Raw genomic sequence first — 72089 nt, 5'->3', positions numbered from 1 at the left:
ACCAAGTTTCACATATACAGACCGGTACAAAATGCGTTAACAAAGTTTTATTTCACATTATTGTTGAATTTCCAAAATCTATGGGCTGTTTCAAGTAGGTACATTAAGATTTATTTATTAATGATTAACGGCACAAGATCCATTTACGTACATGATAGTTATTGACAGTCAAAGTACAAGATAAAAAGAAGAAATAAAAGAAAAAATATAATATTATATAAGTTAAGAAAAAAAAGAATATACCTACATTAGTATGAAGTTAGTGAAATAAATGACGAAGAAGCAAAAACGAATAATCTGTTACCTGTCAAAACCGATTTCTTTTGATTTCAAAATCAGTGCACTCAGATTGATCACTATCATGTAATTGAAAATTATCACCACTGTCACAGTCTTCATGTTCGTATATTCTAGAGAATCGTCGAATAATTTTATTATAAAACCGTAAAAAACACAAAACAAACTTATGAAGCAGTGAGATTTATGAAAACAATGTGATCATATAATCTCACTCACCCTGTTTTACGAAACATAAAAACTTCAAATATTATAAGTGGTCACCATAAAGTTTATAAGATAAAGAACGACTGCGTGACGTCTGTGAATTGTCTCTGACCCTTTAAAATGTTTGCCATTTTAATTTTGGTTCCCAATCTAAAATGAGATTGGAAATTTAAATGTGAAATTATTTCCGTGTCGATGTCATAATACATCTCTCTAAAGTTTGTATGATACAGGATGGTTATCAAACTAATTAAGTTTTTTTTTATATAATACCGCACAAAACAACAACCGTTGGTTTGAAGAAACTGCCAACTGGCAATAAAGCCCGCCTTTGTACTATCACCTTGTTAAATGGGTAGTTACAATAAACAATAAAACAAAAACAAAAAAATACACAAAACACAAAAAACAACAAAAAACACAAAAAAACAAACAATATGTTGATATAAATCAATAACAAAAAGAACAAAAAATCTAAAAAAAAATCTAAAATGAAAAAAATCTAAAATAAAAAAAAATCAAAAATTAAAAATTAACCAAAAACCGGAAACATAGAGCTACAGACTTTTTAAAGCTTGTCATTTCTGAATGGTGGCCTCCCAGCTGAGAAAAATATGCCTCAGTGCCGCGTCGTATGACAAACAACTGTCGTAACTGTGAACTTCTTCTAACTATACATCGTTTTAACGTTCATCATTCAAGCTATACATATTACCATTTATTAGGGTACAAATTAAAAAATTATAGAAATTTTTTAAAAACTTTTGGTAAAAAGACGTGCCTAATTTAAAAAAAAACACAATGCATATCGAGTTTTTTTAGATAGTTAGGTACTCTAATCTCGAATTAAAAAACCTCCAGAATCAAACCAAATGCATAGAGCATTAGAGTACAAACCACAGACCGCATAGGTAGGACTAACTGCATACGAACGAGGCTGCATAAGGAAGAATATGGAGAAAAACAGTATTTGAACACGTTCCAGGACTGTGATGGGCGGTATCCTGCCATCGCCCACCACTTTGGAATGATGGAGTGAATATGAATTAGTTCAAGAGATATTGATGATAACAAATAAATGCTTTATAAGATAATATTTTACCTACTTGCTTTCAAACAGTGCCTGTTTTCTTTAAGCGTTTGTGCAGTAAGCTCTTATTAAAAAAATACAAACCTGTACTATAATCCCCCCGTCAGAATTGTACTGCCCAAGAGCGAGTCCGAATTGAATTCCATATGTGCGTTACAAATGTTAGCGGCTATAGGACTTTCTGTTTTAAGAAATAGTTCATACAAAACGACTAGTGGCGCTAGAGCGGTATACGTGCAAAATTTGCGTTTTTACTATGTGACCTTGTGCACAGCGATTATGAGATTTTTTAACACCAAATTTGTATGGAATAGTACTTTTACCTACGTTATAATCGTCAGACGTTTTAATGAATCACCAATTGTATTTTGATTCTCAGTCGCTTATCGCTGGTGTATTGATGTGATGGAATATACCCAGGGAAAAATATATATAACATCGAAAAAACCTACATGATTTTTTCATGTACCTAATTTTTTTCTTCCTTTTTCTATGGCCACGAACCGCCACTGTTTTTCAATGAAAGCTAAGTGAAATTAAAACTAGCTGTTTTTACACACAATTAAACAGTTTTCGAGCGATTCAAAAGAACAGACTTCGAGAGAAATCGAATAGAAGATTATAAAAAAAAATCATTTACCAAAAATGTAAATAATCGACCGATAATTTCAACAAACAAATAAAACACACTTTTTTACAAGTGTACAATTTTCAATTCCTCTCATGTGATGTCGATAACTACGTCTGCTGACACCGCGCCTAGTATAGTAGCGCACCGAGCAAATATCAAACAATTATTAAGCCCCCGCATAGCCAATTTATATCGATTTATAAAAAATTTAACTCTTTAAGTTTAGAAGTTCCAAAAAACTAAATTCTATTTTTGAAAATAATATCTAAACATTTTTTTATGCCGAAACGTTAATTATATGAAATTATCTCGATAGAAAAAAAAAGCAAAGTAAGCTCCGAAAATGATTTAAAAAAATGTTTATTCTGTTATTTAACATGTTACAGGCATGAAAAAATTGAGATTGTTATTTTATTAAATATTTTCACCATTTTTCGAATATTCCTTTTTACATATCTCCCTTTCAAACCATATTTGAAAGCTTTCTACGGGGCATTAAGGTCACAAAAGATAGCGTTTGCCCTTTTGACCGCTATTTTTTTTTGGGTGTTACCTTATGTGTGTTATATTAATTACCTCGAACGCTAGGTGCGAGGTGTGTGGACAGGTCTTAAGATGTTTCCATGAAGAAAGGGATTTTTTTTGGCACGCATTTAAAAGCCGGTACAAGAGAGATATTTCTTTGTTGACATCATCTGGAACAATAGACAGGTAATTAAAATTAGTAATTTGAAAGGTTAAACAAATATTTATAATTGATAGTTGTGACCTTCTAAGGACAATGGCGTAAGAATGTAGCCTGAAACTATTTGAATTGTTGTCTTTTCAAACAATTCAACGTCCGGTACTCATTAAGTAAAACAAATTCTTATGAATTATTGTTATTCAAATAAGTCTGACATAAAATACGACATTATTTAAAACAGCTGTGTTTCTTATTTTGTATACGCATAGATCTAATAATGAAAGATCAATGAGCAATATTTTATTTCGAGGACATTTCTTAGAGTAAAGATAACATGCCATCTTAGAAGATTTATTTAGAATTCAAAATAATAAGGAAATGGACCGAGTAATTTGTTCTTTAAAAAAATGTAAAGATTGCCCTTTAAAACACTTAAACGATGTAAACAACGAAACAAGTCAAGTTTGGTGTTGATAATATCGCTGTGTGAATACATTGCCATCACAGGTCAGGATTAGATTAGGTAAGACTATTTATTAAAGTGGTCCAATTTAAATTTGCCTTCAAGGTGCTTCGTGCATGCGTCGATAATGCACGGAATGATTTATATACCTGCACTGATCTAACAAGTGATACACCGTTAAGAGTATAATCTGTCTCGCTCATGTCACCGTTTCGGCTGACTGTGCTGACTCGATACCGCCCGATACTGTACGATATTTTGTACGCATCGGAATACGCACAAGTATATTGTACTAGAAGATAGCTCAAATAATGACCTGGTGGGAATTGTGACTGGAGCGTAATTTCATATATCAATTACTGGGTGCGCAGATATCGTTGTAAGTTATGGGTTTACTGAAGTCAAGCAGTGCAATGCACAAATGCACGTACTAAGGAATATAATCACCATAAAAAATATCTACATAATTTAATTGGATTTTTTACATTACCTACCTCACTAGGTGTAACCTGTAAAAGTAAACAATTATTTTGTCAACCAAGAGTAAACATTGAGCTGCCGATTCAATACAAATGCGATCTAACATCAAGGTACATAATGTATCGCACGATTTGAAACCAACAGAATATCATCAAAATAATGTTTTTAAATATTATTAAGGCGATGCACTACGTCGTGTAATATTTTAAATTGAGCCGCTATCAATAACAACCCTTACGTAGATGGCGATAAGGTTTAAATTCCCGCTTAACACCATCCGCCTTTATGCAAGAAAAAAACATGGCCAAAAAGTGCCTTTTATTTTATTTTGTGGATGTTCGGGCATAAATATTTATTTTTTTCCGATTATTTTATAAATAACTTAATTTTCCACATTATACAATAAAATCACAACCGAAAATGGGTTCGCAAGTAGGAGATTTTGAACCCTAAAGCAGTTTTCATAGGCCTATACATTATTTTTTTATGGGCTTATAAAAAGACTTACATAAAAAATACTCGATTATTTCAAAGGTCAAGATGTATTCTACTCGCAGTATTTAATTAAAGCATCTGAAACATTTCAAACCAAAAACACATGATTTTGCATTACTACGTATGGCATCGCCTTAATAAATATTATCTAAAATTATATTAATTAAATCAAACCACATAACTTAAAGATTTAAATATTTGAAAAATGACGCAAAATCGCGAGAGTTTTAATTTCCTTGCTTGCCCACGCGTTGAGTATTATTAGTAGGAAAAATGATACGGTCCAAATACATTTTGTAGAGGTAACGAACGTTTCACACGGACGCTGTTTACTGTGCACGCACTCACAAATAGTATATACTCATGGGAAACTACATTGGTATAAGTGACCTCTGAATCATGACGGATCTGCACCGTCTATACCACAGACGTCTGCGTCTTCTGTGACCCGTGTTTAATTTTGTCACCGCAAGGTCGATAACCGATACGATACAAATCAATTACTATTGAGCATTAACATTTATTATGCCAGTACTCTTAACACGAATTAAAAATGTATTAATCTAATATGTATAAATTAGTATTAGTATATAACGTTGTGGAATGTAAACAAGCTGGGTTGCTGTAAAATAAGTTAGGTATCTACATAATAACTAAACATCTCGTCATTTCTGCCCAACGAATGGATGAAAAGGACCTAACAACTTTTCAAAAACTTAACGCATAATTTCACAAATTTAATATATATCCCTTTGTAATTTTTGAAGCTATTCTTAGTAAACAATCTACATTGCTTCACTCTCGATGGGTATTTATTTATTCACGTTTTGGAAGTTTTTACATGCATACATTGTTAAAGGTAAGTCGTTCAAGAGAATAAGGGCCTTACTAATAAAAGTTTTTTTAAATTTTACACAACTGTTAAACAACCTTTAATGTTTGGTAAATGGTTGTTTATCGGTTGCGTCAAATTTTATACAAGTTTATTAATAAAAGTTGAGCATAAAGTAGTTACGTAAAAGAATAAACTGAGTATGAATACCTACCTATAAGAACTAGTCGATCCAAAATTATTTTTAATTGCAACAAAAATATCATTACTAAGTCATTTAGATACTCGCTTATACCTAGATTGCATGCAGTTGGCAGTGTTTTCTCAGAAGTAGTAGATGTGTTCAACTGCACGGAATATAGTTATAAGAAGGCTATAATAACATAACTCAAACACAATAATCAATGATAATATTCTTCTGCAAGGCTCCTATATCATATTTTACTACATCTAAACTATTTACTTCAGATATCTTATAGTGCTAGCTAAAATATGTATTATTTTATTAAAAATTATTATTTCTTATCCATAAGTATCATTGAATTGCTGACAGCCCTGAATTGTTAAAGCCAAGATGCGATGTTTACTCAGCTATTCCAAGTACAATTAATTTTGTGGGTAACAATAAACTCACTACTGACTATTATCATAGACACCTCACACTTCGACTTGTGACAGGTCTTATACAAGCCTAGTATAAATTAGTTCAACTATTATTATACTGGTATATATTTCTTTTGAATTATGCATTGTCTTACTGCACTTATATTAATAACTGTATCACTCGCAATAGTGTTTTTGTGTACATATTAATTGTTCTTTAACTTATTGCTATTATTATCCTGTTTACCACTGTACTCTTGTAATTCGATTATCACTGTATTGTAAAAGCCATTTTATGGCGTTTGAATAAATAAATAAATAAATATAAGCAGGTTAAATAAAAGTTGTAATAAAGGGCTTTGTTGCAAAGAGGATCTCAATAATTGTATAAAAACAAGAGTACAAAAAACTAAGTAATGTACTATGAAAGTGGTAGACCAACTTTGTTGATATTTATAAAAATAAACATTGTGGCTGTACAATATGTTTGTAATTGACAAACCTTTATTACGCTAGGTATTGTTGATTATTATTTATTAAAGTTATATTATAACGATCTTATTGAGGAGTAAGGGTTTTGACTAGCAATCGAGATTTCGCTATTTCAAATCCCGGCGTGCGCAAGTAAATTTATTTATTTCACAATTTATTAATTTAAAAATTATTAATTCGATTGATTCATATCATGTAAAAGCCCATCGGGAATTTTATGATTAATAAATAGTTTTTTAAATGTCTAGTAGATATAATTTGAGATTTTCACGGTCATATATTACACTTCCTATTATACTTCCTTCTTTAGCCAACGTTTCGAACAGCATTACAGTATCCATCATCAGGGCAGATATGTAGAAAGATTGTGGTGAAGTGTTGCTTACGTATGCAGATGCGACACATTGTTGCCAGTTCTAATCCTTTAAGGGCTGGTATTACAGTGTGATTTAAAATGGTGTACCCCAATTTGGGATGCCATAGTCTTACTGGCTCCAGGCGTTTGAGAGCAGTTGGGACTCTCGTGCGGTATTAACATTAAAAAAAATAAAAATATCGTACGTTAAATAATGATAAAGTCAGCTGTTCACAGTAATAATAATAATATTTGGCTAATTTATATAGCGCCGTTTTCGTGATCAATACCACACAATACACAATTAGTATTACAAGATAATGATCGTGTCTCGGCACCAGATACCAGATATACACATTTATCTCTAGAATACAGTGAGGACATCAATCCAGACAACCATAACTACGTGGACACCGCATACTTTGATGAAAATAAAACTATGTGGACACCGTTTTTTTTTTTTTTTATAGTGAATACCTCACAAGAGTCCCAACTGCTCCCGTCTGGAGCCAGTGAGACTATGGCATCCCCAATTGGGGGATGTTGTGAGGCTGAAGGTAAGTGGGGAAGGGAAAGAGGAAGGTGGGGAAGTAACTGGCTATTCAGATCTAGTCACTAAACACGGCTAAAGCCATTTGGAGCAACGTTTCAATTCTGAATGGTGGTCTTACACCAGGGCGATACTGGTAGTATCTTCCACTCTGGAACGTGCCGCAAATATACTATATATTATTTTAATTAATTAATTGTGAAATAACACAAATTAATCAAATAAAATTTATTTGCGCACGCCGGGTTCAAACCCGCGACCTTCGGAATGGCAGTCCAATGCGTTACCACTGGACTATGCCGGCCTATTACCGTATACTTTGATGAAAATAAAACTATGTGGACACCGCATACTTTGATAAAAATAAATCTATGTGGACACCGCATATTTTGATGAAAATAAAACTGTGTGGACACCGCATACTTTGATAAAAATAAAAATATGTGGACACCGCATACTTTGATGAAAATAAAACTATGTGGACACCGTATACTTTGATGAAAATAAAACTATGTGGACACCACATACTTTGATGAAAATAAAACTATGTAGACACCGCATACTTTGATGAATATAAAACGAAGTCGAAAAAAACTTATTTTTCTGCATCCGCAGATATATTGTTAGTATAAACAAGTTTGCTAATACTCGAAGCACGTGTTGTGGATATTTAAAAAAAACTAAATTTCCTGAATCTTATTGGGTTTTCGGAAACCATTTAAGAAAAATGATTATCTGTACTTAACATACAAATACCGTCCGAAGCAGGCCATAAGCAATTCATTACCATGCTTTATGTTACTATTATTCAGCATGTTTTATGGTACTTTTGTAACAAGGCAATGAAACTATTTATAGAATAAATTCTAATTTAGGCAATGAAAAAACATTTTATTTCTGTTGTGACGATTTTCAATGCATGATATATATCTTTTCCATTTTAATGCATAAAAAATTGCAAACATGTAGTTAGTTAACTAGGTAGGTACATCCAAAAATATAAAAATCAAAATAGGTTAAAATAGGCTTGAGATTATTATAATCAATTAATTAATTAATTAAGTTTTCAAATAATGTGGATAGAACATTCAATTTTATTATTCGTCAAAAGCCAGTGTACAAGCGAGTATGTACAAAACAAGTATTTATGTATAAGTGCAAGCGAGTATGTACAAGAACAAGTCTGTATGTACAAGTACAAGCGAGTATGTACAAGAACAAGTCCGTATGTACAAGTACAAGCTAGTATGTACAAGAACAAGTCAGTATGTACAAACAAGTGTTTAAGAACAAGTACAAGCTATTATGAACAAAAACAAATCTGTATGTACAAGCACAAGCAAGTATGTACAAGAATTAGTCTGTATGTACAAGTACAAGCAAGTATGTACAAGTACAAGCAAGTATGTACACGTACAAGCAAGTATGTACAAGTACAAGCAAGTATGTACAAGTACAAGCAAGTATGTACAAGTAAAAGTAAATATGTACAAGAACAAGTACAAGCCTGCATTTATCCTTGGAGCGTTATCTACCAATTGGCATTTCAGTTTGACCATTATTTTTGCAACATCTGTGACATTTATACAGATCACCTTTCTCTCCATAGCACTTCGGGCGATTTTTAATTAACTGTTGCTTTTAGTTTAAAAAAACAAGTATTTGTGTGATATACTGGTATGGGCTATTTCGTTTTTCAATTGATTTCACTCCTATAAAATGCTCGAAATCAATCGGTAAACGGTTATTTTAATTTCTAAGCACTAAAATAAATATGTAATCGATACTTTCAAATTGTAAAAAAAAAATGTTTCTTCTTTATATTACCTACATATATCCAAATACTGAAAAGGGACAAAACCAATTTTGTAACACTTCAATGTAGTTGCAGAAGTGCGACATATTTTAAGTCTAGTCTTAAGTAAATACCTTCGGTGTAAACAGAATTATTTTTCTACGGTTGAATAACATGTCCATTGTATTATGTAACATAATGTGCTATTGTTGAAAACGCATTTTCCCAAAGCTAAAACATGCAACATTTCAAATATTGCAAACGGACACATTTACATAATACAAATCCGTACGGGTTCATACAAAAGCCAAATAAAACAATAGGAGTCGGTTTCCGATATTTCGCATCGCTCTGTGTATTTTTTTTATCAATGGGTTCTTGACATTATGCATATTCGATTGCCATCGGAGCTTAAAAATACAATATGTTCTTATGTTCAACAGCTCGGCCGATGACATTAGGAAGGTCACAAACAAGAAGGAAACACAGAAGTGGGATCATAATCGATACAAATATTACTATTAACGTCACTATTAAATTCCATGTACCGACTAGGAACACAAGACAAAATTTAACATTTTTCTGCAATACATGCACAACCAACTCTCAGTCACACTCACTAACCAGTAAGATGCATGATCGGGGCAACATGTTTGGGTATACTATTAATATATTTATTGACTCCATTTATAGAACTTAGCGTTATCTTGAATCTTATTATCTTATTTAATGTTATAGTTTCTACATTATTTTATGTCACTGTTACATTTTTTACTAATATTGTTTCATTTGCAATGTATCACTATTATACTCTGTTAAAATCGATGTAAAAGCCCGACTGGGTGTAAAACCAAAAAATAACACATGTTTCACTCGAATAGTATTATGTCTCTGTGAAATAATATTATTTATAGACACGTGTCGAATCCGGAAAGTAGAAAATCGTGGGTTCGTTTTGCACAGTGCAAAACGTCCGACCGCCGCAAATGAGTAGTATTTGTTCAAACTTTCATCCTTCCTCTTTAAAACGAGACTAAGATGGTGGCTGTTTTTGTTATTGAATGAGTTATTGAAATTTGAAATTACTCCGACAGAAACCATCACTCACTCATCCGACATTCGGCATTGATTTTAAAGATGATTTAATGTGAACAATGTTTCGTTTAAAATTGTTACAATATTTAATTCACACATAAAAATATTTAGTTCACCTACCAAAATGTCGTAAGAGAAAATAACATGTTGCAATAAAAAACATTTTGAAAAGAATCTTAGTAAATAATTGATCCGATTAGCGTCATTTTCCAGATGCATAAAAACATCTTAGACCTATCTAAATCTTTGGATCGAAGAAATAGCTCTGGCGAAGTGAAATTTTAACACCATTACCTCTCTAAATTTTCTGTTGGCGACTCTATTCTCAACTCAAAATATCACTTCCAACTTAAACAATGACTTTTTTTAATTATCCACGTTACCCTCCAAATATTATTTGTTCCGTGTTTTTTAGGAATAATAATTCAATATTATGAACAATCATTTACCCTACAATAATTGTTGATCAGTTGCCTAAAATTTATAACACGTTTATTAGTAAGGCCCAAGCCGCCCAAGTTGTGAATGTTACACATATTTTTGTCACCTTTCTAATTCAAATTCTCATATGAATAATTGAGACAGCTCGTTTATTTAAGATTTATGGATCATGATGGTGTTTTTAATTACCGTCAAACCTTGGCTTAATGTCAAATGAAATGCCATGTGAGCGCAAGAATCGATATATTATTTATTTACATAATATAACAGTCCGTAAAGCGCGATAGATCACACGAAAAATGTATATTTTTCAGTTGTACGCATCATCTCTGAATGCGCCAAGGCTTTCACGATATTTTATGTGTTATTTTGGGCGATCAATTATTTGTTAATAGTTTTACATTGTTAAGTATGGTATCTTCGATATTTGAGACGCTGGTTGTCCTTTTGGTGGAAGATTTATGTTGCACAAAGTTAAATAAATGCATACGCCAATAAAAAAATGGTCTGATGCAATTGGTACCGCTTGAGGAAAAATATGTTTATCACCTGAGGTATTATTATTAATTTTTTTTATTTGTAAAGACAGATTGGTAGCTGATTGCACAAATTCATTGGGTTCCTACCTAGGCTTCGTGATCTTAATCCCTTTTCTGGATAATTCCACCTTCATTTTTTTCGTCAAGAAATATTTTCTGCTTATTTTGAATTTTGATCTTCCTTTAAAAAAAAGACCAATTTCCAGAAAATAATCTCCACAAACAGCAGAAAATTTGTTTACATGCTTCACTTTATCTGGAAGTTTTCACTCTTTTCATCTATCAACTTTATCACAATAATTACTCTCATGAGTTATACATCTTTTAAATGTCTTTTTTATACACAAAAATGATTACACGTTTTTTAAAGTCATTTAATAAGCCAACTTTTCTCTACTTTATATAAATATAATATGCACGTATTATATTTGTAAACCTTCCAAAAGAAATTTTCTAAATGAAAGTGAAAACTTTATCAACATCCGTTGCGTAGTTTAGAAGAACTGAGCGCACAAAAGACAGACGCGGATAGCTACTTTATTTTATACTATTTAGATTAATCAAAATAATATACTACGGAATTTTATATATAAAAAAGGCCTAGATAAAGTCTATGGTGGTGTATGTTTATCTCCTAAGGGTAACCCCCAGCAACGCCAGGTAGAGGCCAGCTAGAGGATTAATAAGAAACAAACTTGAAACAATAATAATTTCTCATTGATTTTCGGATTTTTTCCAAGGTATTTTAAATGCTCTATGTATTTCATAATTTTAAAGAAATCGTAAAAAAATGCTATTTTATAAAGAAGATAAAATTACCTTTCAGATTTTTGTTTTGAAATATACTTTAATATTTATAAAATTCAATATTTTTATTTCAAATATGAAGAGATGAAAAAAAAACTTGACACAAACATTTTTAAAGAAAACATCTAAGCTTTCTGAGAATTAAAAGTTGAAAGAACGTTCATTCAAAAAGTCCATTTATTTAAAGATTTAGCAATGTCTCGTCCTTACAATTAAAATTTATTATAATAATTCCCAGAGAAAAACCAAAAAACAGAAATTTTGGATCCATTTTTTTCATCAATATAAACATAATTTTTTTTTAATTTGCATTTGCCTACACACGCAAAAGGCATTTGTGTTACTAAACAACATCACTTTCATGGATTTTTTTATAAAATTCACGCGGTAAAAGTGTATATATAAGACGAAATTATATCATTCACAATATTATATCATCAATGAATTAATTCTGACCAAAATAACACAAATAAAATAGTAGATATATTGAAGTATACTAATGTAATAGTGAATTGGTCATTATAATGGAAATTATTATAAAAAATGTGATTTTAATCACACATGTCAAACCAACACATTCGCGTCATTCGCGAGGATACTGACATGCATTACGCGCATGCGTAAATGTAGCGCATGCGCAAAGTCTGAAAAAATGCACTAAAGCGAGACATTTTTACTAATAATAATTCTAAATAAACATTGTACAATGTTTAATAAAAACTCTGTTTGACGGTTATAAAATGATTTTTTATTATTAGACCGTTATATATGAAGTCACTTTTTCAAAGATTCGACCTTTTAAAATAGTAATTATGTGAAGTTTTAAGTTTCACAATATTTTTTTTAATATGTGAATGCTCTTATAGGCCATAAAGTTCTCAGTTCTTATAATCTTGCAAATGAGAGAAAGTTTATAACGCAAGTCATTTAACGCTGTTAAGTTAGTGGCCTTATCACATTTTGCAATGGATATTATCATCATAGCTCGAGATCTAGATGAACCTGCGTTGGCAAAACTATGTCAATTCAATCAATGATGCTGATCTTTAGACAGGTTTCGTCTTAATGATTTTTTTAATATAGATATTTTCGTTAGTGGGAAACTGCTTCATAAAACTCTGTTTATGATAAAAACTTATTTAGCATTATTTCAATGCTGGATTCCAATAGTCTGTAAAAAATGTTTATTTTAGTGATAAATATATATCGCACGTGTAGGCTTCTTACAAAAGACGTAGAATAATTTAAAATTATTATTTATTGATTAACATCACAATGGATTATTACAATACAACAGTAAATCAGGACATAATAACAGGTGTTTCATATGTGATACTTTTTTCAACTCCCATGGTCACCCTGTTCATAAAATATTCAATTAGTCGCTCTAGTACACAAAATTATACTAAATTTTTTTACTACAATACATTTGTTTTTCTGACACACATATTTAAAAAATGCTTTCACTGAGGATTGAATCTTCCTCCCCAGTGACTGGCACTTAACTGCTGTGAACTCTTAAAACCTAAAAAATCTGGTTTGACTGAGGATTGGACTTTCCTCCCCAAGGACCGTAGTCAACAACGCTAATACCTTATCCAAATTGTAATTGGATAATTCCGACATTTATTTCGAATGTTATCTTATTTGTTTATTTATTAAATATAATGTCATCCAATTTCTTAAAAATCCGTGGGTTCGCGCTTGTGTGCATGAGTGCCACCAAAATCTGACAGAATGCATTGTAATTGACAATGAGTCTATCTGCAAAGTTTCTGCTCGATCAGGTTAATTTGAACTTCCGAGATTCCACTTCATTCATTCAATCAAGAAAACAAAATCGAAAATAAAACAGCTGCTTTTAAAAATACATGAACTAAAAAAAAATGATTATAAGTTGAACAAAAACAATTGACTCTCTTTGTGTGCGGAAATTTCATGCTTAATTTTTTGACCAACCTCGAATGTTTTTCATTTTATAGTGTAAAATCAGTTTTCTCTCGCTTCCTCCATAACCCTCAAAGAATCAAAAATCTTCGTTTTTTTATTATTATCGTCATCAAGCTTGTACATTTTACTTATTCCCACTTATTTATATAAACATATTTTTCGGCCACTAGTGAATAAATTTTTCACCCTTTCGTAGTACATTTTCTTCCAATTGTTTCAAATGCAAAATAAATTAAACAAACGCAGATATTGTGTTTTCAAATTAAAATATTCCACGAGCCGACCTGTTGCAAGGACGCATTTTTCCATTGATGTCGTTAGCCACAAATCGATCAAATCCAAGGTGTTAGAGCAGTCCCTCCCCCTGTGCGACAATCCATCGGACTCCCTCTCTGATCGGAATATAAAAAGCAGAGGAAAGTGAAGTGAAGTACCAATAACCGATTAGAAGCACAATTGAACGCTTCAACCTGGAGTATAAGCTTCTAGTTCAGTTCAATCAACTGCAGTTTAAAAAGGTGAGTTACCTAAATTACTTATTACGTAAAATAACACCAAACAACTCATTACTATTATTACGTATTATTTTAATTGATGTTTTGAATTTATAATTGATTGAAGCTAGTTATATATTAATATTATTTTCGACAATACACAAAGGAAATCCTCTTAGAGTCACAGCCCACTTGGTGAAAGAACACTACTCTGCAATAAAACTTTGCTTGAAACGGCTTTATCCGTGTTTAGCAAAAAATCTGAATAGCAACATACTTCCCAACTTTCCATCAACATGGACCATGACTCAGAGTTGTAGATAGCTTGTTAGCTTTAGCTATGTTACGTACTCTAGTTAAAGATCGCCACTCTGTATAAAAACGGTTATAGAAGCAGCTTTAGTCGTGATTAGTGACCTGATCAGAATGACAGATACATCTCCCTCTTTCCCATCTCCCCTTCCCTTCTCTCTTCAGCCTCTTTGGAGATCCCTCACTCCCACGAGCCTATTATGCGAGTATTCACATTAAAAATTATAATTCACACATGTTCGGTGGTTCAATTCAAAATTTTCAAAGAATTTTTTTAGCAAGTGCGTTATTTTTTAAATTTTGATATAGGTACATATTTGTTTTGTAAATGTACTTTATTTGACATAGATTGTTATGTGATGCGCATAAGCATGTTGGAATTATAATTACAAACACATAATTCACAAATTTAACATCTAATATTTAACATAATCTGCCACATGGAGAAAAATGAGTATGGCAGATTTATTAAAATCCTGTTAAAAACATGATGGCAAGCCATATCCTAATAAAATATTGATCCATTCAGAATATATCGGAAAGCGCTTTTCTTGACAAATATAATGACGAAATTCAGCAATGTTAGAATTTTTATGCATGTGTTCCGACATTCTCTTAACACATTCGTGTTTTATTAATAGTTTATTATAAAGACTGTCAGTTAGAGGCCTGCAGTCCCGTTTGAAACAAGACGAAAAATTTGACCAGATTTAAATTAAATTATATTTAATACTATTAAAATAATTTACAATCCTTGGTTATAATCCTGAGCATCACTAAAATTTATCATATATTATTAAATAATTAATTGCCGGCAACCCAAGCGTTTATTGAGATAAAATATAATTCAAATACGTTACCCGCCTCACTAGATGTTTGTTCTAAAATAAAAAATATTATGTTATAACTTTAGAATTACAAGTCGGTGTACATAAACATACGTATTTTTTTTTAAATTTAAATAAAAATTTTAAAAAAAACACACAAAAATATATAACATATCATGTTACTCAACAGGTTTAAAGAAATTCACTAAAAAATAAACAAAAAAATGCGGAAAATGCTTAATTACATAAAAACAATGTTTTGGAAAGTTCTTTAAAAGTGCAACAAATACAAATAAAAATGCATTAAAGCAAAATTACCTAAAAAAACAAAACCACATAAATAACATTACAAAATAAAAATTTATGTAATTTAAAAAAAGATTTTTTTTGTGTATTGAAATTTTTACAGAGGGTTTCTGGGGGTAAAGTGCGCAAACTTTTGTAGGTAATTCTATATGATGGTAGAAGTAAAAAGTAAGAATAACTTTTTAGAAATTTCGTTGTTTTTTTTCCAGAAAAAAATTCCGTAGAAGAGTATTATTTTCTCCATTCAAACAATTAGAAAAAATACCTGAAAACTACATTAAATCGTTGAAATTTTGAAAAAGTTATCTACCTTTTTTACTTGCACCATTAGGAAGATATTGAAAATGGGAGGTTCAAGATACACATACATACATACTATAGGCTACAAAATAACGACTTTTTGATATCCTTTTTAATAACTACCCCTATTTTTGTTCGTTCTAATATATGTTATCTTTTTTTTAACCATCTGTGTTTATTTTTTCAAATTTGATAAGTCAACACGATTACATCACGTACATATTGTATCGTTTCTTAATGTCATTGGCATTTATTAATAATCTGTTATTTTTTTCTAACTCGAACACATTGCTCTCTGATTCTGACCTAATTAAAGTTAAGCATGTTTGACAAACCCAGTAAATCTCTTCTACATAAATCAATAAATTAATTTTACGAATATTTTATTTACTGTAACTGAATAACTTTATTGAAAAGAATAAGTCAACTAGTTTTAATAGTTAAATTAACTAGCTCTACTAGCAGACTCATACGTTTTATGAGTAGACTGTGTGAAATTGAAATTTTATCAATCTCATAATAAAACTGTAGATGTGTTGTGTAAAAATCAAATTCAACAGCCCGCCCGTTTGTTCGCTAAAGACACTTTTCTTTGTATTTCTGGGACTTGAAAGAAGATTATTCTTTTAATCTATCTGTTGGCGTAAAAAAAACTGAAAAAATATTTTGATTTTTGCGTTAGATAAACTATGACGTCATTAATCTATAAACATTAAAAGTATTCATTCCATTTAAATAAAGGACGTTTTAGAGACCTAAATCTAATTTCCAAAAACTGACATTGGCTGTTCTATCCAAATTTAACCACTAATAAAAATATAATATTTCTAGATCAGTAATTAAGTAAATGTGCTTCTCATCTAGTCAAATTGAGAACAGTTTGAACTCGGTTGAACCCCGTAAAATGACTTTATTTGTTTTGACATTATTTTTTAAACAACTAACAAAGCGTGAAATAGACTTCAAGGTTGTGCTTTTATTGTGTATGTATTTGCATTCTACAAACAAATACTTCAGGCGACTACTAGCAAATTATGACATTTCACACTACGTACCAATTCCAAATTTTATATTATGCAAGAGTTTTTTTTAATTTTTTTTTTTTATATTAACTCCATACAGGAAGCCCTGAAGAAAATAATTTCCCTCAGGGCCTATGTCATCTTTCAAGAGTGAACTAATCTTGCTTTTATTTTTTATATAATTCCTTTTACCATTGCCCATTAAATAGACACATTTATTAATGTCGACAAAACCTTCGAAAATAAAATCATTCTTAGTGGAAACAAAATGACTTAAAGACGCGTTATGTTTTTACTAATTTAACAACAAAATATAGCACATTCCAGTTTCTAGATGGAAATCGAAATAACGAAAAGCATAATAAAAGAATAGCCAATAACATAGAAAAAGAAATGGGATAGCTAAAGATTAATAGATAAGACTATTCAAAGAATATGTGTACAATATATAAACCATATTATTATGGACGCCCGTCATTTCTGTATGAGAAACGACTCACTTCCCACTGACTCGCTCATAGATGTTACAAAAATCTATGAGCGAGCATGTTACAAATGTATGAATAATTATATTTATTGGAATAACAAGGGATTTTTGAGCACATACGAATGGAATCGAATACTAAACGCATTAATCTCAAGTATGTTCACTGGACCTAGTTCAATGAAACCACGCGCGTTATATCAGAGTAACCTACATTCTCTTTTAATTCGTCTAAGCTTTTAAACGATGCCAATGTTAGTCGAGAAAGACTATAATGATTATTTCGCCTTAGAGGTGCTTTTTCACAAAAACGGCGCTATACAATTATTATTATTATTAACACAAGGAAAGTAGAAGTGCCTTTCATATGAATTTGAATAGAAACAAATGTTCCATTGATTTAGAATCTTTTCTTTCTAAACCATTTAGCACGCGGTCTGACTCTTTTACACTTGCCTGAAATTGTATATCGCTATCTCATTTGAATTGTGCAATCTTGGTTTTGTATGAAAATAAGGCCACAAGTCTTGTTTGCGATATTTTTTTATTCTGTGATTATTAATAATAATTATGCTATTATTCCTGGCTACTTGCAGGGGTTGTGCAATGCAATTTAATCCATATTGGAATAACATTTTAAAATGAAATACTAAAAAAAATAAGAAAGGAAAGAAACAAATCAATAATATACATACAACAAATAAAAATATTAAAGTACTCATAGGTAACTCGTCCGGATGTAATATATTGACATAAAATATTACATCGGAAGTTCCTCTTTTGGAGGTTTTTGACATTTACATTTTTAACTTTGCACTCGTATAAAAAAAAACGCAATAATCTGAATGAATATCTATGATTTAAGATTTTCACGGCCAAAATTATTTTTGTTATTTGTTTTTGGGTGTTATGCCGTGTTGCGCTAACTCCTTCTTTAGCCAACGTTTCGGACAGCATTGCAGTGCAAAGGCTGTGCCTTCCTGCCTTATGTGCACAATGTGACAGACAGAATTGCCAGGCTATTGAGAAAGGAAAATATCAAGACTGTCTTCGGAACAACAACAAAGATACAGGACTTACTGAGGTCTGCAAAGACTAAATTTCCTCTGGAAACAGATGGAGTGTATAAACTCAGCTGTTCCGGATGTGACAAGGTCTATGTAGGCCAGACAGAGCGGACTATCTCCAAAAGGATTTCAGAACACTTCAGAGCTTGTAAACTCGGCCACCCTGACAAATCGGCAATTGCCGAGCATTTGATTGACACGGGCATTACTTTGGATTTGTTCCTGAAATCCTGGGGAGACCCAAAACTTATAGAGCACGACTGATTACGGAGGCCATTGAAATTCATAAAAATCCCGTAAACATTATTAGAGATGATGGAGCTAAGCTCAATAGTTCTTGGTATCCGGTAATTGACGGCTACACCAGAGCTAAACGAAGAAAACCACTTTAAATTAAAAAAATGATACGTTAATGTTAGCTCAGAGGGTTGGAGCTGGCAACACGGTATCACAACCTCATACATAAGCTCACATTTTAACACAACCTCAAATAACACATCTGCCCTGATGATGGACACTGCAATGCTGTCCAAAACGTTGTCTAAAGAAGGAGTTAGCGCAACACGGCATAACACCCCAATAACAAATAACAAAAATGAATTAATATCTATTCAAATTTCACTTTTGTGTTTTTGAATGGATGTAGGAAAGAAGTGTAACCTTAGAAGTGGAAATCAACCCACTTTCAGACATCCAATCGAGCTGAAACTCGGCAGATAGACTCGTTGTCGATAAAAATCACGCATATATATGCTGACAAATACGCATTTCTCTGAAATTGGATGACATTACATTAGTTAATATACGAAATAAATTACGGTTTTACCAAATCTGAATTTTTGTTGTTAGCGCAGTTGATTTCAGTCCCTGGGGAGGAATGTTCAATCCTCAGTTAACGGTTTGATTTATTTGAAAATAATTAGTAATATTATAAAAAACAGGGTGTTCGGGGGTAAAGTCCGGTAACTTTGGGAGGTGATTCTACATGATGGTAGTACCGATTAAAAAATATAAAATAACTTTTTTCGAAATTTCAATGTTTATTTTCCCATATAAACAATTCAACATTTTGAACTAAAAACTACCTTAAAACGTTGGAATTAAAAAAAGTTATTTATCTTTTTTACTTGCTCTATTATGTAGAATTCCCCCCCCCCCCCCCCCTCCCGAAGTTAGCGCTCTTTACTTACTCCCGTACACCATGTTTTAAAAACATTAAAAATAAAGAAACAAGAAATACTGTTCGGTGTATTTCGCGATCCAAAAGTATGACAATTGTTTGCTTTAATATGTGCAGAACGGCGTTTCATCATCATTATGAAATTTTCATTTCGATCAAATGGGATGGTGATTGCTGGGTAATAGGGGACAGCAAGCGGGTCTAAAAAGAGTCGAAAAATGGGTCACAAAAAATGTCGAAAAATGAGTCGAAACTTGTTCGAAAGATTTTTTTTAATCATTTTATCAGTATCAGTACCATCGTTGTGCAAAAATTAATTTCAAATGTTTCGTTTTTAAAATGATTAGCCTACATTTAAAAAGGAGGTTTAATAGGCATATACATTTTTAAGGAAGATCTTTTTCTTCTAAACTAATTTAGTTGCAAGATGATATTGTTAGTTCTGAATTTGAAAAATAAGATAGACAAATTTGACGCCTAATAAATCGGTCCCAATGATCGAGTGGTTTAAGACGAGTATCCCAGTAAGACAAAAGATCCTTCATTCTATTCATGGGTGAGACCCTTTTTTTCAATTTTAATTTTTTCCCTGTCTTGTGCTGTTTCATGTTTCGTTTATATTTATTTGTTTTATCTTCTTCTTCAATGATTTAAACTTTTTTTGTTGAATTTATTGGCAAAATTTCATCATCATTCAAAAATCATTCAAGTTCGATCATGTGCAAGAATTGCATCTCTCGTTAACACCTTCCGTGGGATTTTCTACATCATTAATTAACACAACATTCCACCCACCTTCAATTTCTTCCGACTGCTTCACATGTTTTATGACAAATTAACACCATTTGTAATATGATGATTCCTAATTTGTTAAACAGTCTGACCGAATAACAAATACTGACCGGAGAATATCATTCGTGGTCGGTACTACAAACAATTTCCTGAAATATTTTAACTGAAAGTCACACGTATCAAATGTGATATTTTAATAATTGAATAATATTTTTAATTTATTGGAATACCCTTGCGTTAATACGTACTTGCGTTACTTCAGATAACTGTTTACAATGAAATATCAACGCTTAACTAAATAATAAAAACTGGAAAAAAAAACTTAATACAAAAAAATCCTATGCAATTATTATTGTTATACGAAGAAGTATATATAAAAGTTATGCATTTTTCCATAAACTGATGAGCCATTCTTTCATAATGTCACGCTATTTCAACCAATAACCTACAATTACTTTTAAATTGTGCGTGATTCACAAATGATTTGTCATTCACTTTTCGCATTATGGCGCAGATATTGTAGATTTTTAGTATCGTAGTTCTAGCATGAGTATTGAAAAATAGAAGTAAAATAATTTATTAATTTATTTCGAACGATGCAAATAATTTGGGTTGTTGAAATTATATATAAAATGAAAAAAACACACTTTATAATACACCACTTTTTTTAATCAAATTAATAACTGACATTCGACCAGGTTTCGCTTATCTCAAGCTTCATCAGGGCTATTATATTAACTAATTATAATTGGTTGTTATAGTTGGGTGGCTGTAAGTTATTAATTCAATAAAAAGGACATTTATTACTAAGCGTTTTTTTCATTTAAAATACAATTTATTAGGTTTTGTATTGTATTGCTTAATGTATTCGGGTGTACACGGGTCGACTTTCCGAAAGCAGAAATCCAAAAAGACCAAGGGCATACACCTACATTCTACACTTTGACTTTCAAAAAACTGGCCCTCTCTAACATACTACAATGCACTTTAATGACATATAATGAAATACAATTGATACAATAGTTGAAGAATGATAATAGACTTAATGCTGGGAAGAAAATGGGTTTCGGTTGACTAAGAAACGAAGAATGGCATGTAGATGTGTACAAATCCCACACTTATAGACAATCACAAGTCAAACAAGGTGATTTTTGAGATAATGGTGCAGAAAATCTCGAAAACCTGATGTTGTCAAAAATAATTTGACGGTTCAAAAGGCAGTTTTTATAGACTTGTAGAAAAAAAGTCTCCAGAATTTCATAATAGCTATGGACCAACATCATTTTTTGCACTTTCTGGATACAACCCGATGCAAAGTGATAAACCAATAAAAACCTTTCACTAAGTCGTATGAACCAAATGGCAGGTTAGTATCCGAATGTACAATGCGTCTGGTTTCTACAAAGGTGTCATGAGTTCAATTCATGTGCTAGCTAAGTCCCTCATCGGTGCTCCAGCAACATTTTACGCTTTTAATAATGGTAGTATGAGGAATACAAATATTAATAATAAAAAAATAATCATCGAAAATACTAATTTCAGTTGTATGTCTGTCTATGTAACTCAGGTTCAATGCACTCGGATCTGTTTTTAAATTTAAGTTTCATTTTAATTATAGCTGATTTTGTTGAAAATTCAGATGAACGATAAAGTACATAGCTAATTATTATTTTTTTTATTTTAATTGACATTTTACAAATTGGAAATGATTTGTCAAGAATTCAGACTTTCCTAGTATTTTCACGGATCTTCGCTAGTAATAAATAAAGATATTGTTTTTGTTGCTTTTCTAGATGAAGTTCTTCATCCTAGCATCGTTCCTGTTCGTGGCAGCTGTATCTGCCTTACCCGTAGAAGAAGTCAAAAAGAAATCCGAAGATCTGCAGCCTGCTGATGACCTAAAGGCAGACGCCTCTGGCTGGGGGCTCGGTGGATACGGCGGGTACGTGAGCTACTCCAAGCCCTACTATGGAGGGTACAGTGGAGGATATCATGGAGGGTACAATGGAGGATACAATGAAGGCTACCACGGAGGGTACAATGGAGGTTATAACGGATACTCTGGATACTCAGGATACGGAGGGTATTCTGGATATGGAGGTCACAGCGGATACGGAGGCAGCTATTACAGACCATCGTGAGTAGTTTTATACATATATTTTTTTAATAAAATTTACTGAAGTCGGTGCGTCCGTAGGTTACAACCGTATTGAAATGTGTATTGAATGAGCATTATGAATAACTACTACCTTGCTTCACCATTTTCTGATTATTTTTCAACTCACTGAACAAATATAACTTAAAAGTGTTATCTATACCTTAACTAAAAAAAAACTAAATACAAATTAAAGAAAGAATTTCGAAATATGAAAATATTTCATCAATTTCAAATAAGATAAGATTGGCCTCACTTCACAGACACGCTCACAACTATTTCTATTAGTTGTCTCTTCAATGTTTCAACTATTTTTTTCCTATTGAAAATTTGGTATTAGAGCTCATTAGCTAACTAACTAACTAACCATCACTTCGTTTCCCGCAGGGGTAGGCAGAGAAGACGGACTGTCAAACAACTTGGTCTTGGCCCACACTTCTTGCCTCACTCACATTCATATATCGTCTCATACATACTCTGCTATTATTCTGACTCTTGATATGGCCCGACTCGAGTATCTGATTCACTTGATCGTGCCATGTCTTCCTAGAGCGTCCCCGACTTCTGCTACAATTCGCATTTGCATCGTATATCCTCCTTACGCTCCTATCTTCGCTCATTCGCTCTACATGCCCAAACCATCTAAGCGTCCCTTTCTTAATCTTACTCATTACGCTTACATCAGCCTTGCACTCTTTGCGGATCTCCACATTCCTCACACGATCAAACATGGTTTTACCACACATACGCCTCAGGGATCTCATTTCAACAGCATTCAATCTACTTTCATCCTTTCTTTGCCAGTTCCATGCCTCACTTCCATACATCAAGGTAGGTACCAGCACTCCGTTGTGGACTGCTAACTTCGCTTCTTTGGACAATTTTTGCTAGCGCCAACGGCGTTCAGTCCTCCATTAACGGACTTACCTGCATTTACCCTTCTTTCAATATCTCTGTCAGCCTTCCCATCTCTCGTAAACATACTTCCTAAATACACAAACTCATCCACCTGCTCCAAGTATTCCTCATTCACAACTATATTGCACACTGTTTTCGTACCCTCTCTTTCAAACACTTCATATTAGCTCGTGATGGAAATAAAATTGTGAGCTGATCACAATAACCAAGAAATTCTACTCCTAAGTCAACAATTCGAAAGTTTTTGCTGCTTCATAAAACAAATTTGTATCATTTTTTTTTCAGATATGGAGGTTATAACGGCGGATACAGCAGTGGGTATTCCAGCGGATGGGCTCCGTCCTACGGCTATAAGACCTACAACGGCTGGTGAATAAATTATTACTATCAACACTACCAAATAAATAAACTTCTTTAAATTCTCTTCGGTCTACAACACTGCTTACATCTTCACGACTGAATCGATCTATTTACAATTTGATGTAAAGCGTATTATGATATTGTTATTTTGCCACAAGAATGAAGGTTGCATTAAACGCCATATTTTTGATTTGTTTGGTTATAAACTAACATTTATTTAATATTTCATTTGCTTGTAATTATGTGACTTTTAAAAGAAATTCTAAACCGAAGAGAAAAAAATAATTACAAAAAACCTTCTGGTATGTAAATATTGCTTTTATATTTTCTTTTACTTTTCTAAATAAAATTTACGTAAAAATAAATGATTTTATGTATTATTTTCCTTCATTATTTAATTACTGTGTTTGTGTTTCTACGGTCATTTAAAAATAAACTGCTCAAAATTTTTGTTTGTCTGGTTCAATGAGTTCTAGAATTAGGATTTATTTCATTGTAATTTTTAAAATTACAACTGATTGTGAGAAAAATTCAACCAACGACAAAGTAAGTACGTACCTACCTATAATATAATATTAAAATAAAATAAAACTTTCACCAAATATATCGCAATTTCTACCACAATACCAATGTCACAACACCCAAGATTATTGATAAATTGAAAGATCTCTCAGTTGAGATTCTAACCCTCAACTTTCTGAACAACAAGTTCAAATTGTACACCGTAAGACTTAAGAATTATGTACAAAATTACATTTAATTGAAATCAATCTTCATATAAATTAACTAATCACATTTGCACCATCAATTTTCACAAGGATGGAGGACACAATCATTATGGAAGCATTGCTTGGAGTTTGGGGAACTAAACCTTAATAGCCATACACGAGATCAAATCAATCCTCTTTGCCTTTTTGTATGTAACTTTTATTTCCTCCCGAATAACTTTCCCAAAGCAGTCAGTATCAGTTGCCAATTCTTGTATTGTATTACACCAGCGAACTTATCAAGTAGGTTGAGGTGTTCGTTATATCGTATTTAGCGAATATAGAATTAAGTGCAGTATAGTAGTTCAATTATTTCGCGATTTCGAATTATAGATTGCTGAATACTATTGCAAGAATTTTGTCACTAATGCGGAGACCGTCAACATTGAAATTCCTGCATGGTTACTCTTGGTGTATAGTAAGTACCTCCACCAGATTGGTGCTTGAATTAGAAGGAAATACCCATTTTAAAGACCTAGGTACTTGGTTAGATTTATGACCAATGCTCTTTCCTTGAATCTCCACATTGTTGCTAGAGTCAGTTGTTGATGTGAGATGCATATTGATACGAGCTGGTATTCCTGTCCAAGGACGAGAAATATTAGCATTTTTTTCAACTTGTTTACACATTTGTTCGGCAAATAATACATTTTTAACAGATAACCGATGGCTCCTTGGTAATTTCGCATTATCTAAAAAAATAATCTTAGCTTCAGAATCATTAAAAAAAGAAACACGATGAACTTACACTGACGGAAACTATACCTAGTAAAAAATGCACTAAAACAAAATTACTCTCGTTAAATTTACACTTGTTGAAATGTTACTTTAAAAAATCTGCGTTTTATTTGGTTTAATTTTGTACTAAAAATACGTTGGCAGCTATTCAAAAAAGTATTTTTATCGACATTTGAAGTTCAATGCTTTGATTTATTAAAATAAAAAATCCTTCAATTTCGAAGGAATTAAAAATGTATCAACGGCTTTTAAAATATAAAGATATTAAATACACAACTTGCAATGCAACAAATTGCATGTGTACTGTGTGCAAGAACTGCGCACCGAACGGGCATTACCACTATGGTTATTTATTGCAACCTTTGTTGCCTTACATGTTGTGTTGCTAATATCTGTACGTGGCTTTAGAAATCCTTCCTGAAATGAAAAAACCTGATAGTGGATCATTGGAACACTCTGTAAATTAGTGGAAGTAATTCTCAAAAATCGTTAGATCGTTGGTGACGGAGTATGCGTGACTTCAATATACCTACACATAATAAGTACGTACACATTGTCGACGGAGTATGCGTGACTTCAATAAACACATAATAAGTACCGACACATTGTCGACGGAGTGTGCGTGACTTCAATATACACATAATATGTATGTACCTACATGTTGGTGACGAAGTATACGTTACTATAATATAAATCGCATTTTATATGGAAAAAAATCATGAAATCGTTAACAAAACCTAATCAGTAGGGCCGCTATATCAACGTCTGTGACTGAATAAAACGAAGGAGCGGTAAGCAAGCCGGGGGTTACGGGTTCCGATCCCGGCGTGTGCAAGTTAATTTTATTTGATTAGTTTATGTAAGTTTGTTTAAGTTATTTTGCAGTTTATTCATTTAAAATAATATGCAGTGTATTTACGGCATGCAAAGTGCAAAATACCTGCCCTGGTGTAAGACCACCATTGAGAATTGAAACGTTGCTTAGATACTTTTCTTCCCACCCACCTTTCTTTTCCCCATCACAACCCCCACTCACAACATCCCTCAATTAGGCATGCCAGTCTCACTAGCTCCAGACGGTTGAGAGCAGTTGGGACTGTTGTGCAATTTCACATAAGAAAATTAAAAAGAAAACACGACAAAGCCAACGAAAAAAATATTAAAGTGGCGCAACACGCTAATTCAATTATTTATCAAGTTATTTTAGCTTGGCGTTGTTTGCGAATTAGATTGAGACTGAGTAGAAGTTAGTCATACAATAACAGAATAAAAGGAATAAAGGAATAAAAGGAATGCTGAGACGTATATTATTGTCCAGTTGCAATGACCCAACGAACTGCAATAATACAGAAAAAACATGTTTTGATTTTATCGATAACAGCCATTGAGTGTCAAAATGTTGATTTGAAAACAACATGTTTTATTTTTAATAAAGGTTTTTGACCTCTGACCCAGATTTTATGCCTAGATATATATATTTTGTATGTAAATACCACACAAAAGTGTCAACTGCTTCCTGCTAACGGGAGCCAGAGATACCATGGCATCCATGGTACTATGAATATGGTATGTTGAAATGAGAAATATTTGCGGATCGATTTATTTAAGCGTTCCTTGCCGGCGCTGGCAAGGATTTAAATTAATTTTACGTGTCTATAATTATTTCAATATGTCTGTAAATATACTTGATACAGAGTATGTACATAATTCAAGTGTTCCTCAGCAATACATTTTGGTATTGGATATAATAATTAAAAGATATAAAAATTGCAAAAAAAATCGATTAAAATTTGTTATCAAATAATATATCTGTATCTGCATCCGTTAATAACTTTCCGGGCGCGAGAGGCGTAAGAAGTTTTGTCACCGTGCCACGACACGCAGTTGTCAGTAGTAGCCGGAGGTCTGACGGCTGTAATGGATATATCATGCATTATATGCGTGGCTGATATTCATTCCTCATTTTCAGCCCTAGTATAACATATTTCACTTATGCCAATGAGCCCAGATATTAGTAGATCGATGAATAGTGGACTTCTCTTACTGTTGTTTACTTACGACTTGACAGCTTGCTGCGCTTACGCTCTCTGGCGGAGTAAAAAGGTACTTTCAAACGCGGCTACCATATTGAACACACGAACAAATGACAGAACAGACAGAGAGACGAAATGCAAAGTGGTCGAGTAAGAACAGAATATCGCTAAGCTCAATCAATTTAAATGAAATGATTTACAAAAGTACAAAATGTTAATAATTATTTTTTTCAATATATATGACAGTATTCTAAATGTGTACCACGTAGGTATACTGTGTACGTAGCACTGGAGCTCGATGGATTTTCTAGCACCTAAATAGAAGGGTTAAAATATGCCTGAATTAACGGTTATAATTAAAGACTTATAATTAACGGTTTCAAACCGTGAAACAAAGAAATAAGTGGAACTGATTCTGTGTAAGCGGCTTAAAAGGGGACAATTACAAATTGTATCCATTTAATAAAACTGTTAATTGTGTTTTTGTGTATATTATAGGCATCCTGCAGCCTAAACACTATGCAGAGACATTGGGGGTCTAGATTATTTTTATAATCAATGTAGAGTTTAACCGAAAAAAATTAGTAATTAATTAGAGTACTTGTGAGAGAACTGAAGGAGTAACTATCTGTTACCTATACCAGAGCGGGTAAGCGGTGGATAACCTGCAGTGTATCCATTGATTTATTTGTATCCTCAATATTCTATCTATTATTACTGTTTCAATATAAAATAATCCCAAAAATAGAAATAATCATATGGAAATAAATGATTCTCCATGAAGTTTTTATATTAAAAACACCCTAAAACTTTCTTTCATTTTTTTATTAAATAGTGTTTTACATAAACGTTTTATTAAAATAGAATTCTACCATATTTTTAAAGGCTAAAATATTTTATTTTATTTTCGCCCTCTCCAGTTTTTACATGAATTTTAAGAACAGAATATACCCAGTGAGCTATCAAAAATAATACCCATAAATTTTAAAGCTAGAAATAATATTAAGCTGATAAACTGAATAAAAAACAATATAAGTAAATGTAACAATAACATAAAATAATACAGAAAATAGAACAATATTAGATATCACTAAAACTATAATTTGTAGGATTCAACAAAGTGCTGGTATTGATTACGCTTATAAATGGAGTATATATTAATAATAATATTTTCAGTTCTAATTATATATACTCAAAAGGGAAAATATTGATTCTATGTTTATTAGGCGTAAAAAAACAAAACAGGCGACCCTAATAAGTATTTAGTATTTCATTTTATTTTCTGTTCCCCATTGAACTTGGAAAAATATACCTAAAGTACAGGACTCGTAGTTCAGTTATTATTATAAATAATACCCATAGTAACAGAAATATCGATAATTTTTTGCTTTATTTACCAAAAATATGTTTTTTACTTTTTTATTAATTGAACATCATATTACAATTCAGGTTTTACATACTTCAGTTTTCTATTTATACTAGCCTTCCATTAAAAGCATTTGTTTGTGGATGGAAGAGGAGTGTACATTTGCGAAAAAATAATGGTAAAGAATATAATGCATTACTTGGTGAAATAATTAACATATAAAAATATATTAATGTTACATTAAGGTTGTGGTTACAAAGTAAAAAATTATTACGAAATTAAAATCCATACAAATTGTTATATTTGGAAAGAAGATAAAAATATTATGGAGGATAAATAGAGTATTGTAGGATAATTTCAGAGATTTTCAAGTGAAACTAGAGGAAGCAGTTTTTTTGTTAATGATTTCCCAAAAATATTTTTTATTGAGTTTTACATTGTTACTTTCTATGATTTTTTAAAAGTTAATTTTCTCGATTTTTCGTACTAAAAAATATTTACTGTTTGTTACTATGACGCCAAAAACTTTAATGAAGAAGAAATATTTTTTTTTTACTATTTTCTCATTATTTAGTTGGTCTTTATTTAAATATGAAAACATTAGTAACTGCGTAGACATTGGCCATTATTTCTATTTTTTCTCGAAAGCCTGTTTTGAAAATTTTTTGGTAAAAATCGTTTAAAAAAACTCGATTGCTGTGTCATCGTGTTTTCTTGAACGTTGTTTGTATCAGACACAAACAGATTTAGTTCTTATGAGAGGCATCAGATATATCTGTAATGTTTTAAACAAACGTGGTGGGAAGCATTTCCATCTGCTGAATTTTATTTATTTGAGTTATTCTTGCGTACAAAATAGGTTTTACAATTTTCGTTAAATAAATAAATAAAAAATTGCAACGGATAGATTGAACAAAAATTGGACATGAAAGCGAAGGTTTTTTTCTTACTTACCTGAAAAAAATTATCAGAGATTTTCTTATATAGCATTCTGTTAAATGAAAACGCTAAAACAGCACATCACTTAAGTGGTTACCAACAATTGGTCAAACTTCACTTCACTTCACATTTGTTGATTATGAACCGTTTACAATATAATAAATAATTTAAATATCTGCTAAAGCAAGACATGAAAAATGCTTATTCCGAGAGATTCAATCCGAGGAAAAAATCTCACAAACGCAAGCCAGACAGAACAAGATAAATTAAGGTTTAAACCTTAATTAATATGAGTGTTTTTATTTATATCTCGGAGTAAAGGTTGATTTAAAGTATGCAAGAGAGGATGCTCTTACTAGTATGTACATACAAATGAATTTAGCATACGATGCACGTTGTATATTATCATCTGCCATAAAAAAATGGTCAAAACCATTTTTTTATGTCAAAACATAAGAAAAAAATAGAAAGATTTATAAGAAAAACGGTCATTGTTTTCATCTTTCCTGGAAGAACTTTGCATTTAGAAATTGTGGTTTTCGGTAGGAGACCACTTCGCCTGGATTTGCAAAGCGAACTGACGAGCTTTTTGACGCTTAGGCTAATTTGTATTATTGGTGGGAAGGAATTGGAATGCATACAAGTCACCTGGCGTACGCAGATTCCCTTTCATTAATAACCCTGTTCAAACAGAGAAGGTATATTACCACCCAGAACCATCTTGTGGTGTTGAATATCTGAATATTTTTCCTGTTTACCTCGTTTTATGATTCATGCAAAATTAATGCTGATTATATTACATGGGGAAACATTCTAGTAGTTTGACGTAGATATTTGGGAGATATTATTTAGTTTTCCAATTCTCTCAAAACACGTTACGATCTTTTAGTTGTGCTTGTAGGAGATTGTAACAAATATATAATTAATAATTAAGTCTTCTTTCTGTTTATTATATGATCAAAGTACGAACGATTTCCAATCCCAACCAGCTGCAATCAAAGCAATTCGCTGGGTGAAATCATTGTCTGACTGAAGGAAGATACGCTTTGACGAGTAGTTGTGAATTTTTTTATATTAACAAAAAACAAGACGCCCTTAGGAAAATAATTTCCTTGAGGGCGTGTGTCATATTTTGGGATGCTGTGTGGAGGGTCTTTTTGAGGAAATGCAGGAGAAGAAATTCTGCGAAATTAAAGGGTATGAGGGTTGACTAGAAATCAGTGTGTCCAGGAGTGCGCAAGGCGATGAGTAGAGACGCCAGATGCCAGGAGGAATCAAAGGGTCTTCACAAACCGGCCTCTACCAATCTGGCACGTCACGCAGCTGATTGCCAGGCGCATCCTGTACACACCTCACCTGATGAATGAAATTGGGGTAAAGATAATAACCCATCATTCCGTATTTATCCCTATTATCGACCAATCCCGACAACCTCGAGACAACCCCGTTATTGGGAAGTGAAAGATATAAGTATACAAATAGGACTGTACATGAGAACTGGACTGGACAAGACTGAACTTAAGGACAGCATGGCGTCTCCGGATTTGCCTACCAACACCGAGGCACCCAAATCCCTCAGCCACCAATAAATGTACAGCTGCCCAAATAATGGAACTGAGATGTTGAATAATTAGTATTTTGATTTTCATATTATTTCTTTTAATTATATAATAATTATTAGAATACTACACATATGTATATGATTATATTTATGTTATCAAACTATTCAAATTTGCAATATGTTACCACCATAATATAGCCATTTGCCTAGTTTGGGGTATTTTAATAAATACATTAAAATTATTGAAATCAATATTAGCGATTTCTAAACGAAAATCTGAAACAGAAAAATTAGAAAAGGATAGGGTCACATCTAGGACTCAAACCCAGGACCCTTCTCTTTCCGGGACACCGCTCTACCACTGAGCTAGTGGGACCCTACCCCCCTCGGTCACTTTTAACTGTATCATACTTCGAATAAGAACTACCAACATTGTCTTCATTTTTTCACCGCACATTTTTATTGGCAACTATCTTTATGTATGCGGTGTCCCGGAAAGACAAGGGTACTGGGTTCGAGTCCTAGATGCGACCCTATCCTTTTCTGATTTTTCTGTTTAATTAAATACAAATAAAAATCGGATATGTTTATCCGAGACACTATCTAGGATACAAACCAATTCATTAGAACTTTGTAATCATTTAAGAAGATAGCTGCCATCAATATGGGAAAAATAGTTGAAAGATTGTATTTTTAATTCTGAATTTGAAATATTGGATCGACCAAAATGACGTATAATAATAAGGTATAAATGGTAGAGTGGTTAAAGTCGTTGTCCTGAATAGAAAGACAGAGATACTATGTTCGATTCCCAGTTGAGAAAGTTATTTCTTCTGTGTCCTGTTCTGTTTCATATTTCAGTTAGATTTATTAGTATTATTATCTTCTATAAAATACGTTAAATCATAATTGAATTGCCAACGCCAGATTTTAAAATCGTTGCTACGGAGGTATTCATACAATAGACGTGCAATCATCGTCCAATCAACTACAAACAACAGTTTTTTTTAATTAAGCGTCGATCATTGATATATTATATTTAGGTAAGACATGAAGTGAAAAATGGGTTCCACTTTTGTCCGTCCAATTCGTCCGATTTGACCTCCAACGGTCTACCGACCGACAGAAAAACTAAATCCGTTCTACGCACACCGATTACCGCTATTGGAACACGTTTCGACAAGATATAATGATTGTATTGCTCTATGGCATCGATGCGAACAGTCTTCCGAGAAAAATAACTTTATGACCGTCCAAAGGAACAATAATACGAAAATCTTTATGACAAGGTGATCAAATAATTAGCCATTAATTACTTTAAATAATTTAGTCAAACAAATTATCGTTTTATCACAATGATGTTGCACAATCGGTAATTGGTGACAATAAAGCGGTCACGCGTCACTGATGACTGGCATTCTGCTAAAGCTAAACACTAAATGCCTGTTAATGGTTTAGTGAGTAAATCAGATGCAATGTTTGTTTTGGAAACATTGGTGAATCACTCAATAAGTTCCACAAAATTGTTTAACCTCACACGCTAATTTGTTCGTTTTGGTAACAGCTCATAACGTCTCATAGAAATTATTGTGTCTCCCTTACTTTCATGGTAAAAATACGATCTAAACTGTGTTAGAAAGAAAAAACACCACGCTTTATATATAAATATAGAATTTAACCACAGAAGAATTAAATTTACACCTCTATGGAACCAAAGATTCCGATCGTAATTTGAAAACAATTTATTGAACATTTTCGATAAATAATATATTATTTATGTAAAATGACAAAAAATTGAGGTGACAGTAATGTTTATAGTAAAATTGTCTAATAAAACGTTTCTTTTTTCTTTTCTTGAAGAAAATCTGAAACAGAAAAATCAGAAAAGGATACGGTCACATCTGGGACTCGAACCCAGGACCCTTGTCTTGCCGGGGCACCGGTGAAAAAATGAAGACAATGTTGGTAGTTCTTATTCGAAGTATGATACAGTTAAATGTGATCGAAGGGGATAGGGTCCCATTAGCTCAGTGGTAGAGCGGTGCCCCGGCAAGGCAAGGGTCCTGTGTTCGAGTCCTAGATGTGACCGAATCCTTTTCTGATTTTTCTGTTTCAGATTTTCGTTTAGAAATCTGAGGTATTACTCAATTAAGTTATTCCAAAAATTAAATGTTTATTTTTTCGCTATCAGCCATTTTAGTTCAGTGTTTAGACGAAAAAACGTGATGTGACCATTTAAAAATTTCTTTTTTTTTGCGTAAAAATTTTAATATTTTAAATATATAGGTTTATTTCTGATACTAAAATTAATTTTTAAACGTATTTTATCACCTTTCAAAAACAGTTTTTAGTTTTCGAATACGTTTAGAAATATTCCAATTATTTGGATTACCTTCTGACAGAACACTCCAGAGGTATGAGGGGTTAACTATTATAAATCATCAACGATCACGTGAATTAAGTAACGTAGGAGAATCATTACACACTGACATCACATCAGTAGCGCCTATTTAAAAATTTGAAAACAAATTACAATCAAATGTGGTGAAAACAATACCAACACAAGAACAGATGATGTCTAGTCAAACCCCAAAAACTTTTTTTTTAAATGTAATATTAGCTGATGTATACCTGGCGTTTCTAGGGGTTTATTTTCATAAGTTTGTAGAAAAATTTTGAGGTTGCGAATTCTAGTACTAATTCTGCGTTTATTTTAAGGTGGAAATAATAGTATTCTAAACAATTGAAAAGTTTACTTTTTAAGTTTTTGTTTCACTTGATCGTGCCATGTCTTCCTCGGACGTCACTGAACATTCATTAATTACTGTATACCACATTGTTACTATTAAAACATATACTGATTTATAAATGTGGAAAATCTAACTATACAATAATTGTAAATGTTCTCCAAAATGCCCTGGAAAGAATCTCAGACTTGTGATGTCCCGAAAGAAACCATTCATCTGTTCTGAATGCAATCACTAATGTTTTCCAAATTGACCCTGTTAATAAATTACATCTTTGCGATTTTTTCAAGGATAAAGAAACCATCCTGTCGCTTCGAATGCAATCAACAATGTTCTCAAAATTTGTTTTGACAGCATCGCCATTCCATTGTAAGAATATTATGTACTAAATACACAATTTGGCTGTCCTGAAACGAGAATCCTTCCCAGTTGGACAGACAAAGGTTCATTTTGTTTTGTATTGTTTTTAATTTATATATATAATTAAAAACAAAAAATTAAAAAACAATATATAAAAAAAAAATTTAAAAAGTAAAATTTTCCGAATTTAATTCGACTACGTGTATCCATAAAATGTATTCCAATTTAGAGATAATGCGTATAGTTTCGTCGGGCGTTCCCGACTCCTTCTATCATTCAAACCACTATCTAAATACTCCTAACACTAATAAGAAAAAAAAATTAAATTTCAGTAATATCGATCCAGTAGTTTTTGAGTACAAACAAAAAAAATATATATATAAACGGAAATATGTAATTCTGGTTGTGTTGTATTTTGTTTTGTTTCTTTCTCTCTCCTTTTCTATCCCCTGTATTTGTAATCGAGTATAATCTATTTTTACCAATGCATTAGTGAGTAAACCTTCTTGTAAATTCCTACCGTGACTTTGAGCTTATGTGTATATGTATATCCCAGTCTATTGCTTTATTCTTCTCGTTTGTTAGACTTAACCTCCATTTTTCTATGTTTGCACTGTTTTATATGTGAAAATTATATGCATAGCTTATTAATATCAAATATTATTAATTATATTATCAATGCCATCTTAGTAAGCATAACTTATTGTGAAGATGAGAAGCTACTGAAAATATGTTTTTGCACTGGGTGGGAATCGAAACCAAACCCTCCAAATTCCTAGTTCACGTACGTAAACAGTCAACGAACGTTCAACAATTTCATTTGTACAGTGTTGATTTATATTATATATGACAATGTATACACTCCACCTATTACACAAGCCCAACTACGATATTTGTTTGAGTATTAAAAACATATTCTTAAATTTTTGATTCTTCCGGCAACAGATAAACATTGCATAAACAAGTGACTACGTGTTTTAAAAAATGCAATATTTTAAGAATTCATAATTATTTTTATTGCGTTACAATAAAATGCATTTTGACGTGAAAACGTCTTTAAAATCTATGCCTGGTGTGGGGATGCCCCCAAATGAGCGACAGTTTCTGTAAGGATAATTTTAAACTAAAATCTAAAAATATACATAACGCTGTAGCCTCTGTCTCATTTTAAAGAGTAATGATAAAAGTTTGTACCAATACTATTCCGATATTTGTGATGACCTCGTACGTCGAGAACTGCACACGCATAAATTAAATCCAGAGTAAAATTTAAAGTAAATTTCTCAGAGACTAATTTTCTAATTTTCCGACCCAAGTGATGTTTTGAAGAGAAGTGTATATTTTAATAATTCAAGTTTTTATCTCAAAAAAACTTAACAAGTCACTAGATTGTGAATTTGTTATTTTAACATTTCACGAACCACCATTGCAAAGAAAAATAAAACCTTACTGGAAAACTCAGAAAAGGAGTAAAGAGTTTCTGGTTTTACAAGGACCAGTATTTAGAGGAGCACTTCCCATTTTAAGCGATATAGCAGTCTCGCTCGCGTATGGGAATATAAAAGCAGAGGAAATTAGTGACCATCATTAATATCCTATTAGATTTCTTTGAAGCACTTTCAAGTGACATCAAGTAACACAATTAATAATTTTGTTTGTGGTCGATCAGCAATAATATCAAAACAAAAGTGAGTGATTTAATAATTTTAAAATACTCTTTACAAATGTTATCCCTCTTTCTAATTAGATGTTTTAATTTTAAAACTGCATTCATCTCATGAACTTAAGAGTTTATCAAGTATATTTATAAGATTTTAATTTAAGAAAGAGTATGTTTGTTCCGTTAAACAATCAAATCAAAAACATTTATTAATCCTGAAATAAAACGTTCATATCGTCTGTTTGATGCGTTTAATTCGTATTATTATGTTGTAGATTCGTTGTCACACTATTGTTTTAAATAAATTAAAATAAAGTTATTTTAAATAGAACACTGTCTTTAAAAGGCATTTTTTATTGCGTACACAATTTATTCTGTTCTTGTCTTATCCTCTAAGATTCTAACGTAAAAGGGCGAATAGTTTGTCAATAAAGAATATAAATTTTATAAAAGGAACTAAAAAAACAAATGAGCGCGTATATTTGAATTTCAAATTTTAAAACGATTATATAGTGTACACCCACGCAGTGAAAAAGTTTTAATATGAAATTGTTTAACCGACAAATCAAATTTGGAAAATTTGTGTTCTGCTGTTTTATTTTGAAATTCACATATTTATTCCCCAGATGAAGCTCGCAATCCTCGCCACCTTCCTGTTGATCGCAGCGGTCTCTGCCCTTCCCGTCGTGGAGGTGAAAGAGGGAGAAAGCCAGCAGCTGGTACAGGGTGAGGGTGAGGGTGCAGTGGGAGTGCCATCTCCTACGGGGCAGGCAGAGGGAGAGCTGCAGCAGGCAGGAGGGGACGACCTGAAGACTGACGCCACCTTCTGGGGCGGTTGGGGCGGCTACAGGAGCTATGGGTACGGGGGATGGGGTGGATATTACAACCCGTAAGTATCAATTACAGTTATCTTTCAATTACTTTCATATACTAAGTTCTGTGTATAATTTCAGTTTTAAAATAAGCATGATTGAATCTTTAAAAAAAGCACTTGTGAGGAATGGCTGATAGGCCTCTTTTAAACTAAACTTAAATTTGGATTGGAGGCTCAAATACCCATCCAAACTGAATAACTATTTTTTAGTCAAAAGGTGTTGTGAATATATTATTTGTGTTTAAAATTATAAAATATAGGCTTTATATAATTTGGCCAAAGAAACATCACTATCTCAATGACCATTGTTTATTAAAACTTTTTTCATGGAGGTATTATAATATTTAGAAAAAAATATGCGAATAAGTGAAAATAAACAGGATGATTTCACATTTGAAAAAAAAATTTTTACTGAACCATAAAAACGGCCACCATATTGTACCGGAAACAAATTTACTCGACGAAATGCAAAACGAATTCAAAACAGTTATCTTTACTGCTCGTATGAAATAAAAGCGAAAAATGATTTTTTTTCTATTTTCAATTCAACGGTAGAAAATTCATTTACACTGGACCAAAATATCCAAATAATAACTGTCAAAAACTAAAAAAAACTTGTAGCAGTTACTTTGCTAATGTTATATGGAAGATTATTTAACTATAAAAATATGAACTGTATTTTCTTCGTCGTATTGTTTTTGATATATTCAACTATTTTATTTATATATTATTATAACGAATTCATTTCTCCATTGTTTTCAGTTACTACACCACCCACTACTACAGAAGCTACCCCACCTATTACTACAGATATTATTGGTAGATGAGTTATTTCTTCAGATATCAACAATAATTTGAATAAATTCGAAAAACGAAAAAAAAAAATTGCTAAAACGAAAAAAACCTAGGTTAGGTACCTACTGAAAAACCTTTATTTATTTATTTAAAAGTAATTAAAATTTTATAGATTTTTTCGAGATCGAAAGAAATTGATCTCGTCTAAATAGTTTTATTCGAGTTGCACGAACGAAATCAATTTATTTTTGTTAATGATTTAAAGTTGTTGCAACTTTATTATTATTAGACTAGCTTTTCGAAATGTAATGTAAACAGTAACCTTACTCGTTCTCTTCTCTCGTTGAAGATCAATTGTGCAAAATGTCATCAGTCTCAGAATAAAATTGTAGATTTGTATCAAAATTAAATTAACGCCCCCCGCTCGATGTCTGCCCGAATGAATTCCGCCCGCCCGTCCGATGTCTGCCCGACTGAATTTCGCCCGCCCGTTTGATGTCTGCCCGACTGACGCCCGCCCTATGTCTGCCTGACTGAATTCCGCCCGCCCGTCCGATGTCTGCCCGACTGAAGTCCGCCCGCCCGCCATAGATATTCTTATTTATATAAGTGGAAGAAAGGTTGCGTTAAAGTGTGGTTAAAATTTAATAATGAGGTGAAATGTAATATATGATGTAATTAGTATTTGATGACCACAATAACCGAAATATTGTGCAATATTCATATTAATCTTGTAGAATTGTCCATCGATACCTGCTAAATATTTAAAATATTATTTCAATAAATCTATCTATTAACAATAATTGTTTTCTTTACTACACTGCAAACAAATTAGTTAGTTGCAAAAACTTTTTCCAAACTATGCCATATGATTAGTAGATATTATTCCAATATACAGGGTGTCCGAGGGTAAAGGGGTAACTTCGGGGGGGTGATTCTACGAGTATATGATTTTAAAAGAAAAAAGATAAATAACTTTTTTCAAAAGTTTTTAGGTAAAAAAGTTGAATTGTTTGTATGGGAAAATAAATATTCTTCTATAGAAAAACTTTGGAATTTATAAAAAAGTTACTTGTCTTTTTTACTTCTACCATCATTTAGAATCACCTCCCGAAGTTTGCGCACTTTACACCCGGACCCTGTAATGATTAATGTTACGAACAATAAAGCAAGGAATAATTTTCGTAACGCAATTTTATGAAATCTCTCACGCCCGAATTGTATTCGGATTTTTTTCATATCACGTTAAATTACAGGCTTTAAGCAATAACATACATCCATAATGAAAGCGAAAATTATGAAAACATTTAATATAATTTGAAATAGAGCAAAAACCTCTCGACAAATGCTTTAATTGAAATTAATGATACACTGTGATTTTTTTCATCCCTATAACATATTAAATAACAGAACAAAACATGTTTTTAATAATTTTCGGAGTTTAATTTGTATATTTTTTCTGTTGAGGGAATTTCATATAGTTACCGTTTCGGCATTACAAATATACAGATAATTTCTTAAAAAATAACATTTGGAATAAAAAAAAAAACTCGAAAAGTTGAAGAGGAATATTTTATATATCGGAATGCGGGGGCTTAACATCTTATCCGACTTCATTAGGGAAATATAAAAATGTTTAGTATAAGGTATTTAGAAATTAGTACAAAGAAGTCAATTGAAAATATGTTCATGTTTGGATGGCAGATGAATTTAAGGTGTTTTAGCGATTTACGGTGTAAAACTTTGATTAAATCTGAGTATTATTATCTGAATAACTGTACAGTCATTGTAGGATTGTTGCAAACGGAAGTGGCGCCCTCTTTTATTTTCAAAAAGAACCGTAGAAGTTTTCAAACCGCGGCAGCGGGTTATTATCTGCTAGTTATAATGATGCAATATATAAATATATATATATTGCGCAATGGAAATATACGTTTACTGTTCGTAAGGAGAGGTGGTGAAGACAAATAATAAAATGATGTTGACAGACCAAATTTTTTATTTGTTTGAAATGCATGCAGGTACGGCAAATTAAATAAATAAATAAGTTTTTATATGTAGGAACAATATTTACTAAAATACTAAAATACGTGTGCATTTTCCTTATTTAAATGAGAGACCGAATTTGTTTATTTTGTTCTATTAAAATGTGGGAACTACAAGCCAAAATAAATGCTTTATCACGTTGTTTTTTTTTTAAATATTATTTACTCTTTATTTTAACAGACAGGTAATAAATCTTTAGTACAGACACAAACAAAAAAAATGTTCAATATTATTTAATGGTGCAATATCATACATAAATCCAAAATATGACTAGGTAGCTGCGGGTGACTTTGAAAAATATTTATTCTTTCAAACTCACGCGACCTTACATGTTATTTTTTTAGATAGACAAACATTCCTAGGTTACTGATTTCCTCCTGCTACCATCATTAGAAATAGAATACCTTGCTTGTGCAATATTGGAGGACATGTCTAGAAGACTAACCAATGCTTTGAACTACTAAGACATTTATGACCGGACTGGAGCGATTGGTTTGACATCAGAAAAAGTTCGGTCGCATCTAGAAATTGAACCCAGGACCTTAGCCTTTATTTCATCCTGGACGTGTAAAAATTTCAACAGATGTCGCATATTAAAAATAAAAAGCGGATATATTTTCCAAAGATACTAGTTAAATTGCATTTAAATATCAGCAGCAAAAAAAAATCCATTATAATATGAAGATTATCTTGACAGTTCTTAGTCGAAATGTGGTATCACTTTTATTCTTCTAAACACAAATAGACATATGTACCCATATAACTTCTCCGCTTCTACTATTTTGTTTTGTTGAATCTTTCAAATTCAATTATATGTGTGAGGATTCATTTTTGCCATTATGTTTACATTCTTCTTTATTGTATTAATTTTTAAGTGTTTACTCTGATACAAAATGCTTGTATTTATTCTTTTTAAAAGAAAAGTCCACTAGGGCGTGTAATAAATAAATAAATAAATCTTCAATGTATTGATTTTTTTTTTATTTATAATAAAATTTTTGTTACATACATATAAATATATATAAATTTTATATTAAGTAAAAAAGAAAGAACTATATTTTTTTTCCTTATATGTAATATAAGATGAAATTTTTTTTTAAATTATTCAACTAAACAAAAAATATAATACAATAGTATGCATATGTGTATAATATAAAAAAAAACACATAGGCATCGCCAGTCCGTGTGTATACTTATGTTTTATTATGCAATTAAGATTATAAATTATAACAAATATATAAATTATGTTTTAAAATATTTATAAAACAAATAATTCCGTATTTACAAAATTAAATTTATAAAAAAAAGTTAAATAAAAATTAAGAATTTGTAAAGTTACAGCAGGTAGGATTTTATAGCAGCTAAGTATTTGTGTCATTGGTAACTATCCAAGTCTTTTTTACATTTTTGTATACGCTGTAAAACGATATATTTTTACATCTTATTCTTGATGACTTGACCATTGACCAGGTCAATGCCTGTTGTTTGATTAATAGCAATTTTCAATTGTAATTGCTTATAGTAATCACATGTAATGTATAGGCATGCATTTAGGTTGAATAAATGATGATATAATGACAGGCATATAGAATGACTTTTCAAGATTCACGAGTATGTGAACAAGTCTGTGCTCAATAAATAAATGCTTGAAAAAAAAGTTTTATTTTATACTAAAAAGAAATTGTTTTCCATAACTGGCTTTGAAAATATAGGCTAATTTATTTCTTCATATTTTAACTTTTTCGTACAATCAAGAAGGAAAAAAATAAGGAAAAAATTCCACTATGTGTCTAAAAACAAAAAAAAATTGTGTGGCGATTTTATTTATCATTTTCACCCATAGACATGGGAAACCAGTTTCACTAATCCAAAATTGCTAATAAACACATAAAATAAGAAGTTCAGCTTCTTGCCGCCAGTTGCCGCCACTTGCCGCCAATAAAGAACAAATTTCACTAAGTTGTAGATTAGAATCCAACCTTTGTTACGATCGTCATCTTCTTATTGAAAATCACAATGAAATATCAGTTCAATTCCCGTCGTTGGAATTTATTCTTTGTCGGGATATTTTTAAATTTGTATGAGCATTTCAGGCGAACCATTATTGCTTGTCCTTGTAATAATTTGTTATTCTTTGTGCTAGGCGTAAAAACCTTGTCTTATAAACATTAGTCCATCATTAATTTGTTTTAAATTAATAATGTATTATTATTTATATTATTGATTCTCGTCTATATGCGTCCATTTTTATGGTACAAATGAAGATAATGGTTCCATGATAACTCAACACAGTGACAATTCAACACACTTTTAAAAAGAGATATGAAGTCATTAGAAACGATTAAAAATTTTTTTAACCTAACATAACCTACTTAACCCAGTTAATAAAGTTTTTGTTTCATCACTTTCCATGACTTTATATAACTTTTTAAAGATGTGATGATTTATCCGGACACCGAAGATAATCAGCATTATAACTTCCATGTAATGAGAATATCTAAATATGAAACACTTACAGATGTTTGCATACATTGAATACAAATAGAATTTTAGAGATGTCAATAAAAATAGGGTTAATTTTCAAAATTTTCAATACGCTTTGTGTACTGATGAAGGAAGCTTTGGTTCTGGAATAGATCATTTTAATAAATATTGGCGTTTTTTTTCTTCCGATTTATGTCCGTGTTAAATCTTCCTCACAGGAAAAACTAAACCCTTCTACACACTTTTCCACAAATGATCATCTGGTCAATCCATATTATCCAAGTGCATTATATAAGTATAATAAATACAAAACAATACAAGATCAATAACACGTCAACTCACCAAAGATCAAATGGGAAAATAAATCACCGACTCCAGATATTTTCATATCAGAGGGTTCGGCTCGGTAGAACTCCTAACTGGACCTATAAATCCTACTGATCCCTCGATATAAATATTTAAAAAACTTTCATAATCCTACGTGTATATAATATGACAGATTTATGCATTTTTATATATAAATTCCTTGATTGATCTATACGCCTAAATTTTGAATAAGAGAGCTATGTACAATGCCAGTAGCCGAAATAACAAATGGTAATATTTTTATCGTCTAAATATGCCAAATTCTAATTATCTCACTTCCTAAATCTGTGTATTTTCTTATTTTTTCACTAACAGATTTTTGAATATTATTTTATTATAATTTTAATATTGTAAGATTATTATTTTCATTGAATTTGAATAACAAGTGTTTATTTTTTTAGACTGAATTAAATCCTTGGTAGACATATACAATTAACCTAAAATGCGATGGTGGACTCGTCGGCAACTAGCTTTGAGAGTTGACTTAGCAGAAAAGGAATGTTAGTACCAACAGATCACTCCGTTAATAACATACTAACAGATTAGTCACACGCAGAGCTAGGTCATCATACCATGATGATTGTGCAGTTTTCACTACTGCGAAAGATTTGATGAAGTTAAGACGTCAAACATTATTTGAACATATATTAGCAGGTGGTATTCTTATGATTTACGCGCGAATTTCTAAAACAATAAATTTAGGTAAACATAGGACGGGTTGTTTCAGAGAATTTTAACAATTCTTTGAAAGTTCTGTTATTTTTTCAGTTTTTTAAGTAACTTGCATATGATGATATAATAACAGAATTTGAATAGGACATTCATAGAACTCGTTGAAATTTGATGAATTTTTCAAATTCTATGAAACAACCCATCCTAAGTAATGACTTTAGGAAGCAGGGGGAAAACTGAAATGTATTAAAAATATAATTTACAAGAGGCGTAGAATCTAATTTTTTTATCATATTGGGAACGGTATTGTTTATTGTTTCCTTACATTGTATTTTTTTACGTTAGAATTATTAACTTCACCAAGACAAGCCTGTGTTGAGGTCAATAATTTTACAAAATAATAAAAATAACACAAAGATTATATATTGAGAAAACAATATTGTTACATTAAGGCGATGCACTACGTAGTAATACAAAATCATTTTAGTTTGAAAATTTGTTCGCCTAGAAATGTTTCAGATGGTTTAATTAAATACTGCGAGTAGAATACATCTTGGCCTTTGAAATAATCGAGTATTTTTTAGTTAATTATTTTTATAAGCCAAGAAAAAATAATGTATAAGGCCTATGAAAACTGCTTTAAAGTTCAAAACCTCCTACTTACGAACCCATTTTCGGTTATGATTTTATTGTATAATGTGGAAAATTAAGTTATATATAAAATGATAGAAAAAAAATTAATGTTTATGCCTGAACATCCACAAAATAAAATAAAAGGCACTTTTTGGCCATGTTTTTTTCTTGCATATATGAAAACAGGCGGATGGTGTTGCGGGAATTTAAACCTCATCGCCATCTACGTAAGAGGTGTTATTGATGGCGGCTGGATTTAAAATTGTTTCTAGGAATTGGGTACCTACATGTTACATATAGGGCTAATTCCAGCCAATTCATTACAGTATTATATGGTAAACATGTCGGGTGAACATGATATACAATGATATTTGATTGTAAAAAAAATAAAATAATGTTATGTTTAAAAGTATGCGGAGAAAACTGCAACTATTAAAGACGATATAAAATATTGCTAATTTATTAAAAATCCGGTCAAATTATTCGTATTCCTGTAAAAAACGGGACTGCAGGACTTACTCGAATGAATTGACAGATTTCCCAACAAACTATTAATTTAATGCGAATGTAATATGAAAATGTCGGAACACATGCATAAACATTTTAATATTGTTGCATTTCGTCATTATATTTTTCAGGAAAAGCGTAGCTGCATGAACACGGGTTCCGATATATTCTGAACGAACTAGTATTTCATTTTCATTTTAAGACATTTTCGATTAAATCTAACCCCTTTGAATTAAAAAAATTGACGTGTGTATATTAAATATTATGAGGTTTTCCCGTCAAGCCCGGGCTTAGGACGACATTTTCCTTGTTATTTTAGGGGCACGCACGACCAGGCTGTGACGTTAGAAAAATGTGTACGTTGAATCATCAAGGACCTCTTGTTAGAGGAGCTTCTCCCAGTATTACGTAGCAGCCGTCTCGCTCGTGGATCAGAATATAAAAGTGGCGAAAATTGTTAACAAGTATCAATATCCCATTAGAAGTTGCCAGGATCAGTTCGGTACTATATTTCCAATTTGTTGGAGATTTACTAGCACTAGAAAAAGGTGAGCTTATTTCAATCAACATATATTTTTAAAAAAACCAGTTCAAAAATTCAAATTCAAAGCTCGCTATCCCATAAAATAATATTTTCTCTTAGATTTGCGGTATAATAAGTTAAAAATTGCGAATGGAATCTAAAAGTCACATATCAAGTTCGTTATTTATTGGATAATCATTAATTATTATTATATTACCGAATATTCATTTCAGAAAAAAAACCTATATTTCATAGTCGTCAAATAATGCTTATATTTTTATACAAAATATTGTGGCTGTTATTTTATCAATCAGCCTTTTTTATTGGCCGATGATCTCGGAAAAAATAATTAATTTATATTTTGTTAAATTTCATTCGCCAGATGAAGCTCGCAATCCTCGCCACCTTCCTGTTGATCGCAGCGGTCTCTGCCCTCCCCGTCGTGGAGGTGAAAGAGGAAGAGAGCAAGCAGCTAGTACAGACCGAGGGTGAGGGTGCAGTGGGAGTGCCATCTCCTCCAGGGCAGGCAGAGGGAGAGCTGCAGCAGGCAGGAGGGGATGACCTGAAAACTGACGCCACCTTCTGGGGCGGTTGGGGCGGATACAGGAGCTACGGATACGGGGGATGGGGCGGATATTACAACCCGTAAGTACCTGTTTAACCTGATGTATTCTATTTGTGGATCAAAATTTACCAAAATCCCTCTAAGCATACCAAAACAAAGTAATTATTCCCATTTTCCCTCAAATATGTAACATTCTGATTCATCCTAACTTGGAGCGTTTGAGAGAAAAATCTATTTGAAATTCCAAATAATATTGATTATTTATATTGTTTCAGTTACTACACCACCCATTACTATCGCAGCTACCCTACCTACTACTACAACAACTACTGGTGAAGAAAATGGATAAAAACCGAAGAAGATAAATTTAAGAGACCATTTTAATGATTTCGATTCCTCTTCACCGTATCTTGGCGTTACCAGAAACCCAATCATTACTTTAGGTGCTAGTTGCAGGGGTTTCAATTAAAGCATTTGGATTTTTCATATGTTAATAGATATGTTTAAAAAATTACTGAATGTCGACTGCCAACTAAACTATTTTAAGTTTATTATAATCTGTTTAATATGGTTTATTGTGAAAAGAATACTTACAAAATGTGATCAAAAGTAAATATATTAAAAAAAAAAAAAAAATTCTTTGTTCATGTCACATTTTGTATTTAACAAACTTCTATTGGTGTATCTCAGCAGTGTTTGAGACTTTTTCAAAGAGACCCTTCTGAAGCTATTGTAATGAGCGACAATTTCAATATCTATAAAATTATTTTATGCTTCTATTTTTTACTGAAAGAAAGGCTAAATGAAATAACCTGACAATAATTTGACTACCAGTAGACTAGTGGAGAATTGAACCAGTTACGTCAAATGAGTGTAATAATTTAATAAATTGTTATTCTTTCACGAGTAAGAACGATCTTATTATCCACCTATCCATGTGAAAATCGTTCAAGTTCAACCCAATATATGGCAATATGACATCCTGTAGTTACGACATATTGAAGGAAGTGGGTGATTCGTGGAAGGACTATCACGAATGAGCAGTTTTGAAAAGTCAACAACGTTAAGGTTACATGAATGTAGTGAGTGAAGAGAGGATGGATTGAGGTGTTCCGGGAGAGTATAGTAGATGCCAGTGGGTGGAATAACAAGTCACGGGGGTTTAGAACGTTCTAATAGAATGCTTAAAAACATCTGGACGATAGGCTTCACTGACGACGATTTTATATCGGTTTCCTGAGTTTATCCATTCTAAGAGCTTCGTTAGACTGCCGTCGTTCATAAATAAGCTAGTAACTTTGCAAAACAAACCACATTACACAAAAAATGTGCGTATTGACATTTAACCGAGGTTCAGTGACAGACAAAACGTTGCGCTTAATTATAAGGCTTTTGTTGCTATCTCACAAATATTGCCTAGTGCCTTTTAGACCCCTAATAACCATCGATGATGGATTTAGTCAATATGGTATTGAAATAAGGTTTTATTTGTCGAAATGGCTAGATATCCTGGAGGAATGCCCTAGGAAGACATGACGCAATAAAAAGTATCAAATGCACGAATCGGGTAATGTCGGGAGTTGAAATTACAGAAAAATATGATTGAAGCAAGGGATGTGTGCTAAAACAGAGATATACTGGGCTCCATTCTCTCTCTGCTTACGAAGAAATTATAATTATAATTATACTTACTTTTTGGTGAAGAAATTTCACGGTGATGAGAAACATATCTGTTATCTTGTAAAAAGTTAAAAGTTTATCTTGAATAAATTATTTTTTCATTATGCCCTGAAGATGTTGCGGTTGTAAAGAAAGTAGAAGGCAAATTTTTTGGTTCTACAAAGTTAATAAAACAAAGTATTTAACTTTGAATCAAAATATACCTCGATATTTTTTAGTCAACATCATAGTAGCACCAAGTCTAAAACTCCCATTCAGTTAATGAAAAATGAATATAAATATTTCTGGATGGAGGATTAAAATTTAAAATCCAAAAAAAAAAAAAAAAAACTCTATCTTATATTGAAAACTGTAATAATTGAAAATAATTGCGTCGACTTTAAAACCTGTAGACTACAGATCAGCTTCATGCATCTTACTGAATTTAAATTAAACTGCCACGCTCACCCCCAGATTCCTACTCGGATACGCACCCCTCATATCTCTTTCCTTCCCGGAATCCTCTCTCCTTGATTTCCTTAAAAGAATTTCCACGCCGCCTCCCCAAGGATGACGAAGGTCCTAAAGGGAATTATTTTCCACAAGGACTCCTCTGTGGAGCTATTGGATTAAAAAAATCACAATTGATATTGATACGGAAATGGAAAAGAGGTCCCGAAGAAGAGATGCCGAAACATCCAGCATTGATAGTAGAATATATTAAATATTAATAAATTTAGGTGGTGGTAATTAATGAATTAGTAACAGTTGATGTAGTACTTCCTCGTACCATGTTAATATTGCGGAAATCTCGATAGTTTTTTCACTAATTTATAGTAAACTAGTGGAACTCTTCATCATGTGTGATTCACAAAAGAACATAATAAAAAAATAATATTCATATAACGCTATGTAATTATTTCATGAACCAGGAAAAAATAACTATGTTTTATTGTGCCGTTCAATCAACATCTATATACAAAAGAATTTTCATTGATTTGGTATTTATATATAAAATTCTAAATTATTTAGTTGATAGGTATTGCTAGAATTGATAAGCTTCAGGGAAGTCAGGATTTATTTCAGTGCAGAAATTTTGGGACTAACTACCGTACGTATTCCTCTTTGCCCAGAATACTAATGGAGGGAAACAATTTTACCAGGTCAGTGGACATCTTCAATTTATCTTTAAACAACTATAAAATGTTGTTAATAAAGCAATTCAGTTATGTAAAATAAATAATTTATATTTTATAATATTGATATGTAAAAGCCCGAAAAGGGGCGTTAATTAATACATAAATATATTGAAAATGTACTTCGTCAGTAGTATTCGCTGAGTTGTTAAATTGCTTCTCGGGAAGAATTTTGTTTAATAATATTATAATTCAATACTTTTTCATATAAAAACTTTGTACGTCTTTACGTTACAAATGAAAACTATGAGAAACCTAAGCTATAAATAAAGCATCACAATGTGAGGATGATTTTTTCGCATTGAATTCACAAAAAAACAATATTTGCCATTTAATTCAACCTCACTGAAAATAACATAAACAGAAGTTACAAATAAGTTTGATTTGCGAGCGATTTTAATTTTTTTCCAAAACTGTGGGTACCACCTACGTAAAATAACCGTCTTCGATTCATTAAAAACTAATTATTTTTTTATTTCTAATTAAAAATAAAGTACAATGTATCACATTGTATACATTTAAAATATATTACAATTGACCATAAATAAACAGAAAAAACAAGGCACGTATTAACCGTTTACTTACAAATATATAAATTTCTTTCCTTAACTAAACGGATAAAACTATCCAGGTGAATTAAATTCCAATGTTCACCATTCAAATTTAAATTATTAAAGTTAATCGTAATTATAAAAGGGTTTTTTTAATAGTTTTAAAGTAAAAACTTTATTTTTATTATGCTTTCTAAGTCATCAAATAAGAGTTTTTGCATTTTTTATACGTCCCAGGCCAGGATAATATTTTCCTTATCATTTTGAGGATGTTCACTGCCAATCTCTGACGTAAGCTAAAAGTGTTAAAAGTAAGCTTATCGGCAAGGACCTGTTATTAGAAGAGTTCCTCCCAGTGTGAAGTAGCAGCTGACTCTCTCGCGGATCTGAATATAAAAAGCGTTGAAAATTAGTAACAGGTATCATTATCTCATTAGACGTTCCCAGGATCACTTCCAAACTATATTTACAATTTTTTGGTGATTTACGAGCATTATAATAAAGGTGAGTTTCCTCAATCTGAGTACATATTACAACCTTTTTCAAAATAAAAATAAAACTTAATTTCTGAGTTGGCACTGTGTGAAATAATATTTTCTATTTGAAGTTTTGTGTACATTTTAATCTTCTGTGGTCATTAATATGGTGCACTTTGTAAATGGAATCTGAATCAAGTAAATCTTTTTAAGAATGTAAAGATCTTTCGGTATTTATAATTAATTTATATTTCAATACAAAATGTAGAGCGCAATTAAAAAAAAACTTTTTACACTAAATATTGTGACTATTATTTCATCTCTGGCAACAAAAATTAAGCCTTTTTTAAATTTCACACTTTCTTACTCGCCGATGATTTCAGAAAAATGATTAATGTGTATTTAATTAAATTTCTTTCGCTAGATGAAGCTTGCTATCCTCGCCACATTCCTGTTGATCGAAGCGGTCTCTGCCCTCCCCGTCGTGGAGGTGAAAGAGGGAGAGACCCATCAGCTAGTGAGGAGTGAGGGTGAGGGTGCAGTGGGAGTGCCATCTCCTCCGGGGCAGGCAGAGGGAGAGCTGCAGCAGGCAGGAGGGGACGACCTGAAGACTGACGCCACCTTCTGGGGTGGTTGGGGCGGCTACAGGAGATACGGATACGGGGGATGGGGCGGATATTACAACCCGTAAGTACCTGTTAAACTTGATGTATTCTGTTTGTAAATCAAAATTCACCAAAACCTCTGTAATCACACCACAATAAAATTATTATTTCACGTTTCCCCCTAATATGTAATATTCTAGTTTATCCTTACTTAGAGCGTTTGAGAGAAATAACTATTTGAAATTCCCAACATAATTTATTATTTATATTGTTTCAGCTACTACACCACCCATTACTATCACAGCTACCCTATCTACTACTACAACAACTACTGGTAAAGAAGAATTAGAAAAACTGAAGATGATAAAATTAAGAAACTATTCACCGCATCTTGGCGTTACCATCGTTATCCGATCATTTGTTTGGATGCAAGTTGCAGGAGTTTCAATTATTGCATTTTGATTTTTAATATATTAATACATATGTATTAAACATTACTGAATTCCGACTGCCAACCAATCTATTTTAAGTTAATTATAATCTGTATAATATAGTTTATTGTGAAAAGAATACTCATAAAATGTGATTAAATAATAAAAATATATTTTGATAAAATGGATTTTCTTTGTTCATGTAACATTTTGTATTTAACAAACTTCTATTGGTTTATCTCAGCAGTGTTTGAGACTTTTCGAAAGCGACTATCAAGAATCTATTGAATGAGCGACAATAAATATTTCGTCTATAAAATTATTTTATACTTCAATTTTACTGAAAGAAAGGCAACATTAAATAACATGAGAATATTTGAACTACTCCTACTAGACTAGTGGAGAATTGAACCACAACTTCAAATAAGTGTAATAATGAAATAAAGTGTTTTCATTTCAAGAGTAAGAACGCTCTTATTATCACCTACACATATGATAATCGATTTTACAATGTTTTCTTAATTAATTTCGTAGATAAAATAAATACGGAAAATTTTCCCTAATCCCAAGTTGCTAATATATAAATCCAAGGCCTATAATTCATATGGCAAAGTAAAACACAGGAATACATGAGGAAGTATGCATATACTTAACACAACCTTTAGAAGTACGATATACCCTGTATTTACATCATATTGGGAGGCAGAGGAAATGAAGTGATCGGTGAAAGAACTATTACGAAAGAGCAGTTTTGAAAGGAAAACAATGTTAATGCAGTGGGCAGTAATAAAAAGGACACTTAGATTTAGACGTGTACAGCGAATGGACAGAGACATTCAAGAAGAATATTGTAGATACATGCCAGTTAGATCCTGGAAGGAGTCCCGGGAGGGTAGAACGGTCAAATCGATATGCTTAACCCGCGACTGGTGACGCATATGTCTGTGAGACCGAGTTGGAAACGTTCCCGATCGACTGTAAATCCCGCGACGTATTTGCTTGAAACTGGTCAGTGAGACCGGCATGCCAAAAGACGAGTACCTAAGTGAAATGATATGGTTAGAATCTGATTTTTTTCTAAGAGTTTCTTATGTCTAAGTACTACCCAAGGCTGATTTGAATAGAATTCGTCATGATTGTTTTGGTTTTACATTTTTAAGGGACATGAAAAAACATTGTCATTTTAGTGTCTACGTAAGAATAACGTAATTATTAATAAACTGGGTTTTCTAAAATACCTATTTTTTATGATTAAACGAATGAGTACTTTTGTAATTAAATTTCATACATTTCCAGAGGTTATGAATTATTGGAAAAAATCAACTTGAAAATTAAGGTCCCTGAGACCGGCGTCACCAAATATATTAGTCAATTTCGTGTCACAACTGGCGGGTTAACATATGACGAGTTTATATCGACTTTCCGAGTCTTTCAATTCTATGAGCTTCGTTAGTCTGCTTTCGTTCATTAATAAGCTAGTAATTTTGCATAATGAACGACATTATACAAATAGTTGTGTGTGAATATTGAAATTTAACCTAAGCTCAATTTAACTATGCAGGTTTTGTCTACGGGCTGTCAGAATCATATGCTGACCGTTCTCGCAAATAACCTAACCTAACAATCTATGACGGATTTATTCAATCTGGTGTTGATTTATTCAATCTGGTGCAATTGTGCTGGGTGTTTTTGAGGGATGTTCTCTTAAGACATGACGCAATCAAGATGATCAAATGCTTGAATTGGGTAGTATAAATAGTTGAAATAACAGAAGAGTATGAACCATATTCATTATGTAAGATTTTCACGGCCAAAAGTATTTTTGTTATTTGTTTTTGGGGTATTATGCCGTGTTGCGCTAACTCCTTCTTTAGCCAACGTTTCGGACAGCATTGCAGGGTCCATCATCAGGGCAGATGTGTTATTTGAGGTTGTGTTAAAATGTGAGCTTATGTATGAGGTTGTGATACCGTGTTGCCAGCTCCAACCCTCTGAGCTAACATTAACGTATCATTTTTTTATTTAAAGTGGTTTTCTTCGCAACACGGCATAATACCCCAAATACAAATAACAAAAAAAAACAAATTTATTATGGTTGAAACAAGGCGTGTAGGTTAAAACAGAGATAAAGTGGGTTCTATTCGATCTCTACATACATCTGCCAAGAAATTGCATGATGATTAGAAGCATAAATTTTTTTTTTTTAATTTTAAACGTTTGCCTAGTCGAAAATATTTATAATTATTTATTTATTCATTTCTTACCCTGAAAATGTTGCGGTTGTCACAAAACTAGAAGGTAATTCGTGTTTATTATTTGTTATATAAAAAAAAGAAAGTATTTAAATTATTTCTCAATAAAAAACACCAAGAGTTAACATAATAGTAGCACCTGGGCTAAAACGCCCTTACATTAATAAGGACGGGTTGTTTTACAGAATTTGAACAATTCATCAAATTTCAAAGTTGATTTTCAAGATACGTAAAGGTTCTATTCAAGATCAATTAATATATCATAATTGGCCAGGGGCTAACCAAAACTGAAATAATAACAGAACTTGGATAGAACATGAAAAGCAACTTTAAAATTTGATGAAAGATTCAAATTCTGTGAAATAACCCGTCCTTAACGAAAAAATTAGTCTGGAGATCATACCCACCCCTCATATATTTTCCTTCCCGGAACCTCCTCTCCTTTATTTCCCCTTTAATACCCTCCACACAGCATCCCCAATGATGATGTTGTTCTTAAGGGAAATTATTTTCCACAGGACCTACTGTGTGGAGCTTATTTTTTTTAAATACCCAAATGTAATTGAAACTGAAATTGAAAAGATGTCTCTTCGGCATATAGTAGTGATGGATGACTACAATAAACGTTGATTCATTTAGGTGATAGGCATAAATTGAGTAGTCACAGTTGAGGTAGTACCCTCTCGTACCATTATTGTAAAAATCTCTATAGTTATTGCACGAGTTTATAGTAAAGACGTCAAACAATATTTGATTGTCCATTAGCGGCTGGAATTCTTCGCCGTACATGATTCATACAAGAATTTCACTAAGAAAAACAATATTTACATAATTTAGGAAGCAGGAAAAAATCAAGATTAGGATTTTTTGTGCTTTTCGCTTTACGTCTATATTAAAAAAAGCCGAGGCAATGGCGTGCACTGGAAAAAAAATTATGCTTGTATTTTACAATGTTATTTACATTTCATTCAGCTACACACGAAACAACAGAGACAGAATTTACGAACAAGACTGTTTTTAAGACTGGTAACATTAAACAAAACCGTCAGTACTTACTAAGCCGTTTAATTTCAAACCAATAACTATATTATTTTACTAATTTCAACACAATCGAATAAAATTAATCGAGTTTCATGTCAGTGATCGATTCATTAAAAACGAATCAACTTAGTAAAAATGTAGGGCGATGTTATAATTTATATTACATTAATTCACACTTTAGGCGCGTTAACGCGTTAGGTTATTTAAATTAATATTTAATTTTGGAATAACTTAATATGTAAAACCTCAAAATATTATTTTAATCATATATTCATTTTTAAACATAATATTAGCGGTTTTCAAACGAAAATTTGAAACAGAAAAAGACAAGGTCGCATCTAGGACTTAAACCCAGCACCATCGCATTAGAACATATTATATTGGGTAGAGCAGCCTAGATGCGACCGTAAATTTTTTTAATATTTTTTTTGTTTCAAATTGTCGTCAATTATCTTCAATTATAAAATATTTCATTTATTTTTAAAAAAAGCAATGTGATTTACATGTTTTACATGTGTACCACAAGTTTATATTATTCCTAACTATAAAAGTTAAATTTCTTGTAGAATATGAAAGTAGGTACATAGGCATACATAGGAAAGGTGATTTTTTTATATTAAGATATTTCCCAGCCTAGGCTGCTATTTTCTATTTTATTATTTTGGCGGCGTTTTTTGCCAGGCTGTAACGTTAGCTAAAAATGTTAAACATGAACACATTAGCAAGGATCAGTTGTTAGAGGAGTTCTTCCCAGTGTGACGTAGCAGCTGACTCTCTCGCGGATCAGAATATAAAAGCTGTGAAAATTGTTGACCGGTATCAATATCCCATTAGAAGTTCCCAGGATCACTTCAGAACTTTATTTCCAATTTGTTGGTGATTTACTAGCACTGTAAAAAGGTGAGTTCCTCCAAGCTAAGTATATATTACAACCCTTTTCAAAAATAAACTGTTCTGTTAAGTTCTGAGATGCCATTGTATGAAATAATATGTTACGTTTAAATTGTTGTGTACATTTTAATCCTCTGTATTTCCTTAAACTGAATTTAGTAAATCTAATTTGGAATATTAATATCTTCTTTTATTTATTACCTTCAAAAGAAAAAGAAAAAAAGTTGACAGCTTACAGTGTAAATTTAAAAAATTACTTTCATTTTTTATACGAAATATTGTGACTATTATTTCATCATAGACAAAAATGAAAGCATTGTATTGGCCGATGATTTAAGAAAAAAACTAAATCATTTGTATTTTATTAAATTTCATTCGCCAGATGAAGCTCGCAATCCTCTCCACCTTCCTGTTGATCGCAGCGGTCTCTGCCCTCCCCGTCGTGGAGGTGAAAGAGGAAGAGAGCCAGCAGCTAGTGCAGGGCGAGGGTGAGGGTGCAGTGGGAGTGCCATCTCCTCCGGGGCAGGCAGAGGGAGAGCTGCAGCAGGCAGGAGGGGACGACCTGAAGACTGACGCCACCTTCTGGGGCGGTTGGGGCGGCCACAGGAGCTATGGGTACGGGGGATGGGGTGGATATTACAACCCGTAAGTACCTTCCTGATTTATTCTATCTGTAAAACAAAACATACGGAAATACCACTACAAAGTGCTTACTCCCCATCTCGCCCCGAATATTTAATATTAGAGTGTATCCTACTACTCGGTGCTTTTGAGGGAAATAAGTGTTTAAATTCATAATATAATTAATTATTTGTCTTGTTTCAGCTACTACACCACCCATTACTACCACAGCTACCCTACCTTCTACTACAACAACTACTGGTGAAGAAAAGAGAAAAAAACGATAAATATTTATGTTTGCAACGATTATAATAATTTTCATTCCTCTCCATCGCATTTTGACATTATCAAAATCGGATAATTTATTTGGATGCATTTTGATATTGATTAATGATAAGTACGAGTTTAAAACATTACTGAATGCCGACTGCCAACTAATTTACCTTAAGTAAACTATGATTTGTATAAATATACTTTTATTTAGTGTAAGTAAAATGTATTAATATTTTTTTTTTAATAAAAAATATTTTATTATGATTTGAAGTTTTCTTTGTTTTCTGTATTTTGCCAATATTATTATCATGATTTATTTTTGTGATATTATTCCGTGTTGTGCTACCTCACACAGAGCGTCACAGTGTCCATCATCAGATTATATGTGTAATTTCCTATTAACACATCTGCTCTGATGATGAATAGCAATTATCTTGGTTCAACGTACACTTTCTTTCTTTTTATTACTATTACACATATGTTTATCAGTTAAAATTGAACCTTTCTCATTCCAGGAATCAATAAAATGTAAGTTACAGGTACTTTAACCATGTATAGTTTAATAAACCTAATCAATTGATCACAAAATTTCTTCAGTGTTCAAGACTTTTTTGAAGCAACCATTACGAAGCTATTGCAGTGTCCAATATATGACAAATTATTCTCAATACACCTCAATCGTTTATTTATACTAGGTTTTTACAAACGATCTCACTTACGTGAGATCAATCCAGTTATAAAAACTCAGTTAAAACTCAGTTATCTCATTTAATAATGTGACAGTAAGACGAACTAAAACGTATTTTGGGCTTCTGTTGTAAAATGGATAATTAATAAATTTTAGCAACAAGAAGATTATTTCATACTTATTATTTTTACAAATAATTGAATCAAATTGAAAACATTTAAATTCCTCCTACTAGACTTGACGAGAATTGTATCCACAACACTATGCATTAGCGTGGCAATAAGTATGTTGACTGTCTTGTATGCATTTGTCTATGTTTTGTATAGCTTTGTGTTAAGTAGTCCCTTAAAATGTTACTCTTCCATGTCTATTTGATTGTAAATTTCCGTTATATATGTCTCGGTGCATAATTAATATTGTGACCTGCTGACAAACTGTGCTTGCAGTTTAGTGGGTGTTTATATTAAAGAATTTAAAAAAAAAATTATAAACCCGACACTTTAAACCTCTCGGCTAATAAGTGTAATCATGAAATAAAAGGTTATTGTTTTAAGAGTAAAAACGCTCTTATTATCCACCCACGCATAAATCAAATAAAAATATTTTTTTCTAAATTACTTTGGTAGACAAAAAAATAAGGGAAAATTCCCCAATCTGCTTTACTTAAAAAATAGTATTATCCATGGGCCGAATTCATATGGCAAAGTAAATCTCACGAGATTAGCAATAAATAGACGGTCAACACAACCTATGGCAGTATCACAATCCTATTTGCGACGTGTTGGGTGCGGAAGGAAGATCTGAAAAGAAAGCAATGCTAATATAGTGAAACAGAATAAAAAGGATACCTAGATTTGAATTATAGAGCGAATGGACGCTCCGGAATTAAAGGATAATATGCTAACAGATTTCAGTAGAAATGGATGGAGGAGTCCTGAAAGAAAGCCCTGAGTAGAAATTTTGCGATTGCCAGAATTGCTCTCTGCTTCCCTCCACCAAGAAAATTAAGTGATGATTAGATAGTTTACAGAAATCCTAAAATAAAAAACACACTTGCTATGCCGTACAAAGGTGTACCTAGTCGAAAATATTTACAATTAATTTTGTTTAAATTTGTCTTGCACTAAAAGCTTCGCGGTTGTGACACAACTCGAAAGAGTTTTTTTGTTATTAAAAATGAATAAAATAAATGTATGAAGTGATTTAATTTTTATTAAAAATTACATACCTGTTTTTGATTTAATTTCATTGCGCCTTGACTAAACCGCTCACACATTTTGTGAAAAATTCAAGTTAAAATTTCTAGGTTCGAGGATAAAAAAATCTGGATATGAAAATCTTGAAAATGCATTATATTGAAAAGAGGTTTTATTAATAATATTTGTGCAGAGTTTAAAATAATCCAGACTACATTCATGGATCTTACCGCTGTAAAGCGGGAGATTCCCTTCTTGAATTTAAATACCCAAATTATATTCAATTACCTAAATGGTATTGAAAACCCCGAATGGTATTGAAACACCCAAATGGTATTCAAATACCTAAATGGTATTGAAACTAAAAAGCAAAATAAGTGTATTCGGCATCCAGCATTGTTAATTGATTATATTTAATTTTGATTAATTAAGGTTAGTTAGGTTCATTGGTTAGTCACAGTCAACGTAGTACCCCCTCGTAACATGTTGATATTGTGGAAATCTCCATAGTTATGGCACGAGTTTAAAGTAAAGACGTTAAACAATATTTGATTGTCCATTAGCAGCTAGGATTCTTCACCGTGCATGATTCATACAAGAATTTCTAAAATAAAACAATATTCAATGAACTTGTAATTATTTAAGAAACAGGAAAAAAATTAAATCATGTTTTATTGTGCCGTTTAGTCTACGTCTATATTTTCAATATGTGTCAGTGACGTGCACTGAATCGTAGAATTGTTTATTGGTAAGTATGGAAGTACATAAAATGTTTTTATTATACTTTTATCGTGGAATAAGAAATTTGTATGATTTTTATGGTATCACGAAAAATCCCAGCCTATGACGCTATTTTCCTTATTATTTTGGTGGCGTTCTCTGCCAGGCTGTGACGTTAGCTAAAAGTGTTAAACATGGACATATCAGCAAGGACCTGTTGTTAGAGGAACTCTTTCCAGTGTGAAGTAGCACCCAACTCTCTCTGGACGATCAGAATATAAAAAACGGTGAAAATTAATGACAAGTATCAATATCCCATTAGAAGTTCACAGCGTCACTTCAAAACAATATTGTCTTTTACTAGCATTTTAAAAAGGTGAGTTTTTAATCATAGCATATATTATAACCCTTTGCAAAAAAAACTTTATTTCTGAGTTTCCATTGTATAAAAAATTATTTTAAACTTGATTTTTTTTATTAATACATAATAATCCTCTATTTTCCTTTAATGTAAATTTAGTAAATCTAATTTATATTGTTAACCTATTTCGGTTATTAATTTACCTAGAAAAAAAATTTGACTAAAATTTTACGTTAAAAATTTTCTATAATTTCATCACTCGCAACAAAAATTAAAGCAATTTTAATATATTCAAACTTACTTTTTGGCCGATGATATCAGAAAAACTCGTTCATTTGTAAATAATTAAATTTGGTGCGCCAGATGAAGCACGCTATCCTCGCCACCTTCCTGTTGATCGCAGCGGTCTCTGCCCTCCCAGTAGTGGAAGTGAAAGAGGGAGAGATCTAGCAGCTGATACAGGGTAAAAGTGCAGTGAGAGTGCCATCTCCTCCGGTGCAGGCAGAGGGAGAGCTGCAGCAGGCAGGAGGGGACGACCTGAAGACTGATGCCACCTTCTGGGGCGGTTGGGGCGGCTACAGGAGCTATGGATACGGGGGATGGGGCGGATATTACAACCCGTAAGTACCTTCATATCCTGATGTATTCTATTTGTCGATCAAAAATCACGGAAATCTCTTTAATCATACCACAACAAAGTAATTATTTCCATTTTCTCCCTAATATTCTAGTTTATTCTTACTTGCTTTGAGGGAAATTACTATTTGAAATTCCAAATATAATTTATTATTTGTACTGTTTCAGCTACTACATCACTCATTATTACCGCAGCTATCCTACCTACCACTACAATAATTACTATTAAAGAAAATGAGGAAAAACCGAAGAAGATGAATTTATGGGACTATTATAATGATTTTGATTCCCCTTACCCGCATCTTGGCGTTACCAGAATCCAATCATTTTTTTGGATGCAAGTTGCAGGAGTTTCAATTAATGCATTTTGATTTTTAATATATTAATACATATGTTTTAAACATTACTGAATGCCGACTGCCAACTTATTTATTTTAAGTTAATTATAATCTGTAAAATATATATTTATTTAGTTTGTGTGAAATGTATTTATTAAATTTGTTAAAAAAACATTTATTATTATTTAGTTTTCTTTGTTCATATCATATTCCCTTAGTAAACACACCTTTCTTAGGTATAATTAAAGATTTTCACGGCTGAAAGTATTATCGTGAATTATTTTTACCATCATCAGGGCAGGTGCGTAAATACATATAAATGTCATCTGCTCTGATGGTGAATAACACTTTCTTCCATTTTTAATTATTATTAGTACTCGTTTATTACACTCAGTTACGATTGAACCGTTCTCATCCCAGGCGAAATTACTAAGATATCGTATGGAAATACGTAATGGGTACCATGTATAATTATTATAACTTATCACTTTAAAATAATGTATTGTGTGTGTATGTCTAAAGAAACAAATAAATTTGTGAGGCGTGTTTGGTTACCGCCGCCCTGGAAACCATTTATTGGATAACCAACCCCTCTGCAATAGGTCGCCTCAAGTGGTTCGCCACGTGATGTTTGGTAATTTAGCAGAGGTGCCCGAGTTTATCGGGTGAGACGTTTTCAGGATTCTGGTACAAACTGGTTTGGGGAGGTGCTTTGACCTCCCAAACTGGTCTCGCTTGGCATCTCAAAAGATGACATAGGGGAATGACGCCTTGAGGGAACTTATTTTCCTCAGGCCTCCTATGTATGATTAATGTGAAAAAATAATAATAAAGCAAAATATATAATCTCTTTTTCAAAGCAACTATCACGAAGCTGTTTAACTTCCAATATGCTACAAATAATTATTATCAATAAACCCCAATCATCTAAAAATTGGATTTGGATTTGACTGTAAAATATTTTATCAATTAAATTTTAGCAACAACAATATTATTTCATGCTTATTTTTAATTGAAATAAAAGACAACATTCCCTGGTTACGAATTAATGACAATATTTGATTTCCTTCTACAAGACTATCAGATAATTGCACCTTAACTCCATGCGCCAGGTACTCGATACTTTGCACCACTCGACTAAGTAGTGAAATAATTAAATAAAATGTAAATCTCTCATGAGCAAAAAATATGTATCTACCTCTAATTATCCACTTACCCGCATGAAAATCATTCGTACATTTTCCTCCAACTTACAATGGTAGAAAAAATAAAGAAGGTAAACTTCCCCCAATCTGCTTTAGCTAATAAATAGTATAATCTAGGGATAATTCGATTTAGTAATGTCGAGAGTTGAAATAACAAAAAAGACATATGGTTGAAAGGGGTATGTGCTTAAACTAAGCTTTGTTGCTTTCCACTCTCTTTGCTTACCTCTGCTAAGAAATTGCACGATGGTAAGTTCAAGATGGTATCCAAGGTGGATATTATCAGTTGCGAAATTACCAAATATAAAAGGTACATAAAAGAATATTTCTCTGAAGGTTTGTGAATAATGTTATGTCTCTATTGTTTATATTTCTATAATGATTTGATTTATATATACCTCTCTCCATGGCTATAAATTTATTAATAAATGTTTTGTATTGTAAAATTTTCGTTTTATATAATCTTTTGTTTTGCATAAATTTTTAAATTCATATTCCTTTCTTACATATTTAATTTACTTATTCCTTACTATGCTGTCTCAGTAGAGGTAAAATCACAAGGAGGAAATCCATCATTGGTTTTATTTTGGCTTTATAATAAATGTAAACTGTCGATTTCCCGAAAATCAATAAAATTAAAAAAAAATAATTAAATTTCCGCGCGTAAATTGGGAGTGGCATATACGTATTATATGTTACTGAAACACTACGCTTTAATCTTCCCCGGGAGAGGGGGTCTGGTCAATTAGGGAACGGCAGCGGAATATTATATCTTTGTATGGGATCTGTCACTTGACAGATGACAGCTGCGTAATTACGGTGCTCCGTATATTGTTCTGACCCTTTCTTCTGCCATAGGTAGGAGAAGGGGTCGCACAACTTTCAAATATAGCCTGGCTAGCAGATCACAGCGCATATCGTCGCCACGCCCACACTTATAACACATCATCGTTTTAGGTGTGACAGGTCTGTATGGGATTGTGTGGCAAGCAATATGGAGTTATATAAAACGCTTTGAACTTATAGCATAATCTGTCACCCCCTTTAAACAAAGTGTGTAATTTTGTATTAAAAGTTGCATACTTGCTTCCCACAAATTTAATGAAAAATCCATGTTAAAAAGTCTGGTTCGACGATAAAAAAAATCATGATATGAATACCTTGATTCTATATTTTATTGAAAAAAGGGTTAGTTAAAAACAATTGCGCAGAGTTTAAAAGTTGTGGAATCCAGACCAGATGTAAAGATCTTACTCCTCTGTCACGGTAAATGGCCCTTCTTAAATATAAATTCAATTTTAATAGCATTAAAATAAAAATGCGTATTGAAACCAAATTACGAAAGAAGTCTCTTCCGCATCCAGCATTGATAGATGGCTAGATTAATTTCATTAATTTAGGTGATAGGAATTAATCGGTTAGTCACAGTCGAGGTAGTACCCCCTCGTACCATGTTTATATTGCGGTATTTTCTATAGCTATTGCACGAGTTTTTATAGTAAAGACGTCAAACAATATTTGAATGTCCATTAGCGGCTGGAATTCTTTACCGTGCATGATTCATACAAGAATTTCATAAAGAAAATAATATTCACTGAACTTATAATTATTTTAGGAAGCAGAAAAATTGTATGTTTTATTGTGCCGTTTGGTCTACGTCTAAAATAAACTGTCAGTGGCGTGCACTAAATTGTGAAATTGTTTATTGCAAAGTATGGAAAATAAACAATGTTTTTATTGTACTATTATCAATATGGAATAAGCAATTAGTTTGATTTTTATGATATTACGAAACATCCCAGCCTATGACGCTATTTTCCTTATTACTATTCTCCTCCATTTTTGATTCACACCATATATTTTGAGTATATAAAAATCACATTAATATATTATTTATTTTAGGAAGCAGGAAAAAATTAAGATCAGGTCAAACAAATTTTTTAAAGTTATAATATAATTGTGAAAATATTTATTCGTATTGAATGTTTGTTATTTTGTTAAACCTCACTCGAAACCTCAAAGACAGAAGTTACGAATAAATCTGTTTTGAACACGATTTATTTTTTTCTAAAACCGTTATAAATCGAACCAATAAAACAGTAAATTACGATTCTTAAGAAAATCGAATAAAAGTCAATCAAGTCATTACGGTCATCGATTCATTAAACAACGAATCAACTTACTTGTGTTTATTGTTAAAAATGTAGTGCAATGTCATATATTACAATTGTCTATGAATAAACTCAAATAAACAGAAAAAACTGGTAACATTTTAACCTGTTTAGGTATTTAAATTTAATGTATTAACTAATCAGATAAAATTAATCCATCTGATTTAAATTTCAAAGTCCATCACAAATTTAAATTATTTAAATTAATCGTAATTATAAGTATGGAAATAATACAATATTTTTATTAATATTTCTTCAAAGTGGAATAAGGAATTGGTGTGATTATATTAGACTATTTTCCTTATTATTTTGGGGGCGTTCTCTAGGATGCTGTGACGTTAGCCAAAGGTGTTAAACATAAACATATTGGCAAGGACCTGTTGTTAGAGGAGCTCAACCCATTGTGACGTGGCAGCTTACTCTCTCGCGGATCAGAATATAAAAAGCGGAGAAAATTGGTAGCAAGTATCAATATCCCATTAGGAGTTCCTAGGATCACTTCAGAACCATATTTCCAATTTGTTGGTGATTAACTAGCACTATAAAAGGTGAGTTTTTTGATCTGAGAATATATTGCAACCGTAAAAAAACTTAAATTCTGAATTGCCATTGTATGAAGTAATATTGTCGAATTGAATTTTTGTGTAAAATTTAATCTTCTGTGTTTAATAATATGATTCACATTGAAAACTTATTCTAAATTTAATAAATCTAATATAGAATGTTAACATCTTCCGGTATTTAATCTTACTTCTAAATATATATTTTTTTATTTATTATAAAACTTAGGACGGGTTGTTTCGTAGGATTTGAACAATTCATCAAATTTCAATGTTGATTTCAATGTTGAAAGTCCTATTCAAGTTCTGTTATTATATCAGCATAGGGTAGTTGCCTGACAGAATTGAAATAAAAACAGAACTTGAAAAAAATCTTTCACAAATCCTGAAAATTAACTTTGAAATTTGAAGAATTGTTCAAATTCTCCGAAACAACCCGTCCTTAGAGTTAATTTTTGAAGTGAAACTTCTTTACGCGCGTTATGCAATTTCGAGGACCGGAGTAAAACCAACTCATGACCGTCATTTTCAATCATTTCGCTATAGGAGCCTAGCCAATATTATATACCTACTTTCGGTCGCTCTCCAAACTCAGCTTCGCGGTCTAGAGGCAAAGCGCCCAATTGTCGTCGTGAAGAACCGAGGTTCGATCCCCGCTTTACCTATTTTTTTTTTTTCTTTTTGTGATTTTTTTAATAATAATTTTTTTTAAAGTGATAAAATGCTCTCGTGCTGCCACTTTTAGATATTTTGACTATATGATATTTTGGTCGAATACGTAATAACCACGGTCTAGAGGCAGAGCGTTCGACACTCGTTATGCAGGACCCGGGTTCGAATCCCATATTTTTATAACTTTTAATTTTTTTTTATCAACGATTTGTAATAATGTAGTAAAAAATTAGATAAATTTGTTAATTTAAATTTAATTTACTTTACGGTACCTATATGATATTTTGGTCGAAATATAGCTTACAAATCGAGCCGGTAGAGTCGCTCGGTATTTTGATTATTTTTTTTTCATCAACGATTTGTAATAATGTAGTAAAAAATTACATAAATTTGTTAATTTGCCTTTACTTTAATTTACGGTACCTATATGATATTTTGGTCGAAATTTAGCTTACAAATCGAGCCGGTAGAGTCGCTCGGTATTTTGATTAATTATTTTTATTTTGAATCATTAAAATTACTAATCAAGGCCGATAACGCCGCGTCGTGCGAAATATCTCTCCTCGCGGTCTAAAGGAAGAGCGTTCGACACTCGTTATGCAGGACCTGGGTTCGAATCCCATATTTTTATAACTTTTATTTTTTTTTATTACATGCTACTTATAAATATGTCAATAGACAGAAAAAAAGAGAGAATGAAATGAAAAGAGAGAGAGAAGAATACTAAAAGTTTCACTTCCGTCGTGCGTAGGCTTGCCACACACTGTATTTTTTTTAAAAATGGTTGTACAAAATGAAACAAACACTTAGTTTTAAACCACTTTATGTGGTTTGTAAAGTGGTTTAAAACTAAGTGTTTGTTTCATTTTGTATAATGTCAAGCCACAAAGTGTTTGCTTTCTTCGATAAAAATGATTGTGTTTATTATACGAAATATTGTGACTATTATTTCATTATTCAAGCATTTTGGTTTATGTTCAACTTTAATTATTGGCCGATGATTTCATTATAGAACTCATTAATTTATATTTTATTAAAATTAATCAGATGAAGCACGCAATCCTCGCCACCTTCCTGTTGATCGCAGCGGTCTCTGCCCTCCCCGTCGTGGAGGTGAAAGAGGGAGAGACCCAGCAGCTAGTGCAGGGCGAGGGTGAGCGTGCAGTGGGAGTGCCATCTCCTCCGGGGCAGGCAGAGGGAGAGCTGCAGCAGGCAGAAGGGGACGACCTGAAGACTGACGCCACCTTCTGGGGTGGTTGGGGCGGCTACAGGAGCTATGGATACGGAGGGTGGGGTGGATATTACAACCCGTAAGTTCCCTCATAACATGATATGTTCCGTTTATGGAACAAAACACACGGAAATCGATTTAATCATACCACAACAAAGTAATTATTATTCCAATCTCCCCCCAAATATTCAACATTCGAGTTTATCTTACCTTTGTTTGTAGGAGGGAAATAATTGTTATTAGTAATATCATTTATTATTTGTTTCAGCTACTACACCACCCATTACTACCGCAGCTACCCTACCTTCTACTACAACAACTACTGGTAAAGGAAAAGGAGAAAAACCGAAAATAATAAATTTAATAGACGATTAAAATGATTTTGATTCCCCTCCGATGCAATAGGACAATTTATTTGAAGTTGTAGGAGTTTCGTTGAATGCATTTTGATATCGATATATGTAAAACATAACCGAACACTGACTGCCAACTAATTTACTTTAAGTTAATTTTAATCTGTGTAAATAGAGTTTTATTTATTTTATGTCATTTATCTATTTATAAAATTAGTTACATGAAAATAAAAATATTTTACTTGATTTCGTGTTACATCTTTGGTTTATTTCTTCGGTGTTCGGAGGCGTTTCAATGCAAAAATCGCAAAGCTTTTGTTTCTAATCTTCAAATATGGAACACATGATTCACTTCTTCTTCTTCTTTATGTGCCGTATCAGGTCCCCCTGACGTTGGCGATCACTCTAGAAAATATCTATTCACAATGAGTTTCAATCATGTAAAAGTGAGATAAACTTAATCATGATTTGGGCATGGGCTGTAAACATTTTTTTTTTAGTTTTCGTTTCTAGAAAACTATTTTATGCTTCTTTTTAATTTTAATGAAGAGACAACATTCAGGTGTTTTTTGTTGTTTTATTATTTAAATTATTAAATTGTTTTTAGTTACAATGATAAACGTGGCAATGGCATGACAAAACAGGAATATAAGTATTTCTACACCTATGAAGAGAACTAGGTGAAAATAATATAATAGAGTGTATTTTCACAATAGGTTCCTTTACTTTTTCCTTGAATTATACCAAATCTTTTTTTTTACATCTTCGGGAAAACTATTAAAAGTTCTTACCCCTTCGTAAATATAATTATTGTGTATTTAAATTAGTGAAGATGTTATATTTATGTTTTAATGTTGGATTAAGTTATTTATTATTATAATGTATAGCTCACACCTTCGTGTGTGCTAATAATTTTAGAAACATATGTACATAGAAATTAATATTATTTGCAAATATAATTTTAATTTAGTTGACATATTTCTATACATTTTTAATTTAGACACATTCAACAAAAACATCAATATTTGAATTATTGAGTCTTTTACAGGTGTGCTCAATTTTGAACCTTCAAAAAATTTACAATGATTCTGACGGGTATATATTTTTTTTTTTGAAAAACGATTTTAATATTTAGTCTTTGAAACACCCTCACAGGGTATTATAAATTTTAACTATTTTTCATGCCCCTTTCCATCCGAAATAAATATTTAATGAATAAATCAATGACAGGACTAGCGCGTAATATACTTTTTTGAATTAAGAAAACTTCTCTATCTAATAACTATTTAAATACATTCCTATAAGCGCTTAATAAGTTCCCATGTGGGGTTGTTCAATTTCATTTGTTGGTCTTATTGGAGTCTTTTTGTACTCCGAGGTACTTTTGCATTTTGGATCACGCGATCAATAGATTTAATAATGAAATTAAATGTTAAGACCTCTTATTTTCCACCTACCTATATGAAAATCATTTTTGACATTTCCTTCAAATAATAGTGTAAAATAAAATAAATGAGGAAAAATTTCCCAATCAATAAGTAGTGCTAAGTAATAAGTAATTCTAGGTAATAAGTAGTGCTATCCAATATCTAGGAGGTCTAGCACGGACGATTGTTAAGCCCTTGCCATATTTGCGGTCACGGTCAGAATATGGTGCCGGATAAGCTGTCAACATGCACGACCATTTGTATAATGTAAAAAGAACTGGATTATTAATGAATTCAGGTTCACTACCAAAGCTCTGAGGATAGAAAGAAATCGAATACACGATCCACAGACTTAATTAACTCTTCTAAAACGCGATCAATTGATTCCGTTACAACTTAGGGAATCAAAAGGTATTCGTCAAAACTAATAGCCTCACGAACTACTTGACTTCTTTTTAGTGTCAAACATTGTCGATTCATTTGTATTTTTCATTTCTACGTAGCTTATTGTCGTTTAGCCTGAGAAAACGGCATCAAAAGTTCGAACGCAAGACTTGCATTTGTGCCCGTTAGAATGATGATGTTTCCACATATGCCATATTACCGATATTTTCTTACTGATTCCACTTCAGAAAATAATTTTTCGTACGAATCCAAAATTTCAATCCGTTCGGCACCATATATTCTGCGAAAACGGCTTTGAAAATTCGAACCCAAGTCTTGAATTGTGCCCGTTAGAATGATGATTTTTCCACAGAGGCAACATTTATGAGATTTAGTTACTGATTCCTCTTTACGATATAATTCTTAGTACGAATCCTAAATTTCGATCCGTTCGGTCCTAGGGAACCTAAGAAAACGACTATGAGAGTTCGAAGAGTTCGAAAGTCTTGCGTTTGTTCCAGTTGAAACGATGCTTTTTTCACAATTGTCGAATTTCCAAGATTTTATGGATTTCAGGGATATCACTTCAGAAAATAATTATAAGTACGAATCCAAAATTTCAATTTGTTCGGCATCATAGATTCTGAGAAAACGGCTTTGAAAGTTCGAACACAAGTCTTGCGGGCATTTTGTGTGATTCTTACAAAATTACCTACTTACCTTAAAACCTATTGCAAAACTTGGGTTTCCAATTTTAAAATTAATTTATTCAGGCTCTATGGTGCAAAACGGGCTTATATTTTGGAATCGTGATAAGAATCATGGTACGAAGCGAAATCTTTGACAGAATTTGCATAAAGTAGTATTTCTGGAAAAATCATTATTCTTACGTGGGTTCAATAATGAAATCTGCACAAAGTTGCATTTCTAGAAAATCAACATTTTTATGGACGCTAAGGCAAGACTTGGGTTCAAATTATATCACTATTTCAAGTTTTGGGTTTGGGTTTTTTGGGTTGGCTTTATGATACAAAACGGGGTGAAATTTAGGAATCGTGATCAGAATCATGGACTTAAACAAAATTGATCACCAAGAAGTTTCATTTCTAGAAAAATCAACATTCTTATGGGTTATTTCAAGAATTGGGTTCGATCTTAAAAAACAATTTTTTGAAATTTTGGAATCGTGAGCAGAATCTTGGTCCTAAGCGAAATCAGTATAAAATCTGCATAAACTTGGATTTCAGGAAAAATCAACATTCTTATGGGTGGTATTTCAAGACATGGGTTAGATCTATAAAAGCCATTTTCAGATTTCATAGAGCAAAACAGGATGAAATTTTGGAATCGTGATCAGAATCATAATCTTAAGCAAAATCGATAAAAAAATCTGCAAAAAGTTGCATTTTTGAAAAATGTTAGTACTTACAGGCGCTAATTCAAGACTTGGGTTCGAACCTACAAAGTCATTTTTTAGGCACTATGGTTCCAAACGGGATGAAATTTTGGAATAGAGACTAGAATAATGGTCCAAAATGAAATAAGTCAACAAATCAACAGAATGTTTCAAATCTGGAAAAATCATTATTCTTATGTGCACTAATATCAGACTTGGGTTCGAACTTTAAAAAACATTTTTTCAGGCTCTATGGTTCGAAAGGGGTTGAAATTTTGGAATAATGATAAGAAACATGGTACGAAACGAAATCAGTCAAAAAATAATCATCTCGAAAATTCATAATAACTATGTGCACTGATTTCAGACTTCTCTTCGAACTTTAAAAGCCATTATTTCCGGCTCTATGGTACCAAACGGGCTGAAATTTTGGAATCGTAATAAAAAACATGCTCCAAAACTAACTCAATCACAAAATTTGGGTTATGTTAAATTTCAAGAAAAATCAACATTCTTGGAGGCATGGATATGAGAATTGGGTTCGAACTTGAAAAGCCATTTTTCCGGCACTATGGTACCAAACGGGCTGAAATTTTGGAATCCTCATTAAAAAACGTGGTCTTTAAGTAAATCAGTCAGAAAATCTCAGAAAAGGTTAATTTCTGGAATAATCATTATTCCTGTGGACACTGATTTCAGACATGGGTTCGAACTTTAAAAGCCATTTTTTCATGTTCTATGGTTCCAAACGGGCTGAAATTTTGGATTCGTCATAAAAAACATGGTCCAAAACTAAATCAGTTATAAAATCCCTGTAAAGTTTAATTTTTGTAAAAATCATTAATTCTGTGGACACTGATTTCAGACTTGGGTTCGAAATTAAAAAGCCATTATGTCCGGCTCTATGGTAGCAAACGGGCTGAAATTTTGGAATCGTCATAAAAATCATGGTCCAAACTTAAACGATCACAAAATTTCCGTAAAATTTCATTTCTGGAAAAATCATCATTCCTGTGGGCACTGATTTGAGGCTTGGGTTCGAACTTTAAAAGCCATTTTTTCAGGCTCCATGGTTCCAAACGGGCTGAAAATTTTGAAATCGTGATAAGAAATATAGGTCAAAACTAAATGAGTCACAAAATCAATGTCAAGTTTAATTTTTGTAAAAATCATTAATTCTGAGGACACTGATTTCAGACTTGGGTTCGAAATTAAAAATCTATTATTTCCGGCTCTATGGTAGGAAACAGGCTAAAATTATGAAAATCGATATAAAAATCATGGTAAAAACCCAAATCGATCACAAAATCTTCGTGAAGTTTCTTTTCTGGAAAAATCATCATTCCTGTAGGCACTGATTTGAGACTAGGGTTCGAACTTAAAAAACCATTATTTCCGGCTCTATGGTTCCAAACGGGCTGAATTTCGGGAATCGTCATAGGAAGCGTGGTCCAAAACCTAATCAGTCACAAAATATCCGTAATGTTTAATTTCTGGATAAATCATCATTCCTGTGAGAACTGATTTGAGACTTGGGTTCGAACTCTAAAAAACATTTTTTCAGGCTCTTTGGTTTCAAACGGGCTGAAATTTTGGAATCGTCATAAAAATCATGGTCCAAACCCAAATCGATCACAAACTCTCCGTAAAGTTTCATTTCTGGAAAAATCGTCATTCCTGTGGGCACTGATTTGAGACTAGGGTTCGAACTTAAAAAACCATTATTTCCGGCTCTCTGGTTCCAAACGGGCTGAATTTCGGGAATCGTCATAAGAAACGTGGTCCAAAACCTAATCAGTCACAAAATCTCCGTAATGTTTCATTTCTGGATAAATCATCATTCCTGCGGGAACTGATTTGAAGCTTGGGTTCGAACTCTAAAAACCATTTTTTTCAGGCTCTTTGGTAGCAAACGGGCTGAAATTTTGGAATCGTCATAAAAATCATGGTCCAAACTTAAACGATCAAAAAATTACCGTAAAATTTCATTTCTGGAAAAATCATCATTTCTGTGGGCACTGATTTGAGGCTTGGGTTCGAACTTTAAAAGCCATTATTTCAGGCTCCATGGTTCCAAACGGGCTGAAATTTTGGAATCGTGATAAGAAATATAGGCCAAAACTTAAAGAGTCACAAAATCAATGTAAAGTTTAATTTTTGTAAAAATCATTAATTCTGTGGACACTGATTTCAGACTTGGGTTCGAAATTAAAAATCCATTATTTCCGGCTCATTTTTTCAGGCTCTTTGGTTCCAAACGGGCTAAAATTTTGGAATCGTCATAAGAAACGTGGTCCAAAACCTAATCAGTCACAAAATCTCCAATGTTTCATTAATGGAAAAATTATCTTTCCTGTGGGCACTGATTTGAGACTTGGGTTCGAACTTTAAAAGCCATTATTTCAGGCTCCATGGTTCCAAACGGGCTGAAATTTTGGAATCGTGATAAGAAACATCGGTCAAAACTAAATGATTCACAAATTCAATGTTAAGTTTAATTTTTGCAAAAATCATTATTCCTGTGGAAACTGATTTCAGACTTGGGTTCGAAATTAAAAAGCCATTATTTCCGGCTCTATGGTAGCAAACGGGCTGATATTTTGGAATCGTCATAAAAATAATGGTCCAAACCCAAATCGATCACAAAATCTCCGTAAAGATTCTTTTCTGTAAAAATCATCATTCGTGTGGGCACTGATTTTAGACTTGGGTTCGAACTTTAAAAACCATATTTTCAGGCTCTATGGTTCCAAACGGGCTGAACTATGGGAATCTTCATGAGAAACATGAAATGAAATGATAGCATGAAATGTCTCTATGATAGCATGAAATGTCTCTATCTGCAAAAAATGCTTCAACTAGATAGAGAGCGCATCGACTATGAATAATACGGTAAATTTCATTTCTTTAAACTCTAATCTAAAACTTAAAAATGAATGATTTTTTATGTAACGCATTAGATAAAAAAATGTATATTGAAGAAAATTCATGTCAATCTATGAAAGATTTTAACTTAATTTGCACTGAAAAGGGATTTACCCTATTTCATATAAATATTAGAAATTTAGAACGAAACATGGATGAATTAGTTATAA

The 72089-nt window shown here is 32.1% G+C and overlaps 5 protein-coding genes across 5 annotated transcripts; all 5 read left to right on the top strand.

Moving 5' to 3' along the window:
- The first annotated feature begins 14190 nt into the window (after positions 1-14190).
- LOC149418440 (uncharacterized) lies at positions 14191-24389 on the top strand. The gene is made up of 3 exons (XM_089638496.1): positions 14191-14325; positions 22385-22728; positions 23950-24389. The coding sequence occupies exons 2-3, from the start codon at positions 22385-22387 to the stop codon at positions 24035-24037; spliced, it is 432 nt and encodes a 143-aa protein (XP_089494622.1). The 5' UTR covers positions 14191-14325; the 3' UTR covers positions 24038-24389.
- An 11743-nt stretch (positions 24390-36132) lies between these two features.
- LOC149418438 (uncharacterized) lies at positions 36133-46155 on the top strand. The gene is made up of 3 exons (XM_089638495.1): positions 36133-36223; positions 45478-45740; positions 45936-46155. Exons 2-3 carry the CDS (start codon positions 45478-45480, stop codon positions 45994-45996), a joined length of 324 nt encoding a protein of 107 aa, XP_089494621.1. The 5' UTR covers positions 36133-36223; the 3' UTR covers positions 45997-46155.
- On the top strand, positions 36803-37954 carry LOC149418439 (uncharacterized). Its single transcript, XM_089638494.1, has 2 exons — positions 36803-37084; positions 37832-37954. Exons 1-2 carry the CDS (start codon positions 36822-36824, stop codon positions 37890-37892), a joined length of 324 nt encoding a protein of 107 aa, XP_089494620.1. The 5' UTR covers positions 36803-36821; the 3' UTR covers positions 37893-37954.
- Positions 46156-49497: 3342 nt separating the features above from the next.
- On the top strand, positions 49498-50561 carry LOC149418437 (uncharacterized). The gene is made up of 3 exons (XM_089638493.1): positions 49498-49570; positions 49967-50229; positions 50425-50561. The coding sequence occupies exons 2-3, from the start codon at positions 49967-49969 to the stop codon at positions 50483-50485; spliced, it is 324 nt and encodes a 107-aa protein (XP_089494619.1). The 5' UTR covers positions 49498-49570; the 3' UTR covers positions 50486-50561.
- Positions 50562-55144: 4583 nt separating this feature from the next.
- On the top strand, positions 55145-55657 carry LOC149418436 (uncharacterized). Its single transcript, XM_089638492.1, has 2 exons — positions 55145-55407; positions 55588-55657. Exons 1-2 carry the CDS (start codon positions 55145-55147, stop codon positions 55646-55648), a joined length of 324 nt encoding a protein of 107 aa, XP_089494618.1. The 3' UTR covers positions 55649-55657.
- The last annotated feature ends 16432 nt before the right edge of the window (positions 55658-72089 follow it).

This window comes from Hesperophylax consimilis, chromosome 13 (genome assembly GCF_061612785.1).
Source record: "Hesperophylax consimilis isolate HC1 chromosome 13, BYU_Hcon_1.0, whole genome shotgun sequence".
NCBI classification, from domain to species: domain Eukaryota; kingdom Metazoa; phylum Arthropoda; class Insecta; order Trichoptera; family Limnephilidae; genus Hesperophylax; species Hesperophylax consimilis.
This window is presented reverse-complemented; position numbering and strand designations above follow the sequence as displayed.

Coding starts and splice junctions, on each gene's coding strand:
- LOC149418440 (XM_089638496.1), top strand. CDS start 22,385: ATGAAGTTCTTCATCCTAGCATCGTTCCTGTTCGTGGCAGCTGTATCT. Junction 22,729..23,949: donor GGCAGCTATTACAGACCATC/GTGAGTAGTTTT, acceptor TTTTTTTTTCAG/ATATGGAGGTTATAACGGCG.
- LOC149418438 (XM_089638495.1), top strand. CDS start 45,478: ATGAAGCTCGCAATCCTCGCCACCTTCCTGTTGATCGCAGCGGTCTCT. Junction 45,741..45,935: donor TGGGGCGGATATTACAACCC/GTAAGTACCTGT, acceptor ATATTGTTTCAG/TTACTACACCACCCATTACT.
- LOC149418436 (XM_089638492.1), top strand. CDS start 55,145: ATGAAGCTCGCAATCCTCTCCACCTTCCTGTTGATCGCAGCGGTCTCT. Junction 55,408..55,587: donor TGGGGTGGATATTACAACCC/GTAAGTACCTTC, acceptor GTCTTGTTTCAG/CTACTACACCACCCATTACT.
- LOC149418437 (XM_089638493.1), top strand. CDS start 49,967: ATGAAGCTTGCTATCCTCGCCACATTCCTGTTGATCGAAGCGGTCTCT. Junction 50,230..50,424: donor TGGGGCGGATATTACAACCC/GTAAGTACCTGT, acceptor ATATTGTTTCAG/CTACTACACCACCCATTACT.
- LOC149418439 (XM_089638494.1), top strand. CDS start 36,822: ATGAAGCTCGCAATCCTCGCCACCTTCCTGTTGATCGCAGCGGTCTCT. Junction 37,085..37,831: donor TGGGGTGGATATTACAACCC/GTAAGTATCAAT, acceptor CATTGTTTTCAG/TTACTACACCACCCACTACT.